At 44.1% G+C, this 72,089-nt stretch overlaps 1 protein-coding gene across 1 annotated transcript; it reads right to left on the bottom strand.

The window, feature by feature from the left end:
• Nucleotides 1–46,941: 46,941 nt before the first annotated feature.
• Nucleotides 46,942–70,820, bottom strand: MOBP (myelin associated oligodendrocyte basic protein). The gene is made up of 4 exons (XM_014482912.2): nucleotides 70,730–70,820; nucleotides 66,920–66,997; nucleotides 47,610–47,819; nucleotides 46,942–47,310 (listed from the first exon to the last, which is right to left on the bottom strand). The coding sequence occupies exons 3-4, from the start codon at nucleotides 47,813–47,815 to the stop codon at nucleotides 47,055–47,057; spliced, it is 462 nt and encodes a 153-aa protein (XP_014338398.1). The 5' UTR covers nucleotides 47,816–47,819; nucleotides 66,920–66,997; nucleotides 70,730–70,820; the 3' UTR covers nucleotides 46,942–47,054.
• Nucleotides 70,821–72,089: the final 1,269 nt, after the last annotated feature.

Genomic DNA, 72,089 nt, shown 5'->3' with positions numbered 1-72,089 from the left:
AAAGAAGCTGGAAAATGTGGGGGAGACGCTAGGGAGAAGAGAGTACTTCTGTGGAATGTATATACCTAATAGTGGAATTACTGGGTCAACATTTGGATCCTTCTTATGGTTTTACTTAGCATTTCCCTGATGATTAATTTGCATTTCCCTGCATATTTCATATATTTTACATATGAAAAGTGCCCATCTTTCTGTTGAGTTGCCCTTTTCACTGATTTGTGGAAGTTTTTTATATTATCAATATATGGGCTGCAAACATTTTCTCCAGCTCTATGGGGACTTTTTCACTTCCTTAATGGGGTTTTGATGACTAAAAGTTAAAAAAAAATTTTTTTTCCTCGTTTAATAAGGAGGGAAGATTAGAGAAGGGTCTTTCTCTAAAAGTTCTTAGCTTTTATGAATGCCAGTTTATCAGTTTTTCCCTTAAGTCCTCATGCTTCCTGTTACCCTTTGAAGAAATCTTTGCGTACTTGAAAGTCATGAACATATGTTTTCCTATGCTATCTGCGAGAAGCTTTAATGGCTTCATAATCACATTTAAATCAGTAATCTATCTGGAATTGGGTTTTGTGAATAGTGTAAGACAGGGGATCTTACATCATTTATTGGAGAGACCCTGCTCCCCGAACTGTTACCTTTGTGACAGTCTGATAAAGCCCATATGTGGATCTCTTGCCAGATTCTCCACTCCATTCCATTGATCTATTTACCCAAACTTGCATTCATTCATGCAGTTGTAAGTTGTCTCAATATCCTCCAACTTTGTTCTTCAGTACTGCTTGGCTAGTCTTACACTTTTCCATTTCCTTAAGATCCACTTGTCAGTTTCTCCCCAAGGAACAGCTTTCTGAGATTTGACTTTGTATTGAATCTAAACATCAGTTTGGGGGAGAACTGACATTTTCACAATATTGAGTGCTCTATTTCATGAACATGGTATAGTCCCTCTATTTTTTTTTAAAGGTATCCTTTAAAGTCTCCTATGCTGAATTTTAGTTTTCACTGTGGAGGTCTTGAACATATTTCATTATATTTATTCCTAAATCTTTGATACACTTTATGCAATTGTACTTGTAAAGTAAAATTTAAACTTTATTTTCTATAATGTTTCTATAAAGAAATACAGTAGGTATTTATGCACTGCCCTTGTAGCTCAAGGACTTTTAGAATTCATTTACTAATTCTAAAAATTCACTTGTTAATTCTAATAATTCTATTAATTCTCCATCTATGTCTTTCCCTACTCTTCCTCATCCCTCACCTCTGCCCAATTTGGTAGCAATGCATGGAAGAGAAATGAAATTCACCTCATCCCATAGCCCTTGATATGTCAAAAGTATGATGAGTACTGGGGCAAAGCATGGTCTAAAATGAGTCTGGGATTATGATCAAGTTTGATCTTTCTGTCAAACTTTATTTGGCAACCTACATTAAAAGTGGGTTGAATTTGTGAGGCTGCACTCACTAATGCTTCCTTATATTCTCTGTGATGTTATATGGGAGATATTTGGTGTGACAGCTATTATTACTAGTCACATGTTTAAAAGGATTGATGAGGAAGCTGGGGAGCTTGATGCTGCCACAAATATAAAAGCCGGCCCCCTCGTCCTGTGTGCTGCAGACCATGACAGGGACCATCTCTTTAAATTGCATTTGCTTCATTAGCAGAAGCAGCTCAAGATCATGCGAGCTCACTCTAATTTATCTTGGTTTGTTGTCATCCTGTGACTCAGGAAGGGAACTGCATTTCTGTTTCCAATTAAGGCTTGATGAACTCCGAGGCAAGGAGCCGGGGTGGAAAACTGGTACTAGGGGAGCAGGAGGATTAAACCTGGTGGAGCATAGCCAAGAGCATTTAGCAAACCCAGGCATCCTTCATCGGAGTCTGCTCTGTGCCTGTGACTCTGCCTCAGAATAGCAACAGGAAAAAATAGCAAATAGAAAATCTCCAGATCTCCAGGAGGGCTCTGCACACCTCCTCACTCCTCCCCAGTCCACAGACCCTTCCTAAATGTCTGTGCTGTGACCTGGAGGGGAAAGGCACTGAGAGACAACGTTGTGTAGGGGAAAGAGCAAAGTTTTTGGAATCAGACCCCCCTAAATTGGACCCTGGGCTCTTTCACTCCTAGCTGAGTCACCTTGAACCCACTGTCTCTCCTCACTGAGCCTATTTCTTCAACCATGGAAAGGTGACCATGATACCTACTTGGCACCATGGGCCCTACCCTCTAGCATGACACTAGCTGACATGAGCTGAGTCGCAGCTTAGGCTCTCCAGCTGGCTTCACTCGTCTTCACTGGCCACCCGGACACCTCTAGGGTTTGAGTTTGCAAGCCTTGACCTGGCCCAAGTACCAAGCCACTTCCTGTTTCTGTGGAGAACATGATGAGTTAGCCATTGATGAGTGCAGTCACATGTCTCTCAAGCTCTGTTTAAAATGCCCCCAATCATCAGTGTCCTCTGTAAGCTACCAGGGCAGAAACCGTTGGTAGGCTGAGAGTCAGGGATAAAAGTCTTCCTGAAGGACTCCCTGGAGGGTGGGCTTCCGATCAGCAGATTGGCATCACTTTACACTTGTTAGAAATGCAAATTCTTAGGCCCCTCTGAGGCTACTGAATCAGAAACACCGAGTAGAGCCCAGCAACATTTGCTTCAGCAAGCTCTGCGTGTTGCTGTAACGCAGGCTGATATTTGAGAACTGCTGGTCTGAGCAAGAGCTGGAAACAGCACAGACCCAGCTCGATAGTCTTCTCCTGCCTGGGACTGAGGAATAGCTGCAGGACTCTGGGCCATGGGGCAGCCTGTGAGCTTCTCATGGGTCTATCAGGAGGAGGCCTGTTGAGGAACAGGACCCCCAGCTTCCTCGTGAAAGTCAGGTCCTTCAGCCAGCTGCTCAAGCCTTTCCAAATGGCATCTTCTTCTCTAAGCTTATCTGCCAGACTACTCTGCTCTGCTCCAGCTCTTCTCATCCCTTGTGTGGACACTCCCCGTTTGTTCATATCTCCACTGAGCTCTTAGTATTCTGACGGTCCTTCCAAAGTGTAAAGGTCCAGGTCAGCTTTCCCAAAACGTACTCCTATTGACACCAGTCGGTGATGCTGAAAGTAAGCTCTGTGGTCAATGAATGAGGGAAGTTGTGGCTTACATGGCTTACCCTGTGCGGGATCTACCATAATGTTTAATAAACTAATATCCATTGTAAATGCCCAAGAAAGTAGACTTCAGAGAGAGAATTTTCAAGACTGATTTAAACACAAAACATTTACGCCATATTTTGAAGCACGTTTTTTGTGGGTCACACTTTCAGAGAAGTATGTGTTGTCATATACTTCCTCACAGAGTCATTTAGGTTTATTTACGAATCCAGGCTCTCCAGTAGCCAGATTATACAGCTGTTCCACTGTGCTAACACCAAGCTCTGGGTATCTTAAGTATCTTTGATGCTGCTGCTACTACTGTTTTCCATTTGAATAACATTTCTGAAGCAGCCATTTAATCTTTACAGTATCTCTCTAATCACTGTGATGAAGTCATCTCTAAGATCCAGGTGCTTTAAGAGCCAGGTTGGGCAGTAGATTCCTCAGATGTTCAAAAGTGATATTTGCAAAATAAGCTGGACCAGAATCCTGGTGTCCTGATCACTGGTTCTGTGGGAGGAACAGGTCTTGGGGTTTTTTCCCATATGCCCAAGTGTCTCACTGTTGACAGAGGGAAGCAGGAGTCTGTCTGGTTGTTCCTGCTCCCCATTGTCCAGCATTAGAAATACTTAGATTTCATAACACTTTGTACACCTCAAACTTACAGTGTTATATGTAAATTACATCTCACTAAAGCTGGAGGTGGGGGAAAGAAAAAAGTTATCTTTCAGTAAGCACAACGCGGGAATTCTGTCCTATCTGGATGCCTAGAAGGTACCTTTCTTATAAAAGAAGAGCTGGTTGCAGAAATGAAAAGGTAGAGAGAGGAGCCAATGAGGAAAGTTATTCCTTATTCCCAGCTCTCAAAACACCTGTCATCAAATCACAAACCACTGGACAAAGGCAATGCAACATATTAGTATCTGGAAGTGGGAATCCCTGGTCACTTAGGGGCTTGAAGTCTGGTCAGGACACTGCCACTGCCTAGCCATTAGGTCTGCCTACTTTGGTTCCACTGGAGCAAGATAGTTACAACATTCAAAGTATTATCTGAATTCCTCAAGAGAATCTATTTTTAGCACAATGATATACTTCTTTGCTGATCCCCCCCTCCCCCCACCCCACCACCCAATTTGCTCCAGAACACCTAGATCCTGAAGGAAACTTACTTTGGTGATTGCTGTGCTTGCAGGAAATAGGGGAAATCTCCAAGGAACCCTCCTTCCTAAAGAAAGAGTACTAGACTCAGAGCTAGAACCAGAGCTGGGAGCAGAAATTGGTGAATAACCTGAAAGAAGGAGGCTGCCCCCAGGGCAGCGCAGATAGCAGTGCTGTGGTTTGCAAACGGAATAGGAAGTCTCAGCCACAGCAAGGGAGAGAGCTGAACGGACGTCTCTGCATCACACCCGGCCGGCAGTGACCCTCCGATTCCCGTGCATGCCGTGTTCTTGTGTTTCAGTAACTGCAAAACTGAATCTCCCTGTGCCCTCCACTCTTCCTTTTCAGGATTTTTATGTCTGTTCTCCTAAGCTTATTTTTTAGATGGATTTTATATTGTGATATCACATTCTAACACGATTTTACAGACTGTCTTGGGAAAGACATACACTTTTACAATGTCAAATCTTCCCATGTATGAACAGGATGTGTTGGGAGGTATTGTCTTCTGGCATAAAGGTCTCTCATTGCTGATAAATGCCACCACTGCGCAGTGACAAAGATGGCTTTGGTGAGAGAGATTTGGTTCAACGTGTTGTTGAAACCAAAGGGCATTCCGTTTAAAAGCCACTCATTGTGATCGTCCTTTCAGCCAAGCCCTGTATCATGTCCTGTTATGGAAGACTCAGTCATGTGTGAAAGCCCATTAGGATGGCTACTTACTATCATAACAAAAAAAACAGAAAATAGTATGTGTTGGCAAGGATGTGGGGAAATTGGAACCCTTGTGCACTGCTGTTGGGAATGTAAAATATTGCAGTGCTTTGAAAAACACTGCAACGGCTCCTAAAAAATTAAAAACAGAGTTAACATATTTTCCAGCAATTCCACTTATTGAAAGCAAAGACTCAAAGAGATATTTGTACACCTAGGTTAACAGCAACATTTTGCACAATAGTCAAAAGGCAGAAGCAAACCCTAGTGTCTGCTGACAGATGAATGGATAAACAAAGTGTGGTGTGTGTGTATACACCGCGGTATATTATTCAGCCTTAACAAGAAAGGAAGTTCTGACGTGTGCCACAGCGTGGAAGACCCCTGAGGACATTACGTTGAGTGGAATAAGCCAGTCACAAAAGGACAAATACTGTATGGTTCCACTTATGTGAAGAACCTAGAGCAGGGAGATTCATAGGGAGAGAAAGTAGAGTGAGAGTCAAGGGCTGTTGGGGAGGGGAAAAAGGGAGTTAGTGCCTAAAAGGTACAGAGTTTCAGATTTGCCAGATGGAATGCGCTTTGAAGATGGATGGTGGCCATGACGGTTGTATAACAGTATGAACGTACTTGATGCCACTTAAAAATAGTTAAGATGGAAATTTTACGTGTATGTATTTTACTGCAATTAAAAATAAAAATAATTTCAGAAAAATTTTTTAAAAAGATGAGTGAGGAAAACTGTGCATGTTCAGGGAACTCCGTGGGGGCAGAACAGTGGCAGGGGGCACAGGCCAGAGGCACCCTGGCCTGCCAGTGGTGGGTGGAGAGCAGCTCTGTGGTATAGACCTGCCTCAGCAGCAGGCTTAATCCCCCAGCGCGTGGAGGCCGGGCGGCTTAGGGAAGGACTCCAGGCTGGCGGAATAATGGTCCGAAGAGATGGGGGAAGGGATAGTGAGGGAGTTGGGGGTGGACATGTACACACTGCTATATTTAAAATAGATAACCAACCAGGACCTACTGTATAGCACAGGGGACTCTGCTCAATGTTATGTGGGCAGCCTGGATGGGAGGAGAATTTGGAGTTGCTCTGCTGTGTGCCTAAAACTATCACAACATTGTTAATTAGCTATACTCCAATATAAAATAAAAAGTTTTTTTTTAAAAAAAGAAGAGACTTCCTAAAAGCATATTCCAGAGCCCACCACCACATTTATCTTGTCATTGGGTATGTTCATGAACTTCCTGAAACCTAAACATCACTCCTGATTTATGGATTTCCTTGCTTTCTCCTTCTCCCTCTCACGTTTCTCTTAGGTGCTCTGCTTTTTGCCCTTGCTACTGACAGATGCTGCAGCCCACACCCAGGTCTGGCCATCCTCTGTGGAACTCAGGTGAACAATTTTCCTGCTCTGAAGCTTTCAGTTCCCATTGCAGAAGGTCACATTATTAATTACAACAGGCCCAAGCACATTTGGGGAGGTAACTCTGTTACCTTGCAGGAACTGCAGAGTTGACACTTCATTAATTGAAAGTGTAGATGCTGGCACTGAGCATCCAAAGAAATCCATTAAATTGTATCTAAATGTAATCTAAATGCTGAGAAGAAAGGGGGTCCAAAATGCTTCTAGTAGAATTCCTCCAAAAATTGTGACTCATTAAAACCAAGCTCCATTATCTCAGCCCCAACAGTGGTTCATAAATATAAAAGAGCCTATCTTCTTAGTCACATAGTTTTTGTTTTGGGAAATACAGTTATTTATTATAAAAAGATAGCATTTATGTTAACATGTAAGGGGTTGGTTTATTTTCAGTGAATTAATACATATTTGTAATGTCTTGCTATTCATTTCTAATATGGTAAATATTAGAAATATTTACCATATTTATAATATTCAAAATAGTCAAAATAGCCCATATCAATAGTCTCTTTTGGAGGTTCCTTAATAACTCATAAGAGTATAAAGGGGTTCTGAGTAAAGAAGTGAAGTGAAAGTCGCTCAATCATGTCTGATTCTTTGCAACCCCACGGACTATAGCCTGCCAGGCTCCTCTGTCCATGGAATTCTCCAGGCAGGAATTCTGGAATGGGTAGCCATTCCCTTCTCCAGGGGATCTTCCCAACCCAGGGATCAAAACCAGGTCTCCCACATTGCAGGTGGATTCTTTACTGTTTGAGCCACCAGGGAAGCCCAAGAATACTGGAATAGATAGCCTATCGCTCCTCCAAGGGAACTTCCCAACCCAGGAATCGAGCCAGGGTCTCTCACATTGCAGGTGGATTCTTTACTCTCTGAGCCACCAGGGAAGCCCAAGAATACTGGAATAGATAGCCTATCGCTCCTCCAAGGGAACTTCCCAACCCAGGAATCGAGCCAGGGTCTCTCACATTGCAAGTGGATTCTTTACTGGCTGAGCTACCAAGGGAGCCCATAAGAGGGTCCTGAGACCAAGCATTAAAGGAGTCACTCAGTGTAGGAGTCCCCCAGGGAAGAGGAAAGATGTTGGTCCCCACAGCCCAGTATGCAGGTGGTGACTCTCCAGGTTTATAGCACTGATGATAAGCAGGAGGACCAACAGCCCGAGCCAAATGTGAGAACTGTGCCTGACAGTGAGGGCCGTCTGGGAGGCGCTGGGCTTGTCTGCATGGCACTTGGTGCTGGCACCGTGGCCAGGCAGCCCTTGTTATTTCATCCCCTCCTCATCCCCACAGGTCACCTCTGGGAGTAAGAACTGTGGTCTCCGAGTCCTCTCTGCCCGCATCTTCTGCCCCTGCACAGCGCCCCCTGGAATCTGGCCAGACTCCTCTCCTGGCTAAGTGCCCGTGTGACCGTCCATACCGCTACACATACCGTCCATGGATATTGTTCTCCTGGCAAGACCAGCATGCTGTACAGCGTGTGTTAGCTGCTTGGCGAAATGTCGTATTGTCATTGTCATGGTTACTATTCAGAGATTATATTCGAGTTCACTTTGCCTTTCTGAAAAGTGAAGATAATATTCCCTGACTTCCCTCCTCCCAGGGTTGCTTCAGGAGACAAACTGGTTAATGTGTCACTCAAATACATGCTTAGGGCCCAACCATCAAAGGTGGTCCATTCAGGACGCAGGAGGGAACATGCGGCTTCCTTCTGTGGAGTCAGGCTGGCTGGTTTGATCCTGAAGCGATCGCCAAGCAGTGAACTGATCTGGGTGACATTATATAACTTTCCTGTGCGTGTCCATCTGTAAACGGAAGCGGCAGACGCCCCTGAAGTTCAGGGCTGTCGTGAGGATGAACTAAGATGAGGCATACAGCTCTGCATGTGGGTGCCTTGACTATAGGAAGCTTTCAGGGGAGGCTCTTTTTTGTAACATGAAGGGAGACATCTGGTTTTATTATAAAACTCCACTGGAAGGGGATATTGTCTCTGTTTCTGGAACTCATTGCTCAATGAAGGGGATCGAGTGTCTGGACAGGATGCAGGGCCTATTCGTTCAGGTCGGAATTCTACAAATGAGGGGAATCAGGAAACTGCCTAAGCAGGGGAGAGGTTTCTTAAAAAGATAAGTCGGGTTCCTGTGCATGGAAACTGTTCCATGGAGACCGTGTACTGAGGAGGCAGACGAGAAGGAGCTGCAATAATACAAGAAGGGGAGAAGTGGCTGGTGCTGGCAGGCTCTGGGAAGTGGAGGTGATGGGCTTTGGTGACTGGGCGGATGATGTTGGAGCTGAGGAGAGGAAGGGGTGTAGAGTGACTTCATATTTTAAGTCAGAATAAATAATATTTTCCTTCTGCTGACCTGGGCTCTGGAGAAAGTCAGGGAAACAAATGTTCAGTCTTGACCTTGTGGAATTTAAGACTTTTCCAAGCAGCGCTTGCCAGCATCCTTCCTTCTCCACCTGGCCCCACTCAAACCTCCTGCAAACCTCAGGCCTCCAGCTGCCTAAGAAGCTGAGGGCCCTTTGGATAGTGTTCATCCCTCTAGCGGCATGACTTCCTTCCTTATGGGAGGCTGAGCCAGCTCACAACATGTGGGCTGCTTCTGCCCCCATCAGCAGACACCTGGCCCCAAATCCCTTCTGTTTGAGCTAAGGGAGGACTGGACTCTGCTGCCCATTGAAGACCCCTGCTTAGGAGCCAGAAGCACACAGAACCTCCTCCTCCAGGGAGTCCACATGTCACCAACCTCCTTTTCAGAAAGACCAGGTGATCAGGTCACACAGCTCATGAGGAACAAAGCTGGAATCCCACGTCAGGGCAGTTAGACTCCAAACCATTCCTCCTCCTCTGCTTGGCCTTGGCTCTGGGTTCTTCTCTGAGCCCCTTGGCCCCAAACTGCTAGACCACCTGGGCCACTGTCTAGATCCGTCTTCCCAGTTCTTTGCAAACCCTGTCACCACACACAGCTCCTAGGAGAACCATGTGCGCTCCCAGAGATGCAGAAATCCCTGTCCACCCACAGCGTTCAGTCATTCAGCAAATGGTCACTGAGGGCCTCTACATGGTAGTGAACCTCACACTCACACGCACACACTTACACACACACTCACACAGGACGTCTGCTCACTTTCCTTCCCCTATTGATTTGTGCAGCTCAAATTGGCCTGGTTTTACTCCTAGACTCAGGAAGAGGCCCTCATGTACCCATCATCTTTCAAAGCAGAGTGAGCAACCAATACTCATTTGAGCCTACTAAAGATCATTTAAAAGTAGCCCAAGAAGTTTGCCTCAAGGGCAGGGCCATGGATTTTTTTTTATCCACCCTCCCTCCCCCACAGACAGAATCCAGGAAATGCCTTTATGTGAAGAAACAGTTTGCTGAGCACTGGAATAGTGCAAATGAGATTATAGGGAAACTGTTTAATCTTCCCAACAGAATAATTCCCACTCAGCATTCTTAAACTGAGCATCTCATAGGGGAAAAAATTAATGCTTACTATAAATCAGCCTTATCTGTTTCTTGATGCACTTTCCAAAGTCCCAACCACTTCTTTAAAGATATAGGATAACCCAGGCCGCTCTGATTCAGCCTCTAAGACAGAGTTGGTTCTGTTTCTGTGTTTGCACAGACCATCCATCTTCAGAAAAGGGTGTTCAGCCCTAACCCTGCCCTCCAGTACTTCCAGACCTGTCATACTGCTTTGTGGAAACTTTCCATCACCACCAAGCAAGCAAGGCAATTCCACAGGAAGAGCAGATGATGAGGGAGTTGGCCAAGACACAGGGCAAACTCATCAGATAGATGTCTTCTTCTTTATTACTCTTTTTTTCAACACCAGTTGTCTCCTGAATGAGTGAAAGTGAATTATGAGTATTATTAAATCAGTTTCCAACAAAAACTCTTGCCAGTTCTGTGAACCTGGCTTCGCACGATCTGCTCCTGAGAACAGTGCATCTTTTCTTGATGCAGGCAGATGGGTTGGGAGGGATAACAGAGGACGAGATGGTTGGATAGCATCACCAACTCAATGGACATGAGTTTGAGCAAGGTCTGGGAGATGGTGAAGGACAGGGAGGCCTGGTGTGCTGCAGTCCGTGGGGTTGCAAAGAGTCAGATATGACTGAACAACAGTACAGCATCCTCTTGGATCATGGAGAATTAGTGATTTCCTCCCTAATGAGTGTCAGTCAGAGCCGCAGAGCCTTGTTAGAGAACAGACCTGATGTGACGCTGCAGAACCGTGGGAGCAGATTGTCTGGGACCAACCCTCCCATTCTCTCCTCACTGGGGCCCCCAGTAGGACTCTGGGCTTCTGGACTGGAGTTGACCCCTGACTCTCTTCTTACTGAAGTTTATCTAAAGCAGCTTCTGGTGGGTGGCAAGCAGCAGTCAGCTTACCCCTGCAGGGGAGGAGGGTCAGGAGGCCTGAAAATAAGAGAGAAGAGAGAACCAACCCAGCTAGAAAGCACACTGAGCCCTGGCGTTGTCCCATCAGCCTTCACGTTTTTCCCCGCTGTCATCTTCCTTTGCTCTGAGTCTCTTTCATTCTTTATTTTTTTTTCTTTTTATTCTTTTGCATTGCTCATGTTTCTCTAACTGCCCTCAGATCTTCTTTGTGAACAAGGTGAGGTTTACAGGAATAAGTGAGGATGAATGAGGGACCGACCTACCTCGCAGCATCCTCTAAACCAATGTGAGGATGTTTCCCCATCTGCTTGAAGAAACATCCTTACAGAGCCAGAAGGGGCCTGACCTGAGACTTCTCTGCCACTGGAAGGAGAAGCTGATGATAAACCCCGTCGCTTGCTTCCTTTCATGAGCTCAGCCACTGACTGTTAGAAGACTCGTATCCAGTGGCCCAGCCAGGAGGAATCTGCCCACAGCAGGCCACCCCGGGTCCCTGTGGACCCAGAAACTCATAGTGGGGCTGTAGGAAGTACATCCAAGGTCGACTGTCCCTCCATTTCTGATCACACTGGCCCAGCTGGTGGCCATCTGAAAGCTGACTCTGGATGAGGTGCTTCTGTAGAGTGAGCATCTGCAGGATACCCAGGGCTGTCTGGTAGGTCTTTGGGGCCAAAGAGAGCCTGCTTAGCTTCTTCCACCTCTGCCAACAGCAAAATGTACTGTCGGTACCACAGTCTTTGGGCAGAGAATGCCTTGGGCACCAAGGCAGAAATCCTATAACGGGTAAGGCTCTCGGCCAAGCATATTTAAATAGTGCTGGTAATAGTGTGAGGACCTTCATTTCCCCAGCACAGCATTCTTTGTAAGCAGGGATCTTGCCAGCTGGGCAGGCTCCCTACATTTTGTGGAGGTGGGGTTGTAAGTGCGGATTCATCCAGGACACTAACCAAGGTCATACCGTTGGTCTAGGATAGAGGTGACTTCTTTCTGTGAGGCTGGCGTCCTATTTACTCTACAAGAACTTCTGCCCTCAGGCACTGTCAGTGCTGGGTGGAAGCTGCAATCAGCCTGTGACGGGACTCTATAAATGTGCTTATTTGGAGAAACTCTGTGATAGGAGGGCTTCCCTGATGGCTCAGACGGGAAAGAATCTGCCCACAGTGCAGGAGACCCAGGTTCGATCCCTGGGTCGGGAAGATCCCCTGGAGAAGGGAATGGCTCCTCACGCAAGTATTCTTGCCTGGAGAATCCCATGGACAGAGAGCCTGGGGAGCCACAGTCAATGGGGTCACAGAGTCGGACACAACTGAACGACTAACACTTTTACTTTTTCTTTCTTTGATAGAAAGAAAGGAGGACGTCCCAGTGGGGCCTAGTGATTAAGACTCCATGCTCGCACTGCAGGGGCTGCAGGTTCGATTCCTGGTCAGGGGGCTAAGATCCCACATGCCTCATGGCATGGCCCCATAACAAACAACCCTGTGATAAATCCTCAAAGGAAATATTCTGCTGTAGAGTATGCCTACCCACCTATGTTCCCATGAAAGCACCTCTCCACTCCCCACATCCGTCCTGCCCTTACGTTGCCACTGTTTATCACTTCTGGGAATCACAGAATTCCCTATGGAGGCTCTGGCAGGTGGGGTGGGCTGCAACCTCAGATGCCTGTTTGGTTCATAGGGAAAGCATCCATGCTTAATAGGTCTATGCAAGTCTACATCAAAAAAAAAGTAGCATCATTGAAAACAGGAATATAATCAGACCCACATCCCTTCCTCTCTTTCTTTGTCGTAGCAGCTCAGCCAGACATGGCCTCATCACCTCAGTTAGGCTCCTGCAGAAGGTGAGTTTTGCCTTGAGATGATTTAACAAACACTGAGCCCACACAACACCTCTCAGGGGTTCTGATGAGGATTAAAAGCTGCATGAATCCCGTACTGGGTCAGCGAGCTGTTACTTCTCTGCCCACCCCATTTGGTGGTGGAGAGAAGTAACCCCACCCACAGTTCCTACTGAAGGGATAGCCTGAGGTTGACCATAGCTGAGCAAAGGTGGCCATCCAACCCCACTGTGGGGAAAGATGCAGGAAGAGCAAATCCATGGACTGGGCTCAGGCTGGTAGGTTTCTCTTTTGAGAATGTCAGTTACAAAACCAAGACCCTGCGACTAGACCCTGGGGCATGAGGAGTCAGGCCCATGCTGTTGCCATGGTAAGTCTGAGCCAGTCTTTCAAGTATTCGTTGAGAATCTCTTATGTAGAGGAATCAGACAGAAGCAGAAATGGAAGAGCCTTAGGACCGAAGGGTAAGAGACCTTGGGTTCTGACTCAGCAGACTCTGTCCCGTGAGCCTGGCTGACTTTATTTTCAGCCCTTGGAAGTCTATTCAGTTGCCTGTTAAGGCCTCACAAATAACCCTCCTTTTCTTAAACCTCCACAAGGGGGATTCTTTTTCTTGCTGATCTGTGTGCCTGGAGTAAGATAGCTCTTTATACCCACCATGAAAGTCAATGATGGTGGGATGTATACTCAAGCCAGTGATCCTGCTGCTAAGGGCAGGAGGCTGCCCCTGAACAGATGTTCAGTCTCTGGGGTGCAGGCACACTGGCCAGATGAGAGGGCTGTTTGTGGGAGTCAGAGCTGCCGTAGAACGTGCTCAAGGAGCAGAAGCATAGCTGTCACAATGAAGCAGATCCAAGGTATTTGTCTCTAAAACATGGTTGTTGTTGTTTTTTTCCTTCATAGTTTCTCATTTGTGAAATCACGATGTCTCTCACAATTCACCGTCTGGCAGCTAGAACCATTACAGTTATTGTGAACAAACTTGGCCAGGGCTGTTCCCAGTGTTGTCACTTCAGCTGAGTTATATGCATTTGTCAGACTCACAAATGCTGAATTTGTTATTGAAAATATCTTCAGAAAGGTTTCACTGTAATTTGGCAAACAAAAGAGTCATTGTGTTTGCAGAAAGACATGAAAACGGAGCAGTGGAGTATATATTTTATATTAATGAAGCCCGTATTTTTGTTAAAGGAATGATTGCAATCTCATATTTCTTTCAAAGCAATAACCAAGTGCTTTAGAAACTTGCGGGTAGAAGAAATGGAGGTACATTTTGTTACTGAGATAAATGCACAAGGATGGCTTATCAGCCACCAGCACAATGCAACCGCAGGCAGGAGAGATTGCCAAGGCCCTCAGAAGAGATGAAAGGCATTTCAAAGCACCAGGAAGCTGGCATGCCCTGTCCATGCATTGCTAAGGCTGTGGCCCAATGTACTGAGCAGTGGTTTTCTTTTTTTTTTTTTTGGGTACGTAAAATATTGATATGACTTATAGTGGAAGGAATCTTAGATTAGATGAAATACATTAATAATAATAATCAAACTGTGGCTGAACAGGCTTACGCCCAAAAAGGAAGAAAGGCCACTCACGCTTCAGTCCCTGCTTATCCGCAGCAGGTCACAGTAGGGGAGAGCAAAGGATCTCATAGCTCTGCAAAAGTGTGAAGTCAAAGGTTCTGTGGCTATGGGTTTAATACATGAAGCCCACCCTCTGCGCCACACCAGACACTCCAAAACTTGCCCTTGGTCACGTTGTCTGCCAGCGACAATGAACGTGTGGAGTGACGACTAGGGGAGTTTCAGTATCCTATGTTTCTCTTCACTGCAGGGTGCCCACATTCCCGGGTCCGCACCTCGGTTCTCCTCTTCCCTACCTGACTCTCTTGTTCCTTCTTTCTCCATCACTCTCAGGGGCTTCAGAAGTAGTGATGTGAGAGCATGCATTCCTCCCAGTGTATCAAAAGAGTCCATCAAGAAAAAACATACATGTGTTCCCCAGTATAAAGTACCTCTATTTTCATTCTTTTTATGGCAGAGTAATATTCCATTTAGTGTGTGTGTGTGTGTGTGTGTGTGTGTGTGTGTACACAACATCTTCAGTATCCATTCATCTGTGGATGGACGTTTTGGTGGCTTCCATGTCTTGACTCTTGTAAATAGTGCCGCTGTGAGTGCTGGGGTGCGTGTGGCTTTTTGAATGACAGTCTTCTCTGGTTATACACTCCGGAGTGGGATTTTAAAGTTGTATGACGACTCTGTCTTTAGTTTCTTAAGGAACCTCCATGCTCTTCTCCATAATGGCTGCACCAATTTACATTCCCACCAAGGTGTAGGAGGCCTCCCTTTCAGTTTGCAAAATGACTTAACAACTCTAAAACCTTATTCTATGACAATGCTTTCAATTGATTTGTCATAGAATATTTCAATTTTGATATTATTGTTGCCGAAGAGAAAATTTGTCTTTACAAGTACAACGGTAATTATAAGTCAGCTGTTGTCATTTTGACAACACCAACTTAAAGTCCTCCAAAAGAGGCTTAGCAACAGATTAAAAGGTCAGCGCTGTCACTTCAAGACAAGGATCACTCGGTACCCACTTAATGTCAACATAGCTCATAGACTGAACGGCAGAAGCAGGGTTGAAGGTTGAGTGTATCATCCATGCGACTGAGAGTATGCTTAAGATAATTCAAACCAACAGTTTTTGAGAACATAACATTTTCAAGGTTATCTTTGGGGAAAAGAAAAGAAAATTAGCTCTCCAGGATTCTCCCATCCACAGATATCAATGTGTATTATACTCTAATCTCTGCCATCTTCATTGTTGGGGAGAGACAATAGGCCAGGAGAGACGGGAAGCAAGTGACTCAAGGCCATTCGGTCACTTCCCTGGCGTGGCTGCAACTCAAACCCAGAGCCTGTCCCATTCCACCCAGCTTTGTCTTTGTATCATTTCAGCTCTTGTGCTCCATGAAGCAAGTCTGGGCTCACTCAGTTCAGAAATACAGAATGGTGATGCTAAAGGATACTTGGTATCTCTTAGTTTAGTTTTTTTTAAATATATATTTTCTGTGTCTCCATTAAAGCCTAGAAACGTTCCCATTAACATCAATTCGTGGAGGACAATTTTGTTTCTAAGCTGCAACCAGAGCTCCCTCTAATGGCTATTTATTTGAAAAACAAATTCTAGGGGAAATGAAATAACTCCTGTTCTTTTAGAATCGAGGACCTTTAAAACTATTGTTGTCTAACGCGTCATTACCGACCTTTGCAACTAGGTCATTTTAAAACAAGACTTAATCCAATGTGCTGATTAATTTTGTGTGTCAGCGTGACTGAGCGACAGGATGCCCAGATATTTGGTCGCACGTTATTTGGGATATTTCTGTGAGTGTGTTTTGGATGAGATCTACGTTGAATCAGTAGCCTGAGTAAAGTAGATTTCCCTCCCTGGAGTGGGTGGACCTCATGCAGTCAGCTGCAGGCCTGGATAGAACAAAAAGGCTGATCGTGTCTCGAGCAAGAGGGAACTCTCCTGCCTGACTGTTGAGCTGGGGCATCGGTTTTTCCGGCCTTTGGTGTGGAACTGATTCAGCTCTTCCTGAATCTTGAACCTGGCCGCTCTGGGATTGAAACTGAAAATGTCAGTTCTCTTGGTTATCAGGCCTTCAGTCTCAGACTAGTTACACCTTCGGCAAGCTTGGGTCTCAGCTCACAGTTGCAGATCTCAGCTTCTATAATCAGGAGAGCCAACTGTGTGTGTGTGTGTGTGTGTGTGTGCGCGCGCGCGCGCACGCGTCTATCAGCTCTGTTTCTCTAGTGAACTCTAATACACTAAAACATTTGATTTCAAGGCACTTAAATAAAATATATGAGGGACTTCCCCAGTGGTCCAGTGGGTAAGACTCTGCCTTTCAATGCAGAGGATGTGGGTTCACTCCCCTCTCAGGAAGCTAAGGTCCCACATTATGTGGGGTACAGCCAAAAATTTTTTTAAAATAAATTAAAGCAGTTGTACTATTAAAAATGTTCAACTCCACTGATGTTGCATTTTACTGATCTGACAGCACATTTGATAGGATCCTCACAGCCATGCTGGGAGACAGAGCAAATATCCTGAGCTCAGAACAGATAGAACTGATGCCCTGATCCCCACAGATAGAGCTGACCTCTAATATTGTGCCTTTTCCATTATAATCACAGTATCACTCTGAGTCATTCTCTGCCACAAAACAGGAAGACAGCCTCTCTAGTTGTTTCACTGATCACGTAGGCTATTGATGATTTTCAATCCAATACGTGCTCTTCAATGGCTGTTTTCTGGCTGAGTTGATTCAGTGATCTAGCAGATAATGTGAATAACCCCAGGCTCTTACGATACACAAGAGAATAAGATCACTTACTGTCTCACACAAACAAGTCCAAACTGGAATTCCAGGGTTTTTTTTTTTTCAAATAGTTTTACTGTGATCCTTTCTCTCCCACAGATTCCTAAGTGGAAACCTGATTATGAGGCTCCTGTAAAAGTATTGATTTATCTATGGGAAGGAGGTATAAGTGATCCACATTTACCAGTGTTACCATTCCCCTGCATCTAAAAATGAGCAGGAATTGTTCCCAATAAAAACCAGGACTTGCTCTTTAAACTAGGTTTCTATATTGTCTCAGTTTCCCTGGACCTTGACTTCTTCATTTATATGTCTTGGAGATTATTTAATAATAACAAACAAAGCTTTCACTCATTTCCCAAGTATTGTATATTATTCCCTTATGTGAATTCCCAGTAATTAATGGGACATCTTATTAATGAAATTCAAGTCTGAAGGCAGAATAGAATATATTAGTGATGAATAATAAACATGTCTCAAAGACCATGCATTTAATCTTCTTTTTATACAGAATGTTTATAAATATGGTGATTTTTACTTGCTCTGTCTTCATGAAGCAAACTGTAACTAGAATTCCAGATAAAGATGGATGGATTGAAATTCCTGTCATAGATCTATAATATGCATAATCACAAGTTGGGAATCAGGTCACCTGTATTACAATTACAGGAATATCTATATAGAGGAGAACCATGTTCAGTGTATAACCTGAGAGCTGTAAAACTTTGGCAAATGTTACCCAAATGTAGGCCTTTCCTCAAGAACAAAAACAAAAGCAAAAACTTGCTGTTTTCCCCTTTTCTTTTCCATCTATGTGTAGAAGAGATAGAAATATTTTATACCCTGTCATTTTCTACTACATTCATTTATATATATATATTATTATTGAAATATAGTTGACTTACAATGTTGTGTTAATTTCTGCTGTTAGTAAAGGGGTTCAGTTATACAAATATATGCATTATTTTTTATATATTGTTTTCCATTATGGTTTATCATAGGAGACTGAATATAGTCCTCTGTGCTATATAGTAGGACTTTGTTGTTGATCCTTTCTATATATAAAAGCTTGCATCTCCTAACCCCAACCTCCCACCCCAGTCCCCCGCCCCCAACCACCTCCCTCTTGGTAACCACAATTGTGTCTATTTCTCCATGAGTGTTTCTGTTTTATAGATAGGTTCATTTGCGTCCTATCTTAGATTCCACATAGAAGTGATATCAGATGGTCTTTGTCATTCTCTTTCTGAGTTACTTCACTTAGTATGATAATCACCTGTTGCATCCATGTTGCTGCAGATGGCATGACCTTCTTTTTCTGGCTGAGCAGCATTCCATTGTATGTATGTAGCACATCTTCATATCCATTCATCTGTCAGTGGACATTTAGGGGGTTTCCATGTCCTGGCTATCGTGAATCATGCTGCTGTGAACATAGGGGTGCATGGACCTTTTTGAATTAGAGTTTTATTTGAACATATGCCCAGGAGTGGGATTGCTGGGTCATGGGATAATTCTATTTTTAGCTTTCTGAGGAACTTCCATGCTTTTTCCTTAGTGGCTCCTTAGTGGCTGCACCAAGTTACCTTCCGACCAACAGTGCAGGAAGGTTTTCTTTGTTCCGCATCCTCTCCAGTGTTTGTTATGTGTAGACATTTTTAACAAAGGCTATTCTGACCAGTGTGAGGTGGCACCTCATTGTAGTTTTGATTTGCATTTCTCTAATAATTAGTGACGTGAAGGATCTTCCCATGTGCCTATTGGCCATTTGTATTTCTTCTTTGGAGAAATGTCTATTCTGGATGTCAGTCCAGTTTTCAACTGGGTTGCTTATTTTTTTGTTGTTGAGTTAAATGATCTGTTTGTATATTTTGGAAATTAAGCCCTTTTTGGTTGCATCATTTGCAAATATCTTTTCATTCTGTAGGTTGTCTTTTCAGTTTTATTTTTCTATGGTTTCCTTTGCTAGGGAAAAGCTTGTAAGTTTGATCAGGTCCCATTTGTTAATTTTTGTTTTTATTTCTATTGCCTTGGGAGACTGACCTAAGAAAGCACTGGCATGATTTACATCAGAGAATGTTCTGCCTATGATCTCTTCTAGGAGTTTTATGGTGTCTGTCATGTCTTATGTTTAAGTCTTACAGCCATTTGAGTTTATTTTTGTGTATGGTGAGAGGGTGTGTTCTAACTTAATCAATTTACATTCTACTACATTCATTTTTTTAACTTTCTGCCACTTTCCATAGAAGACTTAAAGAAAAAACACAATGAAGTAGAAAACTATTACTACGTAAAACTGACATCAAGAAAATGCAAAAGAACAAACTGAAGAACAAAGTCAAATATGAGTGTGTAAACTATTACTTATCGGAAGTAGAGTGGCAGGAACAGTTCATTGTTCACCAAAACCTGTTTTACTTCTTCTTGGGCACATAACTGGATTGTACTCCCCAGCCTCCCTTGCAGTTTGAATTTCAGCCAAGGGAATGTGAACAGAAGTTGTGTGTACTAGTCGTGGTCCATGAAAGCCTTCCTTTACATTCTTCCATACTCTTTCCTCCTTCCACTTGACCGGAAGGGACATGGCAGAGCCCTGCTCTGATTATGGCAGAGCATCTGTCATCCTAGGTCTTAAATACTTCTGTGAGGGAGAGGTATCCAGCCAATCCACATGCCTTCCCAGGATTGGCCCCTGAGCCGAGGCCCAAATGTTGATTGTCTTTGATCCATTCATCAGTGTTTGTTATTTCAGCCTAGTGTCGCCTAAATAATGCATGCAATTGACACAAAGCACAATAAACCTATATTTTCTTTTTGGAAAGTCTTTTAACAAATGGGAAATAGACTAGACAGAGATCCAGGCAGCAAATGGCAATTCAGGGCATGCCTGGCTTTAAATTAATTCGTCCTCTTTTTTGACATTGGAGTAAGTCTCAGCTGGAGGAAGAGGTTAGTTAATCCTCTGAAGGGGTAAGCCCACAGCACTTGGGCAGTGTGTCCACCGAGCCTCGGGAACCTTCGTGGCCAGGAGGTGTCTAGTTGAAGGACATCACCAGTTCAAAACACAGAACCATAACTGGAGACTGAGGAGCCCGCAGTGTCTGTGAGCCATTGATTTGAAACCAAGAAGAAGATCTGTGGCCAGTGTCTGGAGTCAGTCAAATAGCAAAATCAAGAGCCCTGGGGAATGGCAGGTCTGTGTGGAAGTCAACAAAGCCAGGATCCAAGCTGCAGGGTCCATATCCCAGCTTCATTCCTGACTAGTTATGGAATCTTGAACAACTTATTCATGTTTCTGGGCTGATTTCTTCTCTTATAAAACTTGGATAATAAAGCTATGTAATTCAGAGCATCATGAGAATTAAATATATCTAAAGGGCTTAGTTCAGTGTCTGGCACATGATAAGCATTCAGTAAATGATGACTGTTTTTTATTCACATGAATGAGAAGGATGATCAAGCACACCTTGGGAGCATCAGGATCCAGTGCAAACCAGGAGCCTGGCCAGCAAGAGCTGAGCACCAGGCTTTGTCCAATGTCGACATTCCCCTCTGATGCTGTGGGATGTGGTTCTCGGTCTTGACCTACCTGGATCTGAAGTGTGGAGGAGTAGCCAAGTCATCCCACTACCTTGCAACTTCCGTGGTTCACCTCCAGTGGCCACCAGTGGCCAGACAGCACGTAGGAGCTTGCTGGCCACTCACATGGGGGAGAGAGGGCAGCAATAGCAGGAATCACCCATCCTGAGGGAAGACACCCCTAAGGACTCCCACCCATGCAGGGGGGCACCAGGGATTGTCAATTATTGAAATTTACCAGGAAAAGAGGGTTTGCATGGGCATCCAAATCTCAGATCCTCTAAATATCAGCTGTGTGACTTTGGGGTGAGTCTCTCAACTTTACTTCCTCCTCATCTAAAATACTGTCTTAAATTGCTGTGTGATGAATAAAGAAGATAACATGGTATCTTATGGAATAACCGATAGGATATAGCTGAGTAAATCTTTAACACATGTCAGTGGAAGGAGGGAAATCATGTTTATATGGTCTGTGCTGATGGGTGAGTGGCTGGGTCGGGCATGTGAACAACTCAATTTATTCCACAAACCACACTTGGAAGCATGGTTGGTTGTGATTAAATGCTTAATAATGTCCGGTGTGTGGCGAGCTGGTCCCCGTGCTGTCAAGGACCGCAAAGACGCTATGAACGACTCTAGTGGGCGCACCATCCTACTCAGGGGCTGCTTCATGGGTTCCTGTCTCCCACATCCTCTGCATTAGCAGTGCTGCTAATGTGCATAGCAGAAGTTGTGGGTGATTCCATTTGCACTCCTTTCATTACTGGACTCGCAGTATTTCCACCATATATTGAACCCTCTCCTGGGACTTCACCACAGGCAGAGTTCCTGGGTACAGTGAATTTTTTCCTGTAGTCCTGATTCCATAGAAGTGGCCTTATCACCTGCTTTCCCTCTACATGCCTCTTAAACCCCATCCAAGCTGAACCACTCGGAGCTCACTTTCCTGCCTCCGTCTGACCATACACGGTGTTACCTCACCTAGGACAGTCTGGTTCCTGGGAAGTGTTAGGGATGGGCAGGTGGGTCTCTGGGTCATTTGCTGGTGAGGCAGTTTATCTAACAGAAGAATTTCTACTCCTTTGACATTACAGTCTATTCCTTCATCAACTATTTTCTGGACTTTTAAACATCCTCCTATATGTTTTTCCTGCCGGTCTCCTCCCCACTCATCTCTCTCCTCACAGCCTCCAGAACAGACATCGCTTACTAAACTGCTCTTAATGATGGAAAGTGTTTTGAACAATGAGTCCGGGTGTGTCGCTTCAGCACAGCTTCTCTGAGCAACTTGCGGCAGATCATGTACCCCTCAGGGATGCAGCTTTTCACCTGTAAATTAGGCATGTTGGACTATGTGAAGTCTAAAGTTGTACTTGCTCTACAGGGCTGAATGGAGGGAGTGCTTTTACAACCTTCTCCATCTTATAGACTCGAATGACCCCTGTGCATGAGGACATTTCTGACTCAAAAATGTCACTGGCTCTTATGAGAAACTGTGGGATCCATTTTGTGTAAAAATAATGTTAGTGAAGAATTAATTGGGGTGAAATGCCCACTGGTTTATAAGAGTACAGAGAAGAGACGGACTGCATGGTGAGAGAGGATCAGCGGGGTGTGTTTGTGTCTCGGGCGTGTGGCATGAAGGCCCATGGGTAATAGAATTCAGGCAGAGGAACGAAGCCAGGAGCAGACAGCCTCTCAGAATCAGGAGGAAGCCACTGCCCAGGACCTAGAGGGAAAGCTGGGTTGGGCCACACAAAGTTCAGATGGTGATGGCAAAAACCAAGAAGAAGCCAGGCAACATCAGGAAAAAAAAAAAACAAACAACACTACAAGATAAAAATCCAAAGCAAGGGAAAAAAGTCAGAGCAAGGGAAATCGGAGTGTAAGGCGCAGGTTTGAGAGAATTTGTATCTGGAATGTTATTTTGACTGTGACCTCAGCGGCCTGTGACTATAGACATGGGATAACATATATTAATGCTCCCAAAACACACTTCAAGTCCCAAAAAAATACCTCGAATTTCCTGAGTGATCACAGTGGGATTGACCCCCCAGGCTTCCTCAGCAATTCCCATTAAATCTGCCTTCTCTTCAAGCTGACGTTCCCATCTGCAAGGGCTCCCGTCTCTTCTGCTCTCTGAAGGTCTAGAGGTAGAGCCTTCTGGATTCTTTTACTAGATCCAGACCACAGGGTCTCAGCGGGGCCAGAGCCATATCCCCTAAATCATGTCCAGAGATTTAAAGAGCCAGGACGGGGACAGTGCTCACAAGGTGACAGCCTTCCTTTTCACCCTTCTTCAGGAGTCTCATGTATCCTTCAGAGACGTTAGGAAAAAGGGCAGCTTGCTTAGAGCCGCAGGCTGTCTCCATCACTGTGAACCCAGTTTGACTCACAGCCCCTGGTGTGAGTTCTCACAGGGACACCCATGGGAGAGAAGAGGAGACTAAGGAAGGGAAAGCTGCCAGTCCCGTGTGATTGACACAGCCCTGTGCTATTGACACCGACCATGGACAGTGCTCAGAGGCTCACAAACACCCATCCTTGGACTTACACATTTAAACAAAGCCCAAAGCCCTCCTCACTCAATTTCCACCCGTTACTTCCTGATGCCGGCCGCTGAGCAGCCCCTCCATGTGCTGACTTCTTGCTCAAAGCAGCCCCCCTCACACCCCCACAGCACCTCCTCTGGGAAGAGGCTTCGACCTCCTCCTTGCACGGTTGACACCCTGCTCCCCTTTGTTGATGATAAACCTGTTGCTGGGTGGATTCCTTCCGATCTTCTGTAAAGCACAGTATGTGCCTAAGATACCGATTTTGCAAAGAACCAGATGTTCTCAGCAGCACCAATTCATGTCTGAATGACCTTTTCCTCGTTTGTTTTTTCACACATTTAGTTCTTATAGACATCAGTCGACATCGTATTGACCTGTTTTCCACCTGATTTTTGTGCTGTTGGTTGCGGTTAGCGCAGGCGTTTCTCTTCATCTATTCATGACCAAGCTTGTCCCTTGTCGTTCTACTTTCTGTCCCTTCACTTACCTTCTATACTCCCTTAATTTTAAAGTCTCCTTAGAAAGAGATGCTTACGTAAAATTTATGTTTTTTTATGGCACATTTTCCCTTTATTTTTCTCCTCTTACTTTAAAACTAGCATTGATACACTTTACCAGCATGCTTTCTTTCTATTTGATATTGCTGACTCAGAGTTGTCTATTCTTCAGGGTCCACTTAACATTTTTCTGACATCTCTGAGATTTTCTCCTCTTCTAGTGGGGCACGGCGAGGGTTACTGCAGGGAGAAAAGCTGGTTCTGATGTGCCAGCTGAGGCACACAATCACAGGGTGGTAAAAGTAATGTAGAAATAGGATGTAGAGCCTCTGCCTGTGCGAAGCAAATCATTGTTGGATAATGATCACGTGTGTGTGTGTGTGAGTGTGAGCATGCGTGCACATGTGCTCAGTTGTGTCCGACTCTCTGTGACCCCGTGGACTGTAGCCCGCCAGGCTCCTCTGTCCATGGGATTCTCCAGGCAAGAATACAGGAGTGGGTTGCCATACCCTCCTCCAGAGGATCTTCCTGACCCAGGGATCGAACCTGCATCTCCTGCATTGGCAGGTGGTTTCTGTACCACTGTGCCACCTGTGAAGCCCAAATGGCCATAAGCTGCATGATATCTATAACATGCACAGCGCATGTGCGTTGACTACTTGATTAAAAATCCAACAGTTTTCAGGGGGTGCCTCTATCCACTATCCACTATTCCACTATGCAACCACGGTGGGCAGTACTTAGGAAAGACTGTAATTTATTGCTGGAAAGATAAGAGAAACTACTCTTTAAAAGTCACCCCATGCATCATGAAAAATCCTGACTACCTCCAATTCGCTTTTCTATCAAATAAACCACATTTCACAGAGATCTTGAATATTGCTATTGTCCCATGACTATGTCCTGTTACGAGCTCATCTCCTTATAGAAAAAGACAGTTTCTTGCATTTTCAAACTGTTGCTTGTGTGTAGGCCTGACATAATTTTTATTAATCAACATATAGCCTTTTCAGTCTGGAGAAGGGCATGGCAACCCACTCCAGTATTCTTGCCTGGTGAATCCCATGGACAGAGGAGCCTGTCGGGCTGCAGTCTATGGGGTTGCAGAGAGTTGTCTACAACTGAGCGACTACACGCATATACACACACACACACACACAGCCTTTTCAGTAAACAATTTCAGAGACTGGCTGTATTTTTTTCAGGCAGTTCTGTTTTATCTTCTCTTTTGAACCATTATGGATTTATGACTCTGATACCTTAATGCAACCTTGCGTTTTTTTTTTTAATTTAAACTTTTTATTTTCAGTTGGGGTATAGCTGATTAACAATGCTGTGATAGTTTCAGATGAGCGGTGAAGGGACTCAGCCATGCATGTATGTGTATCCATTCTCCCCCAACCCCTCTCCCATCCAGGTGCCATATAACATTACTGTTGTAGGGCCTTCTTGGTTATCCATTTTGAATACAGAAGTGTGTACATGTCCATCCCCAACTCCCTAACTATCCCTTCCCTCCGTCCTTTCCCCTACTCCCACCAAACTTAGAGAGTAAGTTCATTGTCGGAGTCTGTGAGTCTCCTTCTGCTTTGTAGGCTCATTTGTATCACTGCTTTCTAGATTTCACGTATGAGGGGTGTCACGTGCTATTTCTCCTTCTCTGACTTACTTCACTCACTACGCCAGTCTCCAGGTCTGCCCATGTTGCTGCAGATGCAACCTTGCTTTCTTTCAACATCTAGAATTTACAAACTCACCCTGAATTTTTCCCCTGCCCAGAAATATGGAGTCAACTATCCCCCAAGGGCATCTGTCCCTCTCACTGGAGAATAGTTTTAGAAACCATAAGCACTAGTTCTACAAATAAGCTTGTCCTACTTTCTGACTGGAGTTTGACAGATGGCAGCAAAAATATCCAATGGCATGAATCACTGCAGGGACAGAACAGATAAAGCCTCCTTTAAAAACACGTCCATGGACTCTTATTGAAATTTCCAATTCATCTCAAGTTTAATAAATTTCTTCTTGGCTTACTCTAATAGAAGAGTTTATTATTCCATTGTTTTTCAATTTTTGAATAACTGGTTTTTCTTGTTTTCATGAGCATTAATTTTTTTAAAGTAATACATTATCATACCAAACCATACATCTAAATATCAACATCGCGTCCCCAAACTCAGGAGGCTCTGTGTCTTCTCTTCTGTCTCCACCATCAGCTCGGCCATCCTGAAACTGGCTTCACGGTGCGCAGGTCCCATCGATTCTTTGGTCAGCATCGTCTTAGCACCAATATCTGAAAGGAGAGGAAACCCTAGCCTCTATCCAGGGGAACACCAAAGACACGAAGAGTTCAGAACACTCAGGGTGAAACATAGATGCTTAATAAAAGATAATAATAAAGTGTAGAATATAGACAAAGTTTTTTTAAAAATCCTCTGCCAGTTTTCTCTGTTTGAGCTCCCAGTTGGAATTTATTTTTCCTTTTATTTTTTCTTCCACTAATGCCTTTGTATAGTTATGGGGCAATATGTTTAGTAAAAAATTGTAGTTTTACACAGGCCCACAGGTATATACAGTGTCCTGTACCGACCCTCAAGGATCCACTTCGTGCACCTCCTCCCAATTCTTCACTCAGCGATACCGCGTTTGTAGCTTGCAGCCAGCCATAATGGAAGTATTTACAGCACGAAAATTGGCAAACGCTATCAACCAGGACTTTCCACCCAGAGAATCACAATTTAAGCATGTATCAAGACAATTTATGGTACACACCTCAGTTTTCCCAAAACCAGTCAAAATGTCAAAACAAAATCAATTGACATAGAGAACTATCAGAATAATATGCCAAACATTACAGTTGGGAATTCCCACTCAAGAAATTTACCGAGAGTAGCTTTGGGAGCTTCATGTGATTTTTGTAATGTTCACTGCATAGGGCTCCCCAGAACCAATCATTAAAAAATAAAAAATACAGTTGGATTATGGTACATTTTAGTTATCATTCTGTTTAGTTATTCATCAGTTTCAAGTAATTTCCAGATAATTTTTGATCCACCTCACAGCGGCCTTTATTTCCACAACAGACAACATAGAAAATTCAGTCATTTCTAGTTATTAACATTTCTGTGCTGATATACAATTTCTACATGAATTAATATACACCATGCTCTCTCCTCAACGTCACATTCTGTAGTAACCTTATTGTATCTCCTAGAAGATATGGAGGGTAGAACCTAGCAAGCTTGGAGCATGGGGTCTGGCTTTGCCAAGATCTAAAACGAGCTAAAAGAATATGAAGTTTCCTCACTGGATCTGAGTGGGGCTGGCCCACTAATCTGTGCTTTCTGGTAGTCTGTCATGGCACCCCGGGTGTTATTCCCAGGAATGTAATGACCTCGGATTTCTCATCCTTGGAAACTGTTCATTAGAGGTTCTCATTTGGTTGGTCGTTTAGCACCTGAATGTAGGCAGGAAGCATGTCTATCTGAAAGTTCTGTGTCATTCGATTCCCTGCCTGTTATTAACATCACCACTTTCACAGAGAAGTGACCTCCCTACGTGAGGAAGCCAGGGCACTCTCTCCTTCCAGCTGCCTCAGGACAGTACTTGGCTGACTTCCACTCTCCGGGAGGATGGTGTTCTGAGCTACAGCCCATCTGAGTCTCGCATGCTTCCTCCCGGCTCCTGGCACTCCCTCTCACCCAGCCCCCACCTCAAGCAGGACTTCCCCTGGCATCGCTCCCCCAGCTCCTCACGTGCCCCTCAAGCCTGGCGCCGTCTGGCGTGCCCACTCAGGGACACGGATCCGTGGCCTTGTTGGTACTTACTTCAGGCATTTGTGCTTGGCCGTCCCAGCCCCCAGCGCCGGGCAGGCCCACGTACCCTCGCTCTCCTTGCTCTGAGCTTCCCTCCACCTAGTACTGCCCATTTTACATCCCTCCACATTCTACTACGTTCCATTATCCTCTGCTGTGCCTTCCTGCCTGTCACCAAGGGAAGCTTGGGAGGGAGGAGTATATTCTAACCTTCCCCTTTTCCCCTGTCAGAAACCACAGCTCAACTCAGATTTTTAAAAATGGACTCCAAACAAGTATCTTTGTTTTCTAAGACTTTTAAGCCTGGAGAGACCCCAGGTTGGTCATTTATCCCCCTTACCTCCCCAAGCACATTTGTGTCTGGCTATTACTATTGACCACTTCTATACAGCCTTTAATTTCTGTTATTTCTTCAAGCCAGGAATTATTTCAGATCTTCTTTTTGGTTTCCAAGAGGATAGATATTTCTTGGATTGCCTTTTATTGTCTCTCTCTCTCTTTTTTTTTTTTTAATTGTGTTGCACCCTAGAGAGTGAGCGATCTTACTGTTTCTGCATATTGGACAACTATAGCTTTGTGGGTGGTTAAAATCTATACATAGGGCATCACTGCATTTACCATCTATTTTTTATATTCCTCATTTTGTCTTCCAAATTTATCTACCTGGTATGAGAATACTTGATTCACTTAACTGCTGTTCAGGATTTATTTATTGGATATTACATTATTGATTCTCCTATTGATGGACATTTTGATTAATTTCTTTCTCTTTTCCCCCCAATGGTAAGCAATGCTTCACTGAACAGATGTACTTGTATCTCCTTTTTCTATGAATGCAAGTTTTCTCAGGATTGGTGCCTAATATCATAATTACTTGATCATAGGCTATACAATATCTTATTTTGCTGGTACCCCCAGATTGCACCCCAGAAATGTTGTAATAATTTACAAATTCTCAACAGTGGCTTGAATTTTTCCCACATCCTGGCCAACAACTGATAATTTTTATTTTTGCCCTTATCATGGTTGTACAACAATATCTTGTGGTTTTATTACACATCCCTGAAGAAAGATGCCACTTTCTTCAAATTGAAAGAAACTTGAGTCCTGAGCAAAATAAATAAAAATAAATCCATACTTAGTGACATTATAGTGAAGACAAAGAGAAAAGTCTTTAAAAGTAACCAAAGAAAAAATACAATTTACTTACAATGGAAGGACAGCATATTTCTCATTGGCAATTATAGAGGTCAACAGACCACAGGACAGTATTTTCAAAATGCTGTTGAGAGAGGGGGAAAAAAAAAACCTGTCAGATGAGAACTCTAAAGTATTTTCCCAGTGGTTGCGTCTGCGCATCTCAATTGACTTCCCCACCTTCTTCAGAAATAGATACTGTTCCTTGACTGAAAGGATGGGTGGGTGTCTGAAGCTGGGCACATGCTAGAACCTCATGCCTTCTGGCCACGTGATTGGTCCTTTCCTTTGTTCAGTGCCCTTTCACTCTACCCTAGGATTGTAAATACCACTTGGCAAGGCAGAGTGCTCTGGTTAAGCCATGTATTTCCTGTTCCAAAAGCCTGCCCCACCTCAGGGAACTTGGTTCACTTTGCTCAGCCCTAGGCATGCATGAGTCTAGGTCCAGAGTCAGGGACCAAGATATCCTTTTCTCAGCCCAGTATGGTTCCAGGCCTTGTTCTGTATCAATAAACAGATTGGCTAGACTCTGATCATAGCAGTCATCATAGCAGCCAAGTTCTTGGCATTCTAGATGACTGAAAAGTGGTAAGCCGACCTCTGTCAACTAGCCTCTGAAAGTAGCCCCTCCAAAAATTTATTTCCATCTTAGTGTGCTAAATCTTTTAGATTCAAAAAGTTCATCTTCTTCACTCTGCACAGTAGCCCTGTGAGAAAGTGAAGGTAAGGGAGGCATCATCCTTTCCCGTTCACAAATAAACCACGGCACTGATGAGTTGAATGACTTGACCCAAGTCATACAGCTGATGAGAAACAAGACATGTCTGAGTCAGTTTTTGTTATAAATGCCCTTTCCAGAATCCAGGATTTTTGTCCATTTTCCTGAAACTTTCTTTGAGCCTCTATTTTCAATGCCAGCAATTGAAAAACTTACTAATTTACTATATTTGCTCTTATGTGAAGGTATTAAAATTTTGCAAGTAAAGGTGTAGACAGCAAGATAAGAAATATCAAGAAACTGAATGTATGTTTAGAAATCAGATAATTTTTTAAAAATCCAGATATATATTATACTGAGAGATTAACATATTCAAATGAAATCTTACTTTATATTCATTGTGGATAAAGCCTAAATAGAAATATTCATAGTTATATTGCTCGGGGCAGAGAAAAAAGGATTTGAAAAATCGAAGAATTTTAGCTCAGTAGATTCTTATTTTCTGAAAGCCATAGCTTAAGTAAAATCAGGTACCTTGATCATAAGAGTTACTCTGGGGAACAGTGGCAAGGATCCACATGTGGGGTCTGACATCATTATCTCCTTCTAGATACTCTAATGGAGACAGAGGACCCTGCAACAGAAGAACGACTCTGCCCATTTCTTTTGCTCTGAACTGATAACATGAGTTCATATTTGGTCTTTCCTTGGCATAGAGTCTCTGGCTACAGCCCCTCAAGTAAAATGCCTTGTTCCTCACTAGGGCCAGGGCATGGAAAATAATCGCCTGTTTGTCAAAGTCACAGCTGTAATCCCTGAGTAAGCGAGCTGGAGGGTGAGGGGAGATGGCAGTGCAGTATTAGGTCTGCTCTGCTATTCTCTGAAAGAGTTTTGTGACCCTGAGCATCTCAGGTTGTCATCTGGACCCTCTGCCCGCTGGTTGGCATTTTCATTTCTGAGTCTTTACTTCCATACTACTCAATAAGCCTCTAAATAATTTTTTCAATATATTTTCGTTATTTACTCAGTCAGCAAATATTGACCTTGTTGGCCAATGACTCTGGGGATGCGCAGACTTATCTGTGAACTTGAGGACAGACCCTTTTGTTTTGATCTCTTAGGTATAAATATAAAAGTCCTTACTGCTCCAGGGTCGTATGTGAAAGGAGGGCTCCTAAAAATTACGGGTGGAGAGCAAAAGTCAGGTAGTCCTCTAAAATGTTTTAATGGGGGCTGAGATTTTGAGGCAAAATGAGCTCTCCATTTAGGAAGGGAAAACACGTACATACACATATACCCCTGATTTGCCCCCCATGTAAACAGTGGCCTTGTTTAAACAATTTCATTGGCATAATGAATTCCCTGTAGGAGAAAGTCACTGTATAATACTGTTCTAAGTCAGTTATATCTCAGTAGGGGTTAGAAGTGTTCAAAAAACAGAGCTGCTTTAAGAAGTAGCTTTAGGAAACTTTGTTGGATGATATATGTACACTAAAGCTTTTCCACTTTCACAGCAACATGAGTTTCACAAGTCAAAAGAGAGAGGGAATTGGAATGACATGCCAACCAAACGTCCTCCTGTTTGGGCAAGAAGCACCAGTGGGTTTACCCTTGCGGGGGAACCCGGTACCTCCCACCATCTGCATATGATTTTGAGCACAGGGGAGACAGGGAGTCAGGTGGTGGAAGGAAGGGAGCCAGCCTCCCCAGAACACGTGAAGCAGCAGAAGGAAAGAGGCCACAAAAAAGAAAGACTCTGTCTCTATCTCCCTGTCTGTCTCTGACACACACATGCATGCACACACACACACCAGTTTGGTGCTAAATGCCCCCAGTTCCTCCTTTGGACTCCAGAGATTCTCTTACTAGGACTTCGAGAGCTCACTGAAGGGAAACGTACACCAGAAGAAAAGGGAAGTTGTCATCTGAGGAGCCGGATTCAAGTATTTGGAGGACTTTTGGAGACTGAAGAAGATGCAGGTAGCAGCAAATTAAAACTGTGGGTGAAAGCAAGTTAAGGAGGCAGATTCAGTAGTGACACAACCATCGTGACTCAAGAGAGCCTGACACGATGGCACCTGGGCAAGGCCAGTTAGGGAAGTGTAGGATAGGGATTGGAGAGACCTGGAGCCAGAATACACGCAGGTGTGGGTCAGCACCCCTCTCGGCATCACTCTCGGTCACCTGATGGTGGGGGCCTGCACGAATCAACATGCTGATTTGGGCAGAATCTCCATGAACAGCTGAGAACAGCGTCTGGAGAAGGCAGTGAAGACATTGTGAAACCCAAAGCAATAAAAATGTGTAAAAATTGTTAGTAGCTCTGCTAGAAATCTAAGCACCAAGATCTTCTGTGAATTTAAACTGTAGAAAAACAGATGAGAGAGGGAAAGAGATGAAAGGAAGACAGGAGCTAGGAGAGGAAGCCGTTGGAGGAGGCAGGTGACCCCCTTCTGCCCCTTGCTGTTCCTACCCTCCCAGCCCTGGCCATGGGGACTGGTGAGCAAATCAGGTAAGAGTTCACATCTCGGGAACAAGCTGTGACTTAGGAAAATAATGGCATTGAAGTTCTCAATAAATATGCTCTGCAGCTAAAACCTAGTCATGAAAGATCAGAGGAGAAAAACCATAGGGAAGGAAGTGAATGGGATCGTTTTAAAAATAAAGATTTGGTTGGCAGATTACCATTGTAAAAAAAAAAAAAGAAAAGTCAGGAAAGTAGATGATACCAAAATCCACAGTAACAAGAGTTGAAGAAAACAGGCACTATTTACATTCCAAGCCAAATAATGAAGTGTCAGCGAGGTATCAGCTGGAAGAAAAAAGTTGGAAAATGATTTTCTTTTTCATTGCTTGCAGGCAAAGCTCTGGTTGAAAATAAATGCAAAATCTTGCAGCTGGCAGTGGAGGTCCTTAATGATCTCCATCAGCAGAAAACTAAGATTCTGTTAAAGGGTCTGACTCACAAAGCTTATAAGCCAGAAGAGAAAGAACAGAAGCTGTCAGCTGCAGAAGGGGATGTTCACAGAGAATTCAAGAAACGGAAGATGAATTATAGTGAAGATAGATTATGTAAAAATCTGTTAGATCATCATGTGGTGAAAAAAAAAAAGCCCAAGAAACCAGACTTTTTATTCCTGATGCATCAAGATTTCTTCCTGGAGAGAAGAGAGATGCTGCCTTGCGGAGACAGGAATTGCAGATAGCAAAGCCAAAGATGGATGTACTTCAGAGGTCTCAGAAATTAACCAAATCCAGGAAGACCACTAAGTAACTCCCATCAGTGAGACATCCTGGGAGCCAGGATGGGAGCCATCCTGGAAGCTCAGGCTCCCTGAGCACACGCCCTGGCAGTACCAGGGTACTTGACCCCACTGTGACCTTCGCTTGCTTCTTGCTATGGAAGAGGCATGCCTACAAGTGAATTATCTGTGAATGGGCAACACCTGGGTAGAGGTACCTATGAGGTATCAGGAAAAGCTTTGCTTTTGATTTGTAAACATGACTTGATGAAAAACTGCCAGAATGTCTATTGAATCCCACACTCTCCGAATGACAGACTACCCAGCCCTCCTTAATGGTGAACACAATGGGGATTTCTCCACTTCATCGCTAATCAAACAGACTTGCTTGGTGGACAACACAGGGCTATGCTTGGACCATCACCTGGGCCAAGAAACTATTTTCAGGATCTGATAAAATATCAGCAACTAATATTGGCCCTGGCTTCACTGACAAAGAATGGCCCTAAGAGCTCTTAACTTTCTCCAGGGAGGGCTGGCTTAGCTAATGCCGGTGCCAATAACTTCCCATCTTCACCAGGAATATCTGCCATTAACTCAACACAAAAATGACTAACATTGCCATCAGCCACCTTCTCAAACATGGACCCACACATTCCCAATCTTTCTTTCTAGTGAGCTTATATCTTTTTGCTATAGGAAATTTTAGAAACATAGACCCTCTTGCTATAAGAAAGTACCTTCTTTCTTGACCTTCCTTACTTGAGATTATCAATCATTCTCTCACTACAGAATACATGCAGCCTATGGGTTCTAGCAGAGAAGGCAATGGCACCCTACTCCAGTACTCTTGCCTGGAAAATCCCATGGACCGAGGAGCCTGTTAGGCTGCAATCCATGGAGTCGCTAAGAGTCCGACACGACTGAGCGACTTCACTTTCACTTTTCACTTTCATGCATTGGAGAAGGAAATGGCAACCCACTCCAATGTTCTTGCCTGGAGAATCCCAGGGATGGGGGAGCCTGGTGGGCTGCTGTCTATGGGGTCGCACAGAGTCGGACACGACTGAAGTGACTTAGCATAGCATGGGTTCTAGAAAGGAGCTTCTCCTGATATTACCACCTGCTCCCCCAGGACTCCAGCCTCGGGATATGTTGGGATGCTTCAAAATCCACTATGAATGTTATTTTGGTAATTAGGTGAACACTGTCTTAGAACTCAGGCTTCCCAGATGGCTCAGTGGTAAAGAGCCCACCTGTCAATGGAGGGGAGACAGCAGATGTGGGTTTGATCCCTGGGTCGGGAAAAATCCCCTGGAGGAGGAAATGGCAACCCACTCCAGTATTCTTGCCTGGAAAAGTCCATGGACAGAGGAGCCTGATGGGCTACAGCCCAAGGGGTCAAAAAGAGTCAGACATGACTTAGAGATTGAGCATAGCTCAGAATTTAGTTTTATTGTTAAGAGATCTTTTTGAACCAAATGACTCAAATCTGATAGATATTTGATTTGCTATGAAGACCACCCCTTTAGCTTTCACCTTTCATTTTCTCCACTCTCCTCAAACCTGTTTTATGTACTATTAATATAGTTTATACAGTTAATGTATCTTGTGCAAAAGAGATGCGTTTGAATATGATCCATGTTGAATATAAAACTTTTATATCAATTTGCTTAAAAGGAAAATAATTATCAGAACTATTGGCTAATCTATGTTCTTTTGCTCATCCAAATATTGGATAAACCTTGATCAAAAGTCAAAACATTCAACTCGATGGTACATGAATGTTGCCTTAGAGGAAATAAGTAGTCATTGAAATACCCTTACCCATCAACTGAACCTAAATCTATAATGTCACTGCCAAAGAATACACTCTTCAAGAAATCACTTAGAAAATTACCATCATAAGTATTCTATCAATATTTGAGAATTCCCTGATGGTTCAGTGGTTAGGATTTGGCACTTTCACTTCCGGGGCATAGGTTCAATCCCTGGTCAGGGAACTCAGATCCTATAAGCCCCACGGCAAGGCCAAAAAAAAAAAAAATTTTCTTTTCTGCTTTAGCCATGAAAGTAGAGACTGTTGGACTCTTTTACCCTAGTGGGACCCTTTATCTATATAAAATTAGAAATCAACATAGACCCTAAAAGCTGCTTTAGTTGACATGGAGGTGGCCTGGATCCTTGTTGGTTCTCCTTCCCACTTATCTCATAAGGTGGCATCTCCAAGTACCCCAGGGTTTCACCAAGCTCAGTTTGGCAACTTTCAGTTTGCGACATAATAGCAATAAGGTCAAGGTCATGATTCAATGGCCATGGAGGCCATAACCAACTTCTCCTATTTACAAACATAAAACTCTATGTGGCACAGGATAGATAAATCGTTGATACTCAACAAAAAAATGTTATCACGATCCTTACCCAGCATTCTTGCAAGTGTGTATCTGTGTTATGAATAAGAAGAATCAGTAGGCAAAATCTCTCCAAATTGCAAATAAAACACCCCACTCTTGGGCCAACAGCAGCATCTTTGTTTGTTAAAAATACTTCATTTTATTTCAGTAGAGATAGTAAGTACCTGTTATGATGTTATTAATGGGGTTGACGTGTATGCTATGGAGTCAGGCAAGAAGCTCTCCTGGGAGAATAAGTTTTCACATTTCTCTGGTGTCTGAACAGCAACCCAGATGGACACTCAGCAAGTTACTGTCCCACAGCACAGCCCCATCTCACTGTGATGTGTCAGCGTTTTTGTAGCTTCCCATAGTGAAAGCTTCCTTGTAATTCTATATTCTTTGGGGAGATTAAACTCTGCCCTTCCTCTCCAACTCTTCCATCTTCTTCTCCTGAGACCACCCGAGTCTCAGATTTAGATCTTAGATTCACATTTAAATGTGACATTACAGACAACAACTTAGTGTCAAGATATTGCCTTGAATTGTAACTTAATTAATGAAATTCATCTGGAGAAAGGTTTAAGAAGATTTCAAAGACCTTAGATAAAGTGATTTCTTTATAATCCTCTCCACTCTCCTCATATCTCTGACCCCTAACAGCACCACCATCACCCCCATTTGTGAACAGGGCACCTTCCCTCCTACTCCAGTAGAAATCAAAGCCACGGCAGGAATTGCCTCGGGCTCCTGTCACTGATCCTGCAAACCCACCAGAACCCATGCTGTCCTTTCCTTTTTGCTGATGAGAAGGAACCCCTGCTCCACACCTGATGCCCTCACCTGTGCCCTGGCTTCCTCTCGCCAGCTTCCTCACTTCCTGTTATTCAGTCACTAAGTCATGTTTGACTCTTCACAACCCCATGGACTACAGCATGCTAGGCTTCCCTGTCCGTCACCATCTCCCAGAGTTTGCTCAGTTCCTGACTCCACCAGTTATCTTCTCCTCCTCCTCCTTACACCCACTCCGCTGCCTCCTTCCCAGCAGCGTTCAACATGCCAGGGGTCAGCTGGCCTCATGGAACACCCCTGCTATGGTCCCCTCCTCTGCCTCCCTTCCTGGTGGAGCTGAGTTGAGGGAGTTGCATCTTCCTTGCCCAATTTCTGTTCTCACTTCCCATGGACTCTCACAGAGGATGCCCTACAGAGTCACACCCTAGAAGGTTCCTTGCTGCTGAATACAATAGACACCTTTGACTTCTCTCTCTGAACTTTTGGAAAATTATGCCTATTTTAAGAATAACAAACAAACACCCATTCAGTCAACAAGCATTTATTGAGATCTTACTAGTGTTGGGAGCTTCGAATGTGGCAGTAAACAAGTATGGCAGTTGTGGAGTTTACATTAGAAGGAGGTGGGGTCCCAAGTAATAAACAAGTAACTATATGAACAAGATGGTTCGAGAAGGTGATCACTGCTAGAGCAATGCAGTAGAGCTTAACTATGGAAACCACACTGACTTCCCAGGGAAGCCTCTCTGACATGGTATTTGAGTTGAAGGCATTAGTGCAAAGATCTTGGGCCAGAACATCACAGCCAGAATGAACAGTAAGAATAGAGCCCTGAGGTTGGCACAAGCACTTAATAGATACGACAACATATCACTTACACGTACAAAAGCAGAGACCAGAAAGAGGCAAGAGAGTGTGGTCTTGCTCGGTAGCGAAAGGGCTTCTGAGTCACAAGCAAAGTGGACCAAGTCTGGAAGAACAATGGGCTCTGTACCCTTTGTGGTTGGGGCCTGGCTCTGCCTCCCCTCCTCCAGCCTCATGAGGGTTGGAGGGGTGGAGGACGGGGAGAAGGATCTGTTCCCTGCATCCTCCACCCTTCAACCCTGGTTTTAGAAACCAATAGGCACATTGGCAAAAACAAGTTGGAATAGCCTTCTGGAATGGACCCCACTGGAGCCTGAAGAGAGATGGATGCCCTCAACTCTCTCCTTCCATCCCTCCTCTCTGAGCTGGGTAGGGAAAGTAGCCTAAGGAGGGGTGCTCCTGCAAGGCCACTGCTGGGTTACACAGTGGAATCCTACATCAAGGTCAGCCCTGAAGGGAGCGTGGTCTTCTCTCATGATCAGCTTCAGCGCTCAGGGTCCTCCAGGGCCGTGGGATTGACATAGAACTCAGAGGGGCTCTCCAGTATTTGTGCCTGGGAGCGAAGACAAGCCCAAAGATATTCTCCCAAAGCCAAGTTTCTAAACACACACACACACACACACACACACACACACCAATCCATAGGAGCACCAGGTGATCTGAAGGTCCTCTGTTTACCTGGGGGCATTGCCCCCCAACATGTGCATATGTATAGGGAGTATAGTAGAACCAGAGTGGAGTGAGGGAGTAAGTTCCTATGGCCCTGATCAAGAATCCATCCTCAAGATTAAAAAGTCCTTTTCAAGAGCCTAGGGCTACAGATAGTGGGAACAAATCAAAAAGATGAGAAGTCAACGCCAACCCTGCTCCATGATAACTGGCTTCAGACCCCCACACCCCACGGAGTGGGTTCACACACAGGGAGGGAAGTCTTGGACTGCTCAGCTGCCCCAACTCACCCCTCCCCTGGCTTAATTCTCCTCTCCCAAAAGCCAAGTTCCTCTCCTAGCTTTCCTGATCCCTCTACAGTATATAAAGGGGTCCAGGCACAGAGAGCGGGGGTGGGGGGTAGGGGGGTAGGTCTCAGCCCTCCCCCAGGAATCTGGGGCTCCATGGCCTGAGAACAACAACTCTCTGAGCACCCTTTCTGGCCCTGCGAAGGTGCCCTGGGGTCTGCCTGTGTCCTGAGGTGGGGAGGGGGGAAAACAGCAGCGCTGCCTCCCAAGGGGCCGACTTAGCTGCCTTGTCTCTGAGCCTTCGGGAGAGGGGAGGCGGCCAGGGTTCTGAGCCCAGATTACTTGCCCAGGGTTTCACATTTTACAGAGCAGGTAGTGCTGGAGTTGAGACTGTCCAGAGGGGTTATGGCACCCCACTCCAGTACTCTTGCCTGGAAAATCCCATGGACGGAGGAGCCTGGTGGGCTGCAGTCCATGGGGTCGCTAAGAGTCGGCACGACTGAGCGACTTCACTTTCACCTTTCACTTTCATGCATTGGAGAAGGAAATGGCAACCCACTCCAGTGTTCTTGCCTGGAGAATCCCAGGGACAGGGGAGCCTGGTAGGCTACCATCTATGGGGTCACACAGAGTCGGACACGACTGAAGTGACTTAGCATAGCATAGCATAGCATAGAGGGGTTGGACTTAGATGGTTTCCTGAGAGTATTTGCTGTCACCCAGGAGGGGTGACACCCACAGATCCCTGTGTGAGGCTGGAGACAGGGGCCTGGGGGTGGGAGGGAGCGCCTTCCTCAGACTTTTCTCCAGCTTCTGACCCAGCACATTGGCCGCCTCTGGCATCTAGACAGCTCCTACCCTCCCTGGGAATCTCTTTGCATCTCCGGACCATTTGGCAGCCTAATGTCTTATTACAAAAGAACTTGAATCTTCCACACTTGAAGCCAACTGGGCCTCTGACTGTGAGCTAGTACAGGGACTGATTAAGGAGGTCAGATGGAGACCAAAGGGTGCAGGGGGACAGAGGAGCCCAGGCAGAGGGCTAATGACAAAGAAGGAGGCCAGGATTAAAAGTCAGCCTAGGCAACAAGATGCTAGGCACGGAGGCGTCTTGAGGTTGGATGACAACATATGGGCTGGCAGTGGGGCCGTCCTGCCCCAGAGATCCTAAAAGCCTGTGTACATCCTTCAGGGGACAGGACTGTGGCTGAGACCAAAGGGTGCTGCAGGGACCCACCGCCTGGAGCCTAACGCACAGAGGTGTCCCCTCTCACCTCCAGGCAGGCTGCCCGGCAGCGCCCGCCCCACGGGGACTGTGGGCATCGGCTGTGGCCACATCAGCAGGTGGCGGCCCCTGCTTCATATTCAAAGCCGGGTGACCTGTCCCAGGGCATGTGCGTCGAGAAGCAGTGAGTCCAGGAGCTGAGGCCGACCGTTCACTTGAAACTCCTCCATCACTTCTTCCGAGGGGTCGGCTTGGTCTTCCTTTTCAATCTGGTTAACAAAAAGAAACAGAAGAGCCCTCAGCATCGCTGAGCGATGTGTCCTTTCTTGGGGCTCGGTTAATGGAACTGTAGATTTATAGACTACGTTTGAGGTGATCACGTCTGGTAAACTCAGCCTTAAAAATCTCTCTTTAATTTCTCACTTTCTGTAAGTATCTGGCCAAAATAATATGATAATATTTTTTTATTTTATAATAAGATTTTATATTTTGGGCCTGAGCCTGGGAAAGATATTCTTTAAAACCTCTTCTGTCTTTATGTCCAGTGATTATTGTTTTTATGTTTAATCATTGCCAATATTTTGAAATACAGAAAAACACGAAGAAAATCAAAATACCACCACTTCTAGAAAAAGCTAGTTTTACTGCCTATAGACATGCACAAGTGAGCATACACACAAATACACATAGGGGTGTGTATGCACATTATAAAATTGTGGCCATATTGATGAGTTCCTATTTTGATGCAGAATAGACTTTTCAAGGAGATAACACCCAGTTATTTCCTGATAAATATGTGATCATTATAAATATGTGATCCCAAAATACTATTGCTTGAAAGTTTATTCTCCAACTTAGGGGTTAAATTAGTTAGACTGCAGAAGTCTATGTGGCTACCTTCAAAATGAGGTCATGTCAAATAGTTTCAGAATATCACCAAAGTTCTTAATGTAAAAAATAAATAAGAAAAAAAATACCAAGACAAGTGCATCAGGAATATGCATTTTTCCACCAGAGACTAACCTTATGAGGATCACAGCTTTTCCTATAATTTGGGGACTTTGAAAAATTCAAAATAAAATTCAAAATAAAAATAAAGTATTAACAACAGCATTCTCCCAAACTCCAAATTATATGGCAAGTGCTAATGCCCATCAGAAAGGACCCAGGACGCCGGGAAAAACAATGAAGAAATACTTTGCTGAAATTTGCCTAGTGAATTGTAGCCTGATAGGTTGGAACACGTCTCTTGACATTTAGGAAGAGAATCTGTCTTCTGGATCTTTTCCATGCCTTCCAGACATGGGCCAGCCTGTTCACATTAGAACGTCCTATAGATCCTGCTGAATATAAAACCCTGGATGCTGACACTCGTGTGTATGCTCACGTAGCCTGGGTACCACCTCTGCAGTTACCACTGCACAGAGACCACTTAGCATCTTAGATACTCTGAGCACCTGGTTATGTCACGGGCTCCCCTGTGTCCAACCTGTGCAGCAGCAGCCCCTGAGTTCCTTCTCAACCAAGGGAAGCAACCAAGTTGGGGAAGACTTGCTAGTAGTTAGGATTGAGTGACACAGTGTATCTGTTAAATAAAAGTTCTAATAAGAGCCACTTACTAGTAGTAGAAAATGATGAACTAAGCATTTTACCATGATCACAAATAAGGTAGATAATAGCCACATGTCACAGATGGGAAAAACACAGCTTTAAGAGAATAAGTGACTTGGACAGGCAGCTGTGCTTAGCCTCAAATCTGATGCTGAGGTTTGACCTTTCCACCGGGCTGGACTGACTGGGCCCTGGGGTTGTGAGTATTAGATACAGCCCAGAACGTCCCTGGTGGTCCAGTGGCTAAGATTCTGTGTTCCTAATGCAGGGGGCCTGGGTTCAATCCCAGGTCAGGGAACTAGATCCCATATGCCACAGCTAAAGATCCCATGTGTCACGATTAAGACCTGATACAGCCAAATAAATAAATATTTAAAACAAAAAGAAAAAAAAGAGTCCCTGCTCCCACGACTCTTGCACCCTCCAGCAAGGGAGATGGACCCTGGGGTGTCAAATGTACTAGCTGAGCTCACATTGGAGTTGGCCTCTGCTCAGTGAGAAGGCTTTGTCTAAGGGCCATTCCCAGGCTCCTTCCCACTGAAGCAATGATGACTCTGCAGACACGGGGGTCCTCTGGCTACATGACCTACTCTGCATATCATCCCCATTGGCCCCATCTGGCCATTGGCCAAACCAAAATAGGAAAATAACTGGCCACTATTAAGCAAAAACCAAAGCTGTATAACATGTCCTAATCATCATCTTGTAGCCTAGCTCTGAAGGGTGAAAATTGTAAAGGCCTTCCACATGGCAGAGCAGAAGAAACAAACGGCTCGGGACCCTGTGGGGTTGGGGAAAGAAGAGGCGTGAGTTTGGCCTACACATAGTCAACCATCACAGGACTGTTCTTTGGGGTCTTAGTTCTCCTTAAGAAGAGCTGGCCCTAAATGTAGATTAGAATTAAGTCCATCATGTAAATGCAACCCCGGGAGCTTCGTCTCTCATAAGCATCAGGGTGATGTCAGTACCCGGTGATCCTGGGCAATTGCCCAAGTTAAGAATTCTAGTGGTGATGGGAACCTCTTTGATTCTTTAAATGCAAAGCATATTCATGCCCATTCTCTAGTGTGATGCTAGAGGATGTCAGTGAGCTATGAGGAAAGATAAGCCACATCCTGAAAGAAGAATTTGAGGTAAAAACAGGTATGAACCTACAACTCAACCCAAGTCCAATATCTAGTTGGGCCTAGGCCTTTGGAATCTAATCCCTTTTAATTATTCAAAAAAGACCATTTGGCAAGGACTTAATCTTATTAAAATATTTTCTAAAAATAAAATGTTCTAGGTGAAATAGCAGTTTAAACCACCTACAAAATCTAGGCATAGAGAGCAAAAAGGAAAAAATAAAACTGTCTCTTTTTACAGATAACATGACTATCAATGTAGAAAATTCCAGAGTCTACCCTCTCCCACAAAAAAAAAACACTAGAATAAGTGAGTTTAGCAAGATCACAGGATACATGATCAGTATACAAAAATCAATTATATGTTTATACACTGGCAATGAACAATTGAAACTGAAAAAGAACTATTTTAATAGTACCTAAAAGCATGAAATGCCTACGTGTAAAGCGAACAATATGTGTAAGATCTGTATACTGCAAACTTCAGAACAAAAAGGAGCTAAATGAATGGGGAGATACGCCATGTATGCTTCTCCCCAAGATACTTACAAACTTAACACTATCCCATTCAGTTTTACCAGGATGTATTGTAGAAATTCACACACTGATACTAAAATTCCTATGGAAAAGTGGAAGAATGAGAACAGCCAGAAACAATTTCGAAAATGAAAATGAGTGTTGGAGAGTTTACATTAAACTGATTGTAACACTTACTATAAGGCCATAGTTAATGAAGCTGGTTAAAGAAAAGATACATAAATTAATGAAACAGAATAGAAAGTCCAGAAATAAATCCACACATGACCAACTGATTTTTGACAGAACTGCAAAAGTTATTCAGTGGAGAATCTTTCCAACAAATGATGCTGGAACAATTGAATATCTGTATGTAAAAAAAACTTGAACCTCAATCCACATCTCACACCATTTACAAAAAATTAACCCCAAATGGATAGTAATATAAAAGTGAAATTTTGAAATTTTGAAAAGAAAATATAGGAGAAAATCTTTGTGACCTTTGGTTAGGCAAAGAATTCTTACACACAATACAAAAAGCACACATACAATACAAAAAAAATGATATATAAAAATAAAAAATTAACAAGTTGGATTTAGCCAGGGTTTAAAACTTTGGTCCTTCACAGAGACACTGTTAAGAAAATGATAAAGTAAACCACAGACTAGGAGGAAATATTTGCAAAACATATATTTAACAAAGGGCTTATATCCAGATATATATTTTTATATATCTGATACATGTAAAATAATTATATTATTTTACAATAATATAATTATAATATATTGTTATACAATAATACAATATTAAGACACAATAATAAAATAATTTGCTTTTTAAGTGAGCAAAAGATCGAGCACACACTTCACCAATAAATGTCTTTGGTGGATGATATATAAGTTCATTTAAAAAGCATAATTAATCAATAGGAAAGGCAAAATTAAAACTACAGTGAGGTACCACAGCTCTTATGTTAGAATGGACAAAATTTTAAAGGGCTTCCCTGGTGGCTCAGTAGTAAAGAATCCGCCCACCAATTCAGGAGACGCAAGTTTGATCCCTGGGTTGGGAAGATCCCCTGGAGAAGGGAATGGCAACCCACTCCAGTATTCTTGCCTAGGAAATCCCATGGACAGAGGAGCTTGGTGGGCTACAGTCCCTGGGGTCACAAAAGAGTCAGACACGACTTAGGGACTAAACAAGAATAAAATGAACCCTTATGTTCACTGCAGCATTATTTATGAATAGCCAAGATATGGAAATAAGTGTCCATCAATGGATAAGTAAATAAACTGTAGAGCATATATATACACACACACACACATATACATACATGCATATAGTTGGCCAAAAAGCAAAAAGTTCATTCAGGTTTTTCCATAACATCTTGCAGGTATATGTATAGTATATATGTATAATAATCCATGTATGCAATGGATTATTATTCACCCATAAAGAGGTGTGGAATCTTTCCATTTGTAGCAACAGGGAAGGACCTGGAGGGCATTATGCTAAGAAACATAAGTCGGAGAAAGATGCGCATCATAGGATCTCTTCTATGTGTGGAATCTAAAAAAAGCAAACAACCAAATGAAAAACAAGCTGAGAGAGAGAATAGAGGCAGAGTAGGGAGGAGAAGTGGGTAAACTGTTTTGACTTTTTTTTTAGTTTAAATAAACTGGAGAACTTAAAATAATTTAAATAGTGAACACTTAAAACATTTTAAAATCAAACTACCAGGATTAAAAAAAGGAGTCTGATGGAGAGAGAGAAGGAAAAGCCAGAGGCACCTGGTGAAGTTTAAGAACAGTTGCTGTGGGAACCCTTAACAGCGCAAGCTGGGAGAAAAGCAGACTGTTGATAAGTTGGATGAGTCCACTGGTGATTTCAGAACTGGCTCTTTGTTTCCGTCATTGGAGAATAAACTCCATAAGAACAGATGGTCCAGACGCAGCTCCATCCAGCAGAGCTCAGCAAGCCCTCAGCACAGCCTCGCAGCCTGTGTCTCTGGTATTCTTAACCTACCCTGCTGCTGCTGCTGCTAAGTCGCTTCAGTCGTGTCCAACTCTGTACGACCCCATAGACGGCAGCCAACCAGGCTCCCCGGTCCCTGGGATTCTTCAGGCAAGAACACTGGAGTGGGTTCCCATTTCCTTCCCCAACCTTCCCGAACCTCTGATTCTTTCCTCCTCAGAGTATGACTTGCCTTCATCTTAGCCCATTAATGGGTCTCTCTGCTTTCCAAAGCCAGACAGCTTTTTGTGCTCCCATCAGTGGCCCCTCACACACACTATGAAGGAGCCTTACTCTACCCACGATCTCTATATCCTCTCCTTTGTTTCTAGGCTCAGTCTCACTTCTGCATCCCTTCACATCAACTCTAAATGTACTTTAAGTTATGGTTAAAAAAAAAAAAATCCAGAAAGTAAAATTGGCAAGCCTGTGTGTGTGGTGAGAGGTTGGAAGTCAGACGGGGGCTTGGGTTTCCAGTGGGAGTGACTAGAGGGGCTATGGTGTTATTTGCTGAGATTCTTGGTAAGAGGAAGAGTGGGAATTACTAAAGACCCAAAAGGCCTTTGTCAAAATTGTATAACCTCTAAAGGTCAGATCTCAAGAATGACACCTTTCTAAAAGTAAGTCAATTTCAGGAAAGCCTTTTGTGACCTTCTCTTCAGGTGGAATTTAGTAGCTCTGCTTCAGAGTGAATTTTTTCCCATTAACCTTCCTCCTACGCTTTGATTTAGGACAGTCAGGGTCAATAGAGTATTGCATGCATATTGCATAGTATGGTGAAGTAGTAGCCGTATTGCATTGCCTTAGGACCTTTGGGAACCTGAGAAGGGAGAAAGAGTACCCCAGGAAGGGTTCAGATGAGTCTGGGATGTCACTGGACACTATGATTGAAGCCTGTCAGGTCCCCTGGTCCCAGGGAAGGGCAACAACTGAAGAGGAACAACCTATAGAGGTGTCTTCTCTGATACCCACCGAGAACAGCTAACTGGGGGAGTCAAAATACACCACCACTCAAATATTTAAGTAAGGAAAACCAGCGAGGCTAAATCCAGACACATCTGTGTCTCAGAGGAGACTGGCTTTCATTGTCTTCCTCCTCCTGATGCCCCCCACCCAACACCCATCATGCAACTCACTGGGGATAGTGGGCTTGAAGCCACCACCATGGATGCCTTGCCATATTAAATTAGTTTCCTCTGCTCTCCACATTTCCTCACCACGTCCATGTATCAAAACTTACCCATCACAGGACCTTAGTACTCAGGCCCCTTCGGAAGGCATAAATTAACAACCAGATTACCTGGTATACAACTCCTGGTATACACACTTTTAGTGACTTAGCAGTCACTTACCAATCTGTTATTTCTCTTCACAAATTAACCTCAGCTCATCTATGTTGGGGATAGGGTGGTTACTTGCTGAAAACGCAGCTCCCCTGACCTCAGCAGTGACCCAAGGAATTAGATTCTTTGTGAGCATTTTAACATTCCCCAGTTGATTCTTCTACCCACTCCAGTGTTCTTGCCTGGAGAATCCCAGGGACGGGGGAGCCTCGTGGGCTGCCATCTATGGGGTCACACAGAGTCGGACACGACTGAAGTGACTTAGCAGCAGCAGCAGTAGCAGTTGATTCTTCTATGTACTAAATCTGAAAACATCATGAGACATGCACACACTATTATACACTATATAGTCTCTGAGCATCAGGGACTGATCAGAGACTGATCAGAGCATCAGTCTCTGAGCGTATATGAGAATCTCAAATACAATTACCACCCACTGTTAACTTATAAAACAGGTTCATTTTCAAATACTAAAAGGATTAAAGAATTGGCTTGCCATGCGTGTGGGCAGAGAGTATATGGGAAATCTCTAACCTTCTGTTCAATTTTACTATGAACCTAAAACTGATCTGAAAAAGCCATCTATTAAAAAAAAAACAAAAGGCTGACCTGCCTAAGATGCAGCTGAGGAGCACTTGCTCTCCGGTTCATCTATTCTGTTGACAAGCATCACCCTCTTTGGTTGTTGTTCAGCCACCAAGCTGTGTTCAACTCTTCGGGACCCCACGGACTGCAACATGCCAGTCTTCCCTGTCCCTCACCACCTCCCAGGGTTTGCCCAAGTTCATGTCCATTGACTCGGTGATGACATCCAACCATCTCATCCTGTCGCCCTCTTCTCCGTCTCCCTCTTATCCTCTACTTATTCTAACCTAGCCTCTTTGAAGCCCCAAACAGGGAGCCGTTCTCCAGGTTCCCATCGCCCAATGCACATGCTGATTATGAGAGTTCTAGCACATTTAGCCCTACACTGGGCTAACTATTCTCTCATTTGGTCCTGGTGAGTCACAAACAACCTGGTTGTTCCAGCTGCATCCCCATCCCCAACATAGTATGTGGAACTCTATGCATACGCAATCAAGCTTGTTGAATGAATGAATGGTCTTGCCATTGAGGTTAACATCAGATGAAGTGGGTTGGGGGGAGGGATGAATGATCTGGCTCACCCTCTCCTTTAGCACACACACAGCTACCGCTGAGAGTCCCCATTCCTTCTCTCTCTGAGACACAGAAATCGGGGGCCTTGTTTATTCAATCTGTCACTGTGGTTCACATTCTGACTTTATAAATTAATCATTTCCAGCCCTATTAGACAAAGGAAGCAACCCACACTGCCACCTGAAGTATTGTACCAACAGCATCTTTGAGCAAAACAGGAGCCACACCAGGAGTTTCAAACCAGGGGATTTAATGCAGGGAACCGATGACACAGTGTTTGTAAGGCTGAATGAAGGAGGACCATTGAGATAACCCATTGGTAGTAAACACAGGAAGCAGCTACTAACCTGAGGGCTGGGGGGAGCAAAAGGGAAGAGATGGTGTTACCAGAACCTAGAAGCTTTGACGGGGGACCCCCCACGGCTGGTGCCTGGCCCTCTCTGGGGGCTGCTGCGCGGCTGCTGCTTGGCCTTCTGAGGGGGCCGCTGCTTGGCTGGTGGAGGTCGGACTTCTGGGCGGGGGCGTGGCTGACGTTCGGGCCTCGGAGGGGACCGTGGCTTGGCTGGTGCTCTGACCACCGCGGGGGGTGCAGCTGGCTGGCGCTTGGGCCTCTGAGGGGACGTTGCGCGGCGGCTGGTTCTGAGAGGGCCAAAAGAAGCTGCAGGCTGGGGCAGTGGCTCTCCTCTGCTGCCTAAGTGATGCTGACAGGAGCTGGAACAGGGAGGCAGCCCTGCTCCCCCTCCCGCCTTCCGGTCTCCCTCCAGTACCTTCCAAAGGCAGAGCCTAACAGGGAGCCGACTGCCAGGGGCTTGGGGGAAGCGCAGTTTGCAGAGAGCCCCGGCCCCAGCGTCACAGAGCAGAGCGGGAAGGGGGAACTCGGAGCCAGAGACAGAGGCCAACGCCCAGCCCAGGCGCCGGCGGCAGCACAGACCACTCACCTGGTCTTCTGGCAGGCGCAGCAGATCCAGTCCTCCTCTTTCTTCTGGTAGAAGCAGCCACTTTTACAGATGCTGTACTTGCGGTCCACGATCTCGCGTTTGGAATTGAGGAAGGTGAACGGCGGGCAGCAATGTATGCTGAAGTGCTCGGAGAACTTCTGGTTCTTGGAGAGTCTGGGGCCCTCCTTAACCACTTTCTGACTCATCTCACTGGGAAAAACAGTGAAGGGGGCAGGGGGAGTGGGGAGACATAAAACTGCACGTCAGGCAAGGGAGGTTTCTACTCAAGGAACCCACTCCCAGCCTCTCCCGTGGTCCCAGCTCACATTCAGAGCTGTCTTCCATCCTGAATCTAGGTCAGTTTCCTGCCCAGCTCTATGGAAAGGAGCTATTGAATACATTGCACTTTAAAAAAAAAAATTATTTTTAAAATTTTGAGTATAGTTGCTTTCCAGTGTGTGTTAGTTTCTACTGTACAGCAAAGTGAATCAGCTGTACATATACATGTGTCCCCTTTTTTGGATTCCTTTCCCAATTAGGTCACTGCAGACGATTGAGCAGAGTTCCTTGTGCTATACAGGTTATCATTAGCTTCCTATTTTATAGGAATCAACAGTATATATATGTCATAGTATATATATAGACATATATACATACATATATACATATATATGTCAATCCCAACCTTCCAATACATCCCATCCAAAATTTTTTTTAAATATTTATATGATTTTTAAAGGTTGCATTCCATTTACAGTCATTACAAAATTTTTGCTGTATCCCCCATGTTGCACAATACATCCTTATAGCCTATCTTACACCCAATAGTTTATGCCTAGGCAGTACAAGGGAAGAGTGTTAATTTCTACTTGTGTATTTTAAAATCATGTTTTCTGAAAACAGACTCTCTTTTCTCTTATGTGTTAGCCACTCATTTAAGACAGGAAAAAAATATTATAAAGCCAAATACATCTATGGCAAAATAATGTTGTAGATTTAGGAGTGACTGTTTCTCTACAGAATCAAAAAAGATTTGTTATTAAAAACATAATTGCTCTTCATACAATAAAATACTACACCAGAGAAACAACAGACTATAGACACACATCAACATGTTTGAATCTCACAAATATAATATTGAACAAAAGAAATCAGACACAAAGAAGTATAAGCTGTATGATTCAATTTATATGAGGTTCAAAAACAGGTAAAACTAGCCAAGTGCATGGTGCTAGAAATCAGAATATAGTTATATTTGGAGGAGGTGGGGTCTGAGAAGAGGCAGGAGGGAGCCTGCTGGAGCAGAAAATGTTCTGGATCTTGATCTGGGAGATGACTGCTGCTGCTGCTGCTAAGTCTCTTCAGTCATGTCTGACTCTGTGCGACCCCATAGATGGCAGCCCACCAGGCTCCCCCATCCCTGCGGTTCTCCCTGGATTCTCCAGGCAAGAGTACTGGAGTGGGGTGCCACTGCCTTCTCCAGGGAAATGACTACACAGGTGTATATGTATATAAAAGTTCAGTGACCTCTGTACTTCATTTTTGTGCATTTTACTGCTTACCTAAGTTAAAAGGGGGCTTCCCTGGTGACTCAGTCAGTAAAGACTCTGCCTGCAACACAGGCAACCTGGATCTGATCCCTGGGTCAGGAAGACGCCCTGGAGAAGCAAATGGCAACCCCCTCCAATATTCTTGCCTGGGAAATCCCATGGACAGAGGAGCTTGGCGGGCTACAGTCCATGGGGTCGCAAGAGTTGGACACGACTTAGCAACTAAACCACTACCTAAGTTAAAAAGGAAGAGCAAGAGGAGGAAGACAAGAAACTAGGGAATTTTGATTCTTGGAAAAATTATGAAAGGGTGGGTAAAATCTTAATTACTACAACATCCTTTGAGAAATGTGACACATGCAGAAATAGTCCTACCTAACACTCCAAAACATTGAAGCACACAGGGGACTTAAATGACTATTACTCAACAAGAGCCTACAGATAAACACAGGTAATGTGCATATATACTGGACACTGAGTGTGTTCTTGCGCTCAGCAAACTCAAAGTCAAGTTGCACACACAGGCATGCAATATGTCATTGCAAGACAGGATGATGTCAGCCAACAGAAAAAAGTACAAAGATCAAGGAAACCATGAGAAAGTGATGAATTCTTTGAAAGCAGAGCAGATAATCTGGGTTGGGTTTTATTGCTGTTGTTTATTTGCCTGCTCCAAGTCTTAGTTGCGACATGCGAGATCCTCAGTTAGGGCGTGTGGGATCTAGTTCCCCAACCAGGAATTGAACCTGGCCCCCTGCATTTGAGGCACAGAATCTTAGCCACTGGACCAGGGAAGTCCTGGTCTGGGTTTTAAGGAAGACTATGTTAAAAACAACTAAGTTACTCTGAAGGAATATTTTGATGTTTGTTTTTGGTTTCTTTTGTTTTTCATTCAAGTAGAGTTGATTTATAGTGTGTAATTTTTGTTGTTGTTTTTTGATGGGATTGTCTTCTGCTGTAGTTAGAAGTTAGGGCTGAGGAGCAAGTTGAGTGTAGTTATAAAAAGAAAATACATCCTTTTTCACCTCATAGACCTTGTAGAGTCCAAATTTTGTGTTACACCTGTTACATATGTTGCAAATGTTCTTTCCTGATGTTTCGCCATCGTGTATCATGTCAAAAAGAATTAATCTTTTTAAAAATGAATGGCTGTATCAGGTCTTAATTGCAACGTACAGGATCTTTCGATGCAGCAACTAGGGCCTCTCTCCAGTTGTGGCACACAGGCTTAGTTGCCCTGAGACATGTGGGATCTTAGTTCTCCAGCCAAGGAACAAACCCTGGTCCCCTGCATTGGCAAGTGGATTCTTAACCACTGGACCACCAGGGAAGTTCCCCAAATTATTAATTTTTAGGTAATTCAGTTTCCCACTTCCCAGGGAGTTCAGTGGTAAAGAATTTGCCTGCCCGTGCAGGAGGCCCAAGTTCAGGCCCTGGGTCAGGAAGATCTGCTGGAGAAGGGAATGGCTACCCACTCCAGTATTCCTGTCTGGACAATTCCATGGACAGAGGAGCCTGGTGGGCTACAGTCCATGGGGTTGCCGAGAGTCGGACACAACTGAGCGTGCACACACGATACAGTTTCTTACTTGGGGTTTTATATTTTAGTTAGGAAAGTCTTCCTCACTTCAGAAGTTCTTAGTCATAGTCATGAATATCCCGTTTTGGAAGAGAATCTTCTCTGAACCTCATTTTCATGTCTCTTTCTCTCTATAACTCCTCACTTCTATAGAGAAGTTACCAATAAATACTCTTTTTTCTCTGTTTCCACATCTCCTCCCCATCCGTGCACTTTTGTCTGGCTTCTGTTCCTATTTGCCCAAAGAGAAGTGCTTCCCATAAAGACCTCCATGCTGCCAGACCAGCCGTCTTCTTGTCTGAGCTCTCTTTCCATGTAAACACTTCCCTGTCTGGTCACTGACATTCTCTTAGATTCCCTCCACCATCTCTAGCACTTCCATCCCAGTATCTCTCATAGGCTCATCTGCTTTGTCCAAAACTTTTAATGTTGGAATTCTTCAAGGTACAACAAATACTAAATGATTAATGGGGTTACTTCAAGCATCCAATTCAGCGTTTATTATATGTTCCAGTTGTACCAGGCACAGCCTTTGTAAAGAACACAAAGCTGAGTCATACTGAGTCCTGACCTCAAAAAATGTATCCACCAGCTGGGAAGACAGGCAAGGACGCACATGGCATGCTCATGAGTAACAAGGCCCATCTATTGAGCCCAAATATGTACACATCTCTGGATCAGATAGACATCCTGCTGACGGCGAGCTCACAGTGTACATGAGGAATGTTGCATAGATATCAGTAAGTGCAATGCAAGGATGGCGTGCTCTGGAACACGAGAATGTGCTGAGCAATGGCACGGAAAGTCCACAAGAGTGGGGCCACGTGTCGGCTGGGGAAGCAGCTAGAATATAAGGGGAAACATTTCATCTCGCCCTGAGATTTGGACAGTCAGAGATAAGGGTTTGTGGAAGGATGGGAGCGATTGATTCCTAAGCAAAGATACAGCAAGGTGAATTGCAGTCACCCTGAGAGTCTGCCTTGTCTGCTGGCCAGTATGGGAGAGGTGATGGTGTCAGGACACGGGTGATGAGGTAACACAGTTACCCGTCTCTGTGAAGGCTCTAGCCCTTGTGAGTCATGCCATCAGCCAATCAGAAGTCTAAATCCAGGAGAGGGAGAGATCATCTCATTGGTCTGGGTTATCATGAGTTGAAGCATGCTCGCAACATCCGCGTGGAAATGGACACCTGAAACTCAGGAGCCAGAGCTGTCGTCTCGAGGGTCCTTCCCCTCATGGAAAAGGCACCACCTTGGGAGTGGGTGTGGTAGATGTGAGCTGAGTGAGGAGCCATGCCAGGCAAGGCTCCCAGGAGCAGCAGTGGGCCTACCAAGCCCCAGGAAGAGGGTCTGGGGAAGAAGGAGCCGTAGGGGCAGCCAGGGAGGTGGGAGGAGCCTCTTATGCTATGCTATGCTATGTCACTTCAGTCGTGTGTGACCCCATAGACAGCAGCCCACCAGGCTCCCCCGTCCCTGGGATTCTCCAGGCAAGAACACTGGAGTGGGTTGCCATTTCCTTCTCCAGTGCATGAAAGTGAAAAGTGAAAGTGAAGTCGCTCAGTCGTGTCCGACTCTCAGGACCCCATGGACTGCAGCCTACCAGGCTCCTCCGTCCATGGGATTTTCCAGGCAAGAATACTGGAGTGGGGTACCATTGCCTTCTCCGGGAGGAGCCTCTTGAAAGTCTCCAAATTTGCAGGAGGAGGACATGGATCATCAGTATTGAAAAAACTGCTTCGTACAAACAGGCATTTTTAGACCAGTGAGACCCTGAAGTTGATTTTTAGGGTCTGATTCACTGTAATTACAACCCTGGTGATCTTCCAAAGCCTTACCAAACCCTACACACAGGCAAAGTCCAGCTCAGGTTTCTGCTCCCCTGGGAAATGATGAACTGAAACCCTCTTTAAGGTCACAGCACACGGAGACAATGCTACTCAGCTTTTCACAGGCAATTCAAACATCACCAGTCCCTCTAGCCTGCTCGGGTCATCTTGCCCCCTGGTGTTAGAGGGAGATTTTAAGTCTCCTGTGCTTCTGAATTCCCGCTCTGACTGAATTCTCAATTCCCACCCACCTGACAATATGCCTGGGCCCACTCTATACTCATCTAGACCCCTGCCCAGAGAGTTCTCAAATTATTCCCTGACAACTCTCCTTACTCGACTCCTTACCCACCATGGCCAGCAGGGGGCAGCCTCACCACTTGTTACTCATTGCCGCTACTGCTGCTAAGTCGCTTCAGTCGTGTCCGACTCTGTGCGACCCCGTAGATGGCAGCCCACCAGGCTCCCCCGTCCCTGGGATTCTCCAGGCAAGAACACTGGAGTGGGTTGCCATTTCCTTCTCCAACGCATAAAAGTGAGAAGTGAAAGTGAAGTCTCTCAGTCATGTCCGACTCTTAGCGACTCTATAGACGGCAGCCCACCAGGCTCCTCCGTCCATGGGATTTTCCAGGCAAGAGTACTGGAGTGGGGTGCCATTGCCTTCTCCGTGTTACCCATTGAGTGTGTTGTAAAGGGGAAAGCAGTTCTCTTCCCTGGAACCCTGACATTCTAGAGAACCAGCTGAAAATTCATCCAGCTTTAACACAGCACTTCCCGCCTTCCTTTAGTAAAATGTTTACAGTCGGTGGAAAGTCTCTGGCTACTATTGCCTATGGAAGCAGAAATACTGCATTTGGTTGGGGTACATGGTTAATTGGTTTTACATACTCCTCCAACTCTGCCCCCAGCTTAAGAATGCTAAGATCCTTGTGCTGAGCCATAGCAACAACAAGCCATCCTTTCCCGCCACACCAGGCTTCCAAGTAAATTAGTTGTGTCGTTCAGTCACCCAGTCATGTCCAGCTGTTTGTGACCCCATGGACTGCAGCACGCCAGGCCTCCCTGTCCCTCACCATCTCCCAGAGTTTGCCCAAATTCACGTTCATTGCATCAGTGATGCCGTCCAGCCATCTCATCCTCTGACACCCTCTTAGTTGTGACTACAGGCAAACAGGGCTTCCCAGGTGGCTCAGTGGTAAAGAATTTGTCTGCCAATGCAGGAGACGCAGTTCAATCCCTGGGTCGGGAAAAGCCACTGGAGGAGGAAATGGCAACCCACTCTAGTATTCTTGCCTGGACAGTCCCATGGACAGAGGAACTTGGAGGGTTATGACTACTAGTCCATGGGGTTACAAAGAGTCAGACGTGACTGAGCACACACGCACAGGCAAATAACTAATGGGAGAGGGGATACTTCATGCTTCCTGAGACCCTGTTCTATGGTGGTTGTTTTATATTCTTTATCTCATTTTTCTAATATTGCGTAATCATCAACAAACTAAAGATGAGGTAGGCTAAGGAACATGACTAAGTTCAAAAAGCCAGTGAGAGGCAGATGGGGATTTGAACCTAGGTCCCTGTAACTCCAGCTTCCGGTGCTGTCTGACCAAGCTCAACACCATCTGAGCTCCCTGTGCTCCCGGGGGAGCAGGTGTCCAGGCGATGGGACCAGCCTGGACTATGAGGGCCCGGAGGTGGGCCCAAGGATGGGATGCGGGCACAGAGATGCACGGGCCTATGTCCCAGAGTGACAAACACCAGAAGCTGGGGAAACAGCTCCCTGAAGAAAGGCAGAGGGTGGAGTCTGGAGACATCACAACCCCCTGCCGGAGCCCAGGGTGGAATGTAAATGTATTTTACTCCCTAGGGGAGTAGGACCCGCAGGTGCTTACGCCATCCCTCCCCAACCAGCCCTGAGGTGGTTTTAAGACCTATTTTCACTGTTGAGAATTAGAAAGCCTGGATAAAGGAAAACAATGAAAATTCCTAAATTACTATCTCATAGTTAACCACTTATAAAATACTTGAACATTTTTTTTTGCCTTGAGAATTTTACGTGTAAATATATAGTTAATAAAGTCACACCATACCTTATATACTTTTCAAGTTATATGCTTGAAAAATCAGTCATTTTTTAAGTCTTATAGATACAGATGTAATAGTACTTGTAGCATTTTCTTACACCTTTTAAAATCTGTAATAAATTTATAGTCACAGTCCCCTTTACGGTTTATAACATATATTTGCATATTCTCTCATTTTCTTGATTAATCTTGACAGAACTTATCCCCTTTGTGACTTAAAAAAAAAAAACCTCTTGGTTTTCTTGCTTGTCTTTGCTCTTTTTTTCTAGTGCATTAATTTCTGAGTGCATTTATTATTTCTTTTTTTTTTCAGTTTTCTTTCGGGTTATGTTCTTGTGCTTTTTCTCTATTCTTTTTTATTTTTCTCTATTCTTGAGTCATACTCTTCTCACATGTGCATTTATGACTGTAACATTTACTTACAACTTCAGCTGCACACCACAATCTTAACAAAAATTTTTCAGTTTCTCTTCATTTTGAATATGAATAAGTTCTTCTTTGATTCATCAATTATTTTTAAAAATCTACTGTAGAATTTCCAAGTGTATGAAGCTATTTTTATTACATTGACTTCTGGCTTTAAGGCATTCTAGGCAGAGTGGTCTGAAGACAGTGACTCTTTGAACTTGGTTGAGTTTCATGTGTTCACAGTCAACATTTTAAAATGTTCCATGTGTGCTTTGAAAGACTGTGCATTTCCAGAAACAATTTGGAATTATCTAGCAACCCACTTCAGTGTTCTTGCCTGGATAATCCCAGGGATGGAGGAGCCTGGTGGGCTGCTGTCTATGGGGTTACACAGAGTCGGACACGACTGAAGTGACTTAGCAGCAGCAGCAGCAGGGAAGATAGGAATGTGAACAAGCTACAGTCTAGTAATTTATTCTGGGCACAGACTACAGTCTAGCAATTTATTTTTGGATCATAGCTCAACCTTGCTGATAGAGCCCCTTGGTGGAGCACAAAGCTGAAGGAGCCTGAAGCACTGATGAGAGTCCTTCTAGACCTGGACCCCTAAGTGCTGATCACCTTTTATGGGAGAGACAAACCAACTTCCACCTTGTTTAAACCACTATTTCAGCTACATGTGGTGAAATACAATTCTGACTCAGTACACTCAGTTCTCTCACCTTAAAAATGTGTCTTAGTCAATTTGGGTGTTATAACAGAAATACCATAAACTGAGCAGCTTATGAACAATAGAAATTTATCTCTCATAGACTAGAGGCCGGGGAGTCTGGGATGAAGGTGCTGGCCCATTCTGGGTCTGGTGAGAGCCCACTTCCTGGCTCACACATGGTGGGATGAACAAGGGAGTCTCTGGGGTCTCTGTAATAAGGGCACTAATTCCATCTGTGAGGTCCCCACCCTCATAACTTCCCTAAGGGCCGACCTCCAACTACCATCACACTGGGGGTGAGATTTCAAAATATGAATTGTGGGAGACACAAGCGGTCAGTCCATAATAGAAATAACAAATAATATTTAGCTCAGAGGGCCTTTGATAGTATTAAATAAAATAAATAGGATACGAACCTAGCACTACCAAATATAAGTAACTTGCTTCATAAATTCCATTTTCCTTTCACCAAGAATTCATTCAAATGGCATGTCTAATCCCACTGACTTCTTCAGGCACGCTCTTTTTGTATCTCACATGACATTTAATTCAAGCATTAATTACATGCTTAATAAAGTAAAGACATTTTTATTTACTTTTGCGACTAAAAGCAGATCATTATAAACACTACATGTGTTTTCACAAACTGTACCACCTAATCGCAGAGAAAATATAAACTGATAGGATGAAGAGAAAAAATGACTGAATTTGAAACTGTAAAATTATCATCTCTTCCAGGCTTTCCAGATGTCTCCATATACTCTAAAACTAAAGAGGAGGGGAAAGTGAGGCAGGTATTTGAACAAGGAGAAAAAGTAAGTAAAGGAAAGGAGCCAAAGGGAGAACAAGAACCTCTTCTCACTATTTCTTGAGCACCTACTATGCTCCAGATGCTTTCTGTTGTTTCTACACGTGCTCTTAGCCAAAAGGCTGAAGAGCGACCTGTCATTTCCAATTCCCAGTATAACCTTCCAGGTCGTCTCTACTGTCCCCCTGTTACAGCTGAGGAAATTGAGACCTGAAGAAGTTACATAAACTCTCCAAAGTTGTATAGTAATGATAACAATAAAAATGATAGAAAACCCATAATGTCCAGTATGCCTACTGACTACCTAGTATCTGCACTGCCTTCTGTAACAAACCTTGCTGATTTGCCCTGTTAAATACACATAACTTCCTATGTGACCACATTCTGGCCAAGAAGACACAGGCAAAAGTCTGGATACTTGACCTTTTCCTTCAGTAATAAGGCTTTTACTCAGTAAGGGACTCTCCCCTGGTGAGGGCATTCAGCCCAACCCGCTCTTCCTGGCCCCCAAGGGGCAAGATTACTTCAAGCCTTTGGACCTTGAGCCTTAGGGCTCCTTCCCCTACTTCCTTCCCACCTAACAATTAACACAGCAAATGTTTCTAACACCTCGGAGTTCAGCCCAAAGTCAAGTCACTTCCCAAGGGGGCTTTCCAGAACCTTCCTTTCCCCCAAGGAGAAGTGATCACTACTCCCTCTCTTGTGCCCTAGCCCTGTAAGTGAAAAGTGAAGTCTCTCAGTCGTGTCCGACTCTTTGCAACCCCATGGACTGTAGCCCACCAGGCTCCTCTGTCCATGGGATTTTTCAGGTAAGAGTACTGGAGTGGGGTGCTGTTTCCTCCTCCAGGGGATCTTCCCCACCCAGGGAACAAACCTGCATCTCCTGCATTGCGGGCAGACGCTTTACCCTCTGAGCCACCAGGGAAGCCAGCCCTGAATGTTGTGCATAACTCTAGGAGAGCATCTGGAACCTGGAAGGCTGCCCTTGTTCCGTGCCTTATTCAGAGCAGGTGTTCCGTAGATGCTGAATATCAAGAGCGTGAACAAAGGGTACCTCTCACGGCTTCTGCAGGGGCCCTCAGACTGTCACTGCCTGTCCCCAGATGCTCTTTCGTGGTCCCCATGTCCCTCGGGGACCTCTGCTCTGATTCAGACGGCAGGTCTGCTTAGTGAAAAAGGCAACACAGGAAGGGACTTTTCCAACTGATCTTGAAAGTTATAGAACTGGGCTCTTTAGGAAAAAATAAAAGACTTTGTGAACCCACTACACTTTTGCTTTTCTTTCTTTTTAAAAAAATTTTATTGAAGTATAGTTGCTTTACAAAGTTGTGTTAATTTATGCTGTACAGTGAAGTGACTCAGTTATATATTCTTTTTCACATTCTTTTCCATTGTGGTTTATCACAGGGTGTTGAATATAGCTTCCTACACGATACAACAGGGCCTTCTTGTTTATCTGTGCTATATACCACAGTTTGCATCTGCTAATCCCAAACTCCCAACCCTCCTTCCCCTCTCCCCTCTCCCCCTTGGCAACCACAAATCTGTTCTCTATGTCTGTTTCATAGATAAGCTCATTTGTGTCCTATTCTAGATTCCACATAGAAGTAAGATCACATGGTACTTGTCTTCTCTTTCTGACTTACTTTGCTTAGTTTGATAATCTCTAGGTTCATCCGTGTTGCTGCAAATAGCATTATTTCATTATTTTTTATGGCTGAGTGATAGTCCATTGTATATATGTACCAATCTTCTTTATCCATTCATCTGTTGGTGGACATTTAGGTTTTCTCCATGTCCTGGCTATTGTAAATGGTGCTGCTGTGAACATTGGGATGCATGTATCTTTTTGAATTATAGTTTTGTCTGGGTATATGCCTATTTTTGGCTGAGCGCTGAAGAATTGATGCTTTTGAACTGTGGTGTTAGAGAAGACTCTTGAGAGTCCCTTGGACTGCAAGAATATCCAAGCAGTCAGTCCTAAAGGAAATCAGTCCTGCATATTCATCGAAAGGACTGATGCTGAAGCTGAAACTCCAATACTTTGGCCACCTGATGCGAAGAACTGACTCATTGGAAAAGACTCTGATGCTGGGAAAGATTGAAGGCGGGAAGAGAAGGGGACGACAGAGAATGATATGGTTAGATGGCATCACTGACTCAATGGACATGAGTTTGAGTAAACTCCGGGACTTGGTGATGGACAGGGAAGCCTGGCATGCTGCAGTCCATGGGGTCGTAAAGAGTTTGACACGAGTAAGCGACTGAACTGAACTGACTGATGCCTAAGAGTGGGATCGCTGGATCATGCAGTTATTCTATTTTTAGTTTTCTGAGGAGGCTCCATGCTGTTTTCCATAGTGGCTCCGCCGTGCTACATTCCCACTAACAGAGTAAGAGGGTTTCCTTTTCTCCACATGCTCTCCAGCATTTATTATATGTGGTTTTTAATGATGGCTATTCTCACCAATTGTGAGCATATTACGCCTTTTTTTTAATCCCATGGACAGAGAGGCCTAGTGGGTTACAGTCCATGGGGCCGCAGAGTTGGACAGGACTGAAGTGACTTAGCACGCAGAGATGGCACTCGCATATCCGCGTTCCCACCAGTGTCCTGGGGATTTTTAAACATACTTTCACTATTCCCTGAGACACTGCAGGTGAAAATGAGAATCACAAACATAAAATGGATTTTCTTCCTTCTGTTCATCCATTCCTAACATCTTTTTTAAAAGGCAGTTGGGGTGTGGGTAATTTTAATAAAAGCAGTATGTGGCCCTCAGCTGTGGGTGGTCCTCTGGAAAGACAGTGCAAGCAGTAAGTTGCCACGCTAAATGTCCATGGGATCACAGGAAGTCAGACATGGAAACGGGCACAGACACTACCGAGTGAACGGGGCGTGCAGGTTACAGTACACGTCTCCAATTCTTGTCAATCAGATCCCTCAGCACCGTGAGCAAGAGCCTGCCCTTGTCTTGTGATTAGAGAACTCAGCGTGGGAAGGACAGGAGGCAGCCTTCACCCTGACTACCCAGGGCCTGAGCCCTCTGAGAGAACAATATTCTGGCTTCAGATATCAAAACTCTAAAGGAGGAAAATGATCAGTCCTAAGACCCCTTAATATGTTACGTGGATTAAGGAGAAGAAAGGTTAATATATACTTGGTAATTTAAGTTAATAAAGCAGTAAGTTTCAGATGTATTAAAAGTAAGCTCAGTTGTACCTATGTATATATATATATATATGACTTTTTCATTGCTCCGTATTTGTACAAGTAATACAATACTACAAGAAAGGATAGGGGAGAGGGAATGAGAACCTCTGAACGCATACCGCCTCGATTATTTCCGGCATGAATTGTCTCTTGCTAACAAGTAGTCAAAGTTCAGCTCCTTATCAGGACTATTCCTTGCCTCCCTCCATTCCTTCTGAAGGTAGACAAGAGTATGGAGAAGCTGAGAGTCCTTGGGGCAATGAGGGAAGGCGAGGCTGGTCCTTGTGGTGTCCGCCCTCCTGGGCTCTGTCATAGGTGCCTTGCGTGGCCTCACCTAGCCCCTTGCCACGAATGACAAGTTGCTGCTGGCTACTTGACCCACCAAAGCCACTGGCCATCAGGACCCCGACTCAGCAGCCTCCTAACCTGGTCTAGGCATCCTCTCAACTCCTCAAAATTGCTAAAGGTAGGCGTAGAGACTGAGCAGGAAAGGAAGCCCAGCAATGAACAGGACATGCAGATAGACTGAAAACAGGCAGGGAGGAAGGACAAACAGGATTTCTCCAAGACATATTAAGTTAGGTGATGAATCATTTAGCTAAGGTTTAGGGATGAGAAAAGGGAATAGTCAAAAATTTCGTCTGAGGCATGTTAAGTTGGAAGAACTTACGAAGTCTCCAAGCAACTACCAAAGAGAGTGATTTGGCTACATGGGTCAGATCTTGAGAGACAGAGAAAGGATGAGAAATAAATTTAAGAGTATTTGATGCTGGATGAGATTTATAGCCAATGGAACACAGAACACCCTGGGAGAAAGGGAATATAAGAAAGGGGAGATAAACTGGAAAACGTTTCATTCACAATAGCAACAAGAATCTTCAGATACCTAGAAGTAAAGCAGAAATTAAAATGTGTAAATCCTTGTGGGGAAAAAATTCAGTATCCATTCTTGATAAATATCCTTAGTGGAAAAGGAACAGGAAGTCCTTAACATTATAATAATGGGCTAGCTACTAAAATATCCACAGTAACAGCTTACTGCTGGTAAAATCTTAGAAACACTCTCATACAAATCAGACACCCCAAGGAGGGTGCTGTCAACACTACCATTCAACATGGCACCTGAAATCCTAACTAGTACAAATTCGAAATAAAAAACTGTGAGACTCCACAGATTGTTAGAACTTAAAGTCCAGCGAGATTTCTGGACCCAAGATCTATATGCAGCTGCTGCTGTTCCGTCGTGCTGAGTCGTGTGCAACCCTTTGTGACCACTATGGACTGTAGTCCACCAGGCACCTCTGTCCATGGGGTTCTCCAGGCAAGACTACTGGAGTGGGTGGCCATTTCTTTCCCCAGGGCATCTTCCTGACCCAGGGATCAAACCTGCATCTCCTGCTTGGTGGGAGGATTCTTTACCACTGAGCCACCTGAGAATACACCAAAATCAAAATCATTTCTCTAGGTCAGGAAGAGCCAGTGTGAAAATGTAAACTAAGAGGAGCCATTCACACTGAGTACAAAACCACAGGACACCTACTGGTAGATGTATATCTGATAGAAGAAATGCAAGACTTCCATGAAGGAATCTGCAAGGCTACAATAGAAGTAAGTATGCTGAAGATCTCCTAATACATGTATAAACTTAATGCAATTCCAATAAAAAGCAGATTTTCATGGAATTAGTAAGATGATTTTATGATTCTTATGAGCCCAGACAATTTTGAATGAGAACAGGGTCTTGCCCTACCAAGCATTAGCACTAGTCATGAAATATACTAATTAAAACAGTAGAGTAGTGGTTTGGGAATAGACCAACAGATCAGCGGTACAGAACAGAGCGCCTGGAAACAGACTCACATATGTATAGAAGCGTGGTTCATGACAGAGGCGGCATTTTTTAAACTATTCAAAAGGGAGACAAAAGATCCCAACAAGAAAAATGATAGCAAACACGTGTGATGGAAGCCAGGTACTATTTAAAAGGGCTTTATGTGTTTAACTCACTTAATCCTCATGACCTCACAATAGCCTCACTTGGCAAATGAGCAAGCCAAGGTACAGAGAAGCCAAATAACCCACTGGAGGACACAGAACTAGAACACAGGAGCCCTAAGATCCCAAGCAAAGTAGACTAATTTCTATTTCTAATCTTCACAGCATACAGTTTCTAATACAGCAGATGTGAAGAGGAGGGAAGCAAGTCAAAGATTATGATTTTTATAGAATAAAACATACCGTGCAGTTACAAGTTTAAAACCCTATGCCAGTAGAGAAGAAAATATACAAACACATAAAAATGTAGTTTTAATAATCAGAATATTTAAGAAAAAACAACCTACAATTTTTTTAACAGCCAAATAATAGAAAGAGAAGATTCTTTAAAAGCCAATAATCATATACAAATATGTTTAACTCTAAAGGACTCTAGGAAAGAGACAGTAACAGCAAGGGGATGTCAATTCACACCCTTGTGATTGGCCCAAAAATGGGATTGGAGGATGACGCTGTGGAAGGAAGGGGGAAAGGCAGTCAGTCAGAGCATGGGAGGGGCACAGGGGCTGGCACCTTCTGTGGTCAAGGCACTGTCCCAGGCTGCCAGAGCCCAGGCTTCCTTCAGGAGAGGAACGCACCTGGGTGCTTTGCCCAGGAGCTGTTTCCAGGATAAAAGCTGCGACTTTGAAAGTTCCACTGCAGGCCTGGGCTTCTTTCACCGAGCCTTCCCACAGCCTTCTGCAGCCTGCCCAGCCTCAAATCCTCTGCTGTGAAAACCATTATCGCTGAGCAGCAAATTCATTCCACGTTCACCACCTCCCTTAGAGATCTTGAATGTTTCTTAAACCTTGCGAATTCTCAGGTCAGGGGCTAATGCTTGCCTCTGAGAGCAGCTTTACATAGTAAAAGACAGTGCCTTCCGTGTTTGTCCACAGCAGCAAAAACACAACGAGGGAAAAGAACTTTGCTTGTAACTACTAAAGGCTGTTTCTAAGGATGGCTGTATCCATTTGTCCTTGCCTATTCATTTGTTGCCTTAGCAACCAAAATGTTTACTAATTAGTACAGTGAATGTTGAACAGTAGATTCTTGTTGGGAAACCAGTGCCCCAGTAATGGAAACTTTTCATACAGATATTTCTTTTGAATCAGAGTGCTTTTCCACAAAGAGCAACATCCTGCCAAAATCCAACACTGATTTGCAGAGCTGCTGAGGCTTGAAAACATCACAGTAATAAGAGGATGCTGATGTCTTGAAGTTGGTGACTAATTTTGGAAGACGAAGCCCTCACTGCTTTACTTTATTTCCAAGTGATAAAGACAAATTAAAGTGGCCCTCAGGACCACACTGCCCACGGACAACTATCTCACAGATTCATGCAAAAGCCCTTTCTGATTGAACAAAGTCTGCCCAATCCCAGCTAGGATACCAACCCAAGGGAATGTCAATTCACACCCCTTGTGATTGGCCCAAAAATGGGATTGGAGGATGATGCTGTGGAAGGAAGGGGGAAACGCAGTCAATCAGAGCATGGGGAGGGGCATGGGTTGGCATCCTTAGCACAAAGATACATTTAGCAGTCTGAGGGAGAAGGGCTACATGTGTATGTATGGCTGAGTGGCTCTGCTGTGCAACTGAAACTGTGGCAGCACTGTTAATGGGCTATATCCCAATATAAGATAAAAAGTTTTTAAAAGATTATATGTTTAGCAAATGTTTTAGGAGTCAAAACCTTCCTTATTATAGTGGAGCTAAATAAACATGTAAGAAATGCATTAAGTTTCTGAAAGTTATTTTAGTAACACAATGTTCATTTTTTTAACATCTGAAATTACAGAGTGCATTGTTTTAATCCTGTGAATTTACACTGGAATTGAATGTGAATGAGTAATCTCATGCTTTTCTATAGAAGAGGGCAAGCAAGTCCAAGAGAAGGAACCAAAAGCATAAGGCTGTCTCCTCATTTAGCCATTCCCTTACTCAAAACCACAGAGACTCTTCCCAGTTACAGAGCAAAGTCCTTGCTTCTTAGTTAATATGGCACATAAGACTCTTCATCATCTGGCCCCTGTCCACCTCTCTCCCTTCTCTCCCCTCCCCAAACCCACACACTTTTGTAGGTCAGAAACATCATCCTGTGATCAAAAGATGTGCCTGTTTCCTTTTCCTGGAATGCGTTTTCCCCATGGTGGCTGTGTAGTAAACTGCCATTCACTCTAGACAACCCGCGCGGTTGCTTGGTTGGGGTGGGCTGGCGGGGGCGGGGGCGGGGGTGGGGTCGGCAGGAGACCACCCCCCGGCTGGCGACCTGGCACCACTGGGTACATTTCCAACGTGGCAGTGCCTTCTGATCGAGGCCCAGCCCGTGGACTGTGTGAGGCCAGTATGGGTCTTCCCCGAGTCGGGTTGCTTGGGAATGCAGCCCAAAGTGGGTGGTAAACTCCATCTAAGGCTAAATAACAAGCACGAGACCTATTGTCAACAAGTACGGTAGGAAAGTTGAAAAGAACCAAGTAACCCAGCTAAGGTCCCAGCCCAGCAAAGGATCCTCTCTCCTCTGGGAGATAATGTGTACGTACTTCTGTTGGTGAGCACATCACACTGTTATAATAGTGTGGCTGTGTGTCTGAACCTCCGCTTGGACTCTGTGAGGGAAAGGTTTCCGTCTGAATCCTCAGGATTCTGCCACTGCTTCTGCTCAAAGAATGAGTATTAACTGGGATCAAGTTAGGAGTGACCCCTGGGATATCATGTAGGACTCAAGCTGCTTTTGTCAGATTCCCAGCAAGGCTATTTTAAGAAATAAGGCCTTAACATAAAATAGTTATATTATTATTATTTCATTTTTTCAAGATGTGAAAAATTGTTTGTCTTTCTTAATCCAGTGTTTGTGATATAAAAAATAAAGATGTTTCTCTTTCTCTGTGAAAATGATGGGGTTCTGAATGCACACAAACATAGGTAACACAAATCCTCTCTCTCGTAATTCCTTCCAGAATGATGGAGAAGGAAACCAATCTTCCAGATTTGCACTGTTGTATTTAAAACCCCAAATGTTGATTTGGCCTATGGTCATAGTCGGGTGGTGGAGGTGCTGAAGAAGAGAACCTAAATTAGCTGACTGATGGATTTATCGCCCCACTCAGAATGTTTAACATGCTTTGGGTTCTGCCTTGGGTTTTCAAAGGGCATCAGTCTCAGGGAGACCAAGAAACCAGGCTAGAGATAAGCCGATTGTCAACCACACCTTTTCCCAAATTTTGTGTCCAAGGTCACCATCTGAGTCAGCCAACAGCGGTGATACTTGTGGACTTCCTCAGCTCGATGAAATGCCACTTATCTTTGTTCCCTTTTGCAATTTGTATTTACCACATTGTATTGAATTCATTCACCTCTTCCAAGAGAAGCAAGAGCTGTCGAGGGTGACTCCGAGGTATATAGTTTGAGCGGCTAGGTCAGTGGTAGGAGCCCCTACTGGAGGAGAAGTTTTGAGAGGAGAGGCTAAATCATGAGTTCAGCTCTAGATGCATTCACGTTGAAGTGTTTGAGGGGCATCTAGATGGCAACATCAAGTGGAGAGTTCAGAGAAATCTGGGCAGGAGATGGAGTTTGAAAGTTGCTAGAGTGCATGGTGACTAAAGCCATGGGATAAATAGACTTGCCCAGGTGGCAGATCGTGGCCTGAGAGGGGAGCATGGCCGTGTGCCGGGCACTCCCACACTTGCAGGTCAGGTGGAGGGGCAAAGTGATTGACCAAGGAAGAAGAGAAGAATCAGAGAGGAAGGAGGGAACCCAGAGCATGCGGCACGCTGGGAGCCAGGGGCAGGAGCGTTTAAACAGAGGGAGTGGTCAGAGCTGTATGCAGAGTGATTCTGAGATGTGGTGAGATAGAAAACCAAAAAGAGTACATTCGCTTAAGGGATAGGGAGATATTTGGTGAATTTAACAGGAACCATCTCCACGGAGTGGTTGAGACAAGTTACACTGGTGGCCCAGTCGAGGTCACTGACCATTAATTCGCAGTGATACCAAGCCTCCTGGTGTTTTTCTCCAAATGTTTGCAGCAGCCCGGGTGGAGACACAGAGAAGATGCATAGGTACATCCAGGGTTGGGGTTTGCTAGAGAATGTGCAGAAGAATTGAAGTGATAAACCCTAGAGTCTATTCATAATAGAAAGAAAGGCCGAAAGGAGTGATTGTTGAATGGATGGGTGAATGCATTGATGAAGGGATAAGTAAATGGATTCATAGATGGATGGGGAGATGAAGGGGCAAGTCAATCCGAAGCACCTGGTGAAAGAATGGTTGTAGTGGGGCACTTAACAAAGTTGAAAGAAAGGAAGGTTGTGAATCAGGTGCTAGCTAGATGTTTGCGCGATTTGATTCAGAGAGGAGAGTTTCGAGTATTGCTAAGTTCCAGCATGGCAGCGGATGGATGCGGCAGAGCGCATAATTCCCTGGAGTGGTGAAGAGTTTATTCACACAGACACTAACGTCGTCTAGGTGGGTGCAACTGAAACGGAGAGGGAGTGGGGGAGCACGGAATCTGGTAACAAAACTATCAGTGAATGACAAGGAGTGACCGGGAAGTCAGATGAAGACTGATGCAGGGGATGCAGCACAGCTTCAGGTTACGGAGAAATGATGAGGGAGTGAAGGAGCCGCGGTCTGAATGTGGCATGGGGAGGATGCTGCCTCGCTCTCAAATCTGGAGCTTCTCGGAGTGTAAAATGGTCCTCACTCGACAGGCTGACAGACGAGGCATTGTTCTCAGAAGACTGGCTGGATTCAGTTAAGACAATGAGATGGACAGAAGCTCCTGAGGAGAGTCCAAGGCTGTAGGGGATGAACTTCACTGTGCTCTGTGGTATGTGGGTTTGTCAGACGTGAACAAGTGGTGGTGTGGGTCGCAGTGCCTCTGCCTGATACAGGGAAGTGTATCATGCCTCTATTCCCCCAGCCTAGAATACTGTAAGACACCTGGGATCATTTTCTAAAGTGCGTAACTCTTACTGAAAGTTTGATTGCTCCATCTGTCGCTGATTCTACATTCCACTTTGACATTCTGAATACTAGTAATCATTATACCATAATTTAGTTGCTGATCCAAAAGAGAGTAGGAGATTCATTTGTACCTGTATTTTCATCCGTGCACATCTGGTGAATAGATCTCTGTTGTGGGCTTCTCTTGGTATCATTTGCTTCTTTTTTCCCTAAAAAATGAAGCAGTAGAATGTATTCTGGTTAATTTAGTGTTTTGATGACTGAAGTTGTAGTTAACTCAAGTGTCTTAATCACAGACCTTCACACACACAGCCCTAGGAAGGATCATGGTATTTCATCTAGATACTGTCTGTCAGATGGAGGATGGGCTGGCTAGGAGGGGGTATAATGACAAAATTACATGCAAACTTTTTAAAGTCCACCTTATCATCATAGAGGAAAAATGACATATATCCAGTTAATTCACCATCACTAGGTAAAAAATAGTCATTTCTCTTAATAAATCTGAGCTCTACAAACCTGATTTTTGCTTATAATGCTAATAAAATTCCAGAGTCCTGCTCTAAAAATGCAAATCTTCATAATTAAGTAAAGCACCCCAAGAAAAGATTTGAAGGAATGTCCTCCTCCCTTACAGCTCTGGAAAGAGACGTGGTTTTTGCATTGTAAACTCAATGAAATATCCTTTGACAAGGTAGCAAATTGAGAACTTCTAGAAAATATCAATGTAGTTTTCTCATTGTACTACAGAGATCTTTGTGACTATTCATGTCATTTGTCCTGTTCTTAATACATCTCGGATCTTGGAAATGTTCAAAGGGGTCTTATAAAATTGTGAAGATTCTAGACACACACACACAAAAAAACCTCCAGAAAAAAAATCTGTAATTCTAACTGGTTGTCTTAGTTGATACTTTTTCTAGTGATAATGATGTAATTGGCAACTTCTGTCTAACTGTATAAATCTTTGTAAGATTTTTCTGTCAGATCAGATGAAGATCACTAGAATGTTCCTCTCCTCCCAACTACTTGACAGAATAATTGAAATCATATGACTCTACAAGTTTTCTTACTTAAAAAATTAATCATGATCTACTAACAAGTATTGAACTTACACTCCCACTGTAAGTATTGAACTTACACAACCACAAAAGCTGAACAAAACATGCAAAAGAATTGTTTGCAGGCACTGGGGAGCAAATATTGCAGGGCTTTGATCCTTGAGAGAAAGGAAGCAAGAGAAGATTTCCCCTGGTTTTCTGCCTAAAGATAGTTTTCAAACTGTCCTACAGGGGAAAAGAGCCTGAGCGTGGAGAAGAAGAGTCAGAGATCAGAGCCAGGGGTCGCTAAGACTGCAGGGACCCAGAAGGGGTTTGAGATGCAAGCAACAGATAGTAGGGACCTGCTAAGAAGATACAATAACTTTTCTCAGATCCTTGGCCAGTTCCAAAGTTGTGCGTTTGCAGGGTGAAACTGTGGGAAGCCCAGGGGGAAGAAACCAACAGTTACAAAGAGGTTGATAACTACATAGAAACATCAGGGCTTGCACATTACTGGGGCAATTGCAAGACCCTGGTGAACACCCTAGACTTTCAGTTGAAGCCCCAGAAAGATCTCACCCTAGGGCAGGGGAGCATGCCTAGGAGAAAGGGCAAAGATAAACAAGCCCTAACAAGGCCTAAAACCAAACCTGGACAGGACCAAGGTGATCCTCCAGTAATTTAGCTTAATCCAGAACCTCTGCCACCTAATATCATGCTACTACAGTGTTCAGCCCACAATAAATTTACAGGATTGGAAGATACAGGAAAATGTTCACCATGGAAACACATAATCCTTTAAGTCGAAATACTTCCTCAAACTCCAGGGTGACTTTGGTGGCCCAGATAAAGGGCCCTAATAGGTAAATCGGTAATATACATTTTCTCCAAAGCTTAGTTCCTCAACATTAAATAACACCACAAGCAGAACCCCAAACTTGAAAGTATCTACCTAATCCAGGGAACAGTTCTGTTAAAGCCATAATATATTCACTTGACCAAAGAGATTGTAATCAAGTTAATCAATTGCCCCATACTCAGATTTATGATGACTTCAAAGTTTTCTCTGGGAAAAAAAAAAGGATGATTTTTATCTGCATATCTAAAGAATCCAGTTTGGTAATACTTCCCAAACAAAGGATGTTTGATGGGAAATTCTGGAATGGTAATTGCCAAATACTTACAAACAAAAGTTTTCCTACTTATATACAAGATGAAAGTTCTTCCTCTACCAGACACCATGTCAACATGCTAAAGGCCAGTGAACCTGGACTTGCTCCTCAGGACAATACTTTATTGAACTCTGTTTTCAGCAGATGATTTTGCTTAGAAAAGAAGGGTCATATTGGTGAAATGAATACTCAGAGCAGTAGGCATGAATCCAACACACACAAAAGAAACTCGATAAATACTTCACTACATGCCTAGCAAGTTCCTGTACATATCATTGTAATTACCATTTATAATTCAAGGACAGCACTTACATACTTTGATTGAATACTTGAGAATTGCATATAAAAGCTCTGGATTTTTAGTTTTTTGTATTTTCTTGTAATATTTTAGGTACTCATTTAAAATCCTGGGTGAATGAGATTCATCCTAGATGAATAAGACTTCGAATTAAAAGTGTGTACAATTCAAGTATGAATTTGGATATGTATGAGCTAAAATACAAGCCTATCCCTACAAAACTGCCTAGTTATGACCTAATCATGAGAAGACATCAGACCAAATCCAAATTGAGGACATTTAACAAAATAACAGGCCAGTGTGCTCTTCAGAACTGTAGAGATCATGAGAGAATAACTGTCTGAGGACCCTTCCAGATTAAGGGAGATTAAAGAAACACGTTAACTAAAGGTGATGGCTGATCCTCGGTCCACTCCAAGGATGGTTGGTGAAATCTAGATGTCTGTTGATTAGATGAGAGCATTTCCTCAGGGTCATTTTCTGATTTGGATCACATCTGTAATTTAATCTCAAAAGGCTTAGAAAAAATATATAAGTGCATATACAGAGAGAGAGTGGTAAAGCAAATATGATACAGTGTCAACATTCAAGTGATGGAAGTACATCTGAAATTTTCCTACTGTTGGCAGTTTTTTTTTTTTTGTAAATCTGAAACAATTCTTAAAATCCACCCACCAAGGCATTCTCCTGTTTTTCTAAATGAACACAGAATGGCATAGCTGCCTATCTGGTGGCAGTCTGTTCTCTGCCTCCCTGTTTTACTCACAGAACATTCAAAATTCTTTCCCCCATTTTCCTCCTAGTATGCTAGCCAAGTTCAATAGTTTTATTCCTCTGACACACATAATCTTTTCATTCCTTTTTCTATCAAACACAACACTGAAAATGGTTATTTTTAGGAGATTCTGTACGAGACAAAGCATTAGCATCTTTTCATTGAAAGTTGCTAGTCTACAGGGAGCAAAATTCTAACAAGATGTGGGCTTTGTTGTTCCACAAGTATTCCCCACACGTAAACCCAGCTGTATGAGGAAAGAGGCTGATCCTAAATAAGAAGAGAAACTCATTTTCAAATTATGACAAGCAATAAAAGAACTGGGGAAAAAGAAGCCAAAGAATGCTATTGATCTAGCCCCGGTAACATGGGACTTTACACCCCGGAGAGCCTGGGTTGAGGTTTGGAGACTCTGTCGAGTCTCAGACAATCCCAAACACTAGCCAGAACCTTCCAGGAAGGCCCACGGCCCACAGCAGAATCCCCTTGGGGTCCTCTGTGCTTATTTCCTCCTTTCTTCTGTGTCCTCCCGACCTTGACTGCTATTACCCCGTTTCCCTTCGGATAGAGTGAAATTGACCCATACAGAAATGCGCGCTCGCCGCCAAAAGTGAAGCACAACACGCAGCAAGAGGAAAACCCGTGGAACCCCTTACCTTCAAGCAGCAGCTGTTTGAGACAGGCTCCACGTCTGCACCAGGTCCCAGGGTGGGGTGGGGGCCCCTCAGTGCATGCAGAATATATAGGGGCAGATTATATATCCGGGTTTTCATTACACAAGGTGTTTTTGATGGGTTCTCAGCCAAGATCCACTTAAAAACAAAAGCTACACAAAGACTACAAAAAGGCCACACAAAGTTTAAACAAAAGGCTAAAGAAGGACCAAACAAAAGCCAAAGCAAGTTTAAACAAAGAAGGAAACAAAGGCAAAACAAAGGCCTAACAAAGACAAAAACAAAGAGCAAAACAAAGGGCAAAAGAAAATCTAAACAAAAGCTGGGCTAAGCCACAACCGCATCACTGCCTCACACATACACACCGTACTACATGCTATCCCCATGCACGCACCAACTCTGGTCTTCCACCTCCCATGTCATCAACACCCCCTGCCAAACTCCTCACTAAGGCTCCCTCCACACCAACTGTACCCCATCAAACCACACACCAGGTCCAACCACACCACACACCCTTCCATTGCGCCACCCCACCTCAGCGAGCATGTCACCCCATCGTGCTATACACACACCACACACCACAAGCCAAACCCACCCACCACAAAAGGCGTTGGAGTCACGCTGGTACATGTCTATTTTTAGGCTTCTGTTTCTGTACTCTATGCAGATTAAATACACATACATGTTGCCCTCCCTAACACACCTCCCCACACATGCCCAAGATAACATTCACACACATGCCCTCATACACTAAACAAGAGCACCTTGGTCTAGTCACAACTGAGCTTGGATTTGGAAGATTCTGTGACATTACCTGTTGCATTCAAATTTATGCAGACTTTTGAAAAAGATCATCTCTTTTGGTACCTGATTTCTGTAACTAATCTCATGCAACTAACATGGTAATATCGACTTCAGTCTTAGACATTTGCATTTTCTTATCATTGTCCGGTAACTCGTGGGTCATACCATTGAGTCCTATAGCTCTGTGCCTCTGTTAAATTTCATGGTTCCTATAAGCCTGTGCTTCTGCAAAAGTTCCTTTTATGTACATAGAGCAATACACAAATGATTTGAAAGAGGAAAGATCACTTCTGAAACTAATCCAACCAACAGCAGCCTTGCCTCGTAAATTCCCAGAGCTCCTGATGGTGAGATATAAAGGCCAACACTGCTGTCGAGTTTCCTTTTAGGCTCTTGTCTGTTGTATGCAAAAAAGAATCACCCAGGGAACCTTGAAAAGGCAACCTATTGGACTACAGACATCCAAAGAAATCTCATTGTGCACTAACCTCATGGCTAGTTAAACATGTGTCTCTGAGTAAGGAGTTATGAATGTATG

Source organism: Bos mutus, chromosome 22 (assembly GCF_027580195.1).
Source record: "Bos mutus isolate GX-2022 chromosome 22, NWIPB_WYAK_1.1, whole genome shotgun sequence".
Classification (NCBI taxonomy): domain Eukaryota; kingdom Metazoa; phylum Chordata; class Mammalia; order Artiodactyla; family Bovidae; genus Bos; species Bos mutus.
Note: the sequence above shows the minus strand (reverse complement) of the source record. Positions and strands in the feature narration are given on the sequence as shown.

Excerpts from the sequence above, each read along its gene's own strand:
- MOBP (XM_014482912.2), bottom strand. The coding sequence starts at position 47,815 with ATGAGTCAGAAAGTGGTTAAGGAGGGCCCCAGACTCTCCAAGAACCAG. Across the intron at positions 47,311-47,609 it reads TGCGCCTGCCAGAAGACCAG|AACCAGCCGCCGCGCAACGT; the intron begins GTGAGTGGTCTG and ends TGGCCCTCTCAG.